General features: G+C 33.7%; 5 protein-coding genes and 1 pseudogene across 6 annotated transcripts; 5 read left to right on the top strand and 1 right to left on the bottom strand.

Annotated features, from left to right (window-relative positions):
- The first annotated feature begins 2,983 nt into the window (after positions 1-2,983).
- Positions 2,984-6,348, top strand: LOC107623756 (multidrug resistance protein). 2 transcript variants are annotated; one of them, XM_016326120.3, is made up of 6 exons: positions 2,984-3,404; positions 3,490-3,627; positions 4,579-4,665; positions 4,810-4,857; positions 5,398-5,540; positions 6,021-6,348. In XM_016326120.3, the coding sequence occupies exons 1-6, from the start codon at positions 3,117-3,119 to the stop codon at positions 6,031-6,033; spliced, it is 717 nt and encodes a 238-aa protein (XP_016181606.1). In that variant the 5' UTR covers positions 2,984-3,116; the 3' UTR covers positions 6,034-6,348. The 2 variants fall into 2 exon arrangements, with proteins under 2 accessions (XP_016181606.1, XP_088362582.1); XM_088506456.1 differs by lacking the exon at positions 6,021-6,348 and having other exon boundaries at positions 5,398-5,544.
- Positions 6,349-18,655: 12,307 nt separating this feature from the next.
- Positions 18,656-23,826, top strand: LOC107624281 (HXXXD-type acyl-transferase family protein). The gene is made up of 3 exons (XM_016326771.3): positions 18,656-19,100; positions 20,619-21,238; positions 23,313-23,826. The coding sequence occupies exons 1-3, from the start codon at positions 18,737-18,739 to the stop codon at positions 23,661-23,663; spliced, it is 1,335 nt and encodes a 444-aa protein (XP_016182257.1). The 5' UTR covers positions 18,656-18,736; the 3' UTR covers positions 23,664-23,826.
- A 21,307-nt stretch (positions 23,827-45,133) lies between these two features.
- Positions 45,134-50,528, bottom strand: LOC107622911 (serine/threonine protein phosphatase 2A 59 kDa regulatory subunit B' eta isoform). Its single transcript, XM_016324986.3, has 2 exons — positions 48,686-50,528; positions 45,134-45,821 (listed from the first exon to the last, which is right to left on the bottom strand). Exons 1-2 carry the CDS (start codon positions 49,916-49,918, stop codon positions 45,468-45,470), a joined length of 1,587 nt encoding a protein of 528 aa, XP_016180472.1. The 5' UTR covers positions 49,919-50,528; the 3' UTR covers positions 45,134-45,467.
- Positions 50,529-54,418: 3,890 nt separating this feature from the next.
- On the top strand, positions 54,419-55,390 carry LOC148579227 (uncharacterized; annotated as a pseudogene).
- A 7,843-nt stretch (positions 55,391-63,233) lies between these two features.
- LOC107620203 (protein FAR1-RELATED SEQUENCE 5-like) lies at positions 63,234-64,744 on the top strand. Its single transcript, XM_016322403.1, has 4 exons — positions 63,234-63,706; positions 63,794-64,103; positions 64,265-64,361; positions 64,479-64,744. Exons 1-4 carry the CDS (start codon positions 63,234-63,236, stop codon positions 64,742-64,744), a joined length of 1,146 nt encoding a protein of 381 aa, XP_016177889.1.
- Positions 64,745-64,759: 15 nt separating this feature from the next.
- LOC148579226 (protein FAR1-RELATED SEQUENCE 5-like) lies at positions 64,760-65,668 on the top strand. Its single transcript, XM_088489208.1, has 2 exons — positions 64,760-65,440; positions 65,537-65,668. Exons 1-2 carry the CDS (start codon positions 64,760-64,762, stop codon positions 65,666-65,668), a joined length of 813 nt encoding a protein of 270 aa, XP_088345334.1.
- Positions 65,669-72,089: the final 6,421 nt, after the last annotated feature.

Raw genomic sequence — 72,089 nt, 5'->3', positions numbered from 1 at the left:
TTTGTATCCATAAAAGATATAAACGCTAACAAATATATTCATATAAGAATAAAATGACAATTGTATTTACAGAAGATAGTTTCAGTATGCCAAAAATACCCTAACGGATCAATTGTGTAACCAACGTCCAGATACTCTTGGCATATGAAAGCTATCTTCCGTAGTTATAATTGTCGTTTTATTCTTATATATATACATTTGTCAGTATTTATATCTTTTATGGGTTATCATTGATAATTTATTCTTTTTCTATACTCATCTAAAGTCTCTCTATTTTTTATAAAAAAAAAAAAAAATATGTAATATGATGATCAAATATATATACATGCTTCCAAAATAGAAATTTGACCCATTTAAGGAAAGCTCAAAAAGCTAAATGCGCCAGCTCATTTATTTTAAGTCAGCATACGTAATTTTTAATTAAAAAAACAAAAAATAATTTTTAAATTAAAATATTAATTTTGGATCAAATTTTTTGTTTTTTAATAGGTTATTAGGCTAGAATTTGAGATACTTGGGTTGAATTGTTAAAAATTTTGTTAAAACTTAAAAACATTAAAAGATAGAAAAAAAAATGAGAATATATTGTTAAACAGATTATTCCCAAGAATTCAACCTATTTTGACAGTCATAATACTTCAATCATTGTATAAGGATATATTGTTTTTTATTTTTACTATATCTAAATTAAAATCTTTGTTTATTTTATTGTAAATTAAATAGAGATAACATAGTCACACACAAAAATAGAAACAAAATAAAATATGATAAGTCTAATAAAATTATTTATGACAGAAGAAGATAAATAATTAATATTTTGATATAAAATTTATAATAATCGTTTTATATATAATTTTAAGCTTAATTATAAGCTTATAAATAGGTTTAGTTATTAATGAGTCCTGTCATAAATTAAACTTAATTTTCAAGAGTTACATCTAATCTTAGCCGAATTCAACTCAACATATCTCGGTTAGAGTTAAGTATTGGATAAAATTAATTGACTAATAAGTATGTTACGTATATATAAAAGTTAATTATTGTTTAATATAAAATATATATTAAAATATAAAATAATATTAAAAATAAATTAAATAATATATATAAATATATAATCATTAATTTAGTGACCAACTATTAATATACACAAACATATTTTTTAAGATAAAATTAATTAGTCTCAATATTTTAAATCCTTCTAGTGTAGAAATTTAGTTAAGTACGATTTTAGTGTCTAAGATATAGGACGAAAATTTTGTTCGTTTCTAATTTTTTTGTGCATACAAAATCGTTTCTAAGGTTTCAAATCAAGCTTTAAAATTGTTATTTTTACTTAAATCTTAAAATTTTAGACCAAATTACCATAATAAAAAAAATTATAAAATAAAAAATAAAAGAAAGAGAGTATTTTTACTCCTACAAAAGAGAAAGAAAAAAAGAAGAAAGAAAAAAGAAAGATGATGAAAAAGCTGTCCACGACCTATCTCTATCTCTATTTCTGCCGTCATTTCCGTACGATTTTATTCCCTAAGATAAGGCTTATTTTAAAACTAAATTAAATATTAGGGGCGATTTAGTATATAAAAAAAATTAAAAACAAAAATTTTTTTTGACTTATACGTTAATAACCAAAATCGTAATTAACCCGTAAAAATTTCTTTAAAAAGTCTTTTATATTTTAGGACCTAGCAAATAGTGATTGGCCATCATGACATGAATTCATGCGCCTTTCTATGTGCCACGTGTATAAGTATGACTCTCATTTCTTATTATTTTTTACTAAACTTTTTTTTTTTCTAGGAACCACATAAATTGAAGCTTTATTAAAAGCATTTTTAACGGAGTATTTTAGAATATTATTTTTTTATATTTTAAAAAATAAATTAATTTAAAATTAAAATTTTTATTAAAATTAATTAGTGAAGTGAAATTGATATTATTTTAAAAATATGATATCATTTTAATAAAAAATTAATAAAATTTTACTATTTATATAATTATGTCGATAAAATAATATAAAATTTTAATTAAATTAAAATTAAATATTAAAAAAATAAATTTTATTTTAAATTTTAAATTATTATTTATAATATATAGTCTCATAAATATTTATATATTATTTTATAAAATTTAAAATAAAATTAAAATTAAATTTAGCATTAAAATTGCTCTAAGATTCGACAAATCACTTAGGATTTAGTCCCTGGTAGAAATAGAATTTGAAAATTTTTACCTATTCGGCTTGCGTTGTTAACCACTTGTATTGTGAATTTGTGAAAAAAATAAAAAACATATTTTGTTAACCACTGAATCATATTTTGTTAATACTTTTCATAAGTTTTAATTTATTTTTCAACATTTTCGGACTAAATTTAATTTTTCAATCTTATATAAAATAAAAATATTATATGAATACTAAAATTATATATTAATACATATAATATAATTGTATGTAAATGAAATGTTAGATTTTTTTAATGAAAAGATTTATAGAATGAGACACTAAATTAAGATCACAAATCTCACAAATAATTAAAATTATAAATTCATATATTACTAAAATATATTTTTTTTGTCAATAAATTATAATTCAAATGGGATAGTCTCCTTATACTCATCTAAGAGATTGCAGATTTAAATTTCTTATCTTTGATAATAAAAAATATTTTTTTTTATTTTATAAATGTCCTAATTTTAGATAAGCTAAATTTTAAAAAGCTAAGAAAAAAGTTTAAATAATATAAACTATTTTTATTAAATTGCTCAATTATACATGTTTTTTTAATATAAAATAATTATTTTTGTTGAGACATAATATATAATTAAATTTATATGTAAAACTATTTTACTAAAAGTGCATCAAAACAATTGTTAAATTAAAGCTTTTCACAAACTTTATTTAAAAACATATGTTTTGGGTTTTTCCTTAATTTATTAATAAAAATGTAAAGAAAGATAAATTAAAAAAAAATGGATAAGAAAAGGGCCTTCTGTAGTGGGGAGTCTAGAAGCAGTGAAGCACACAAACACCTGTGTTTTCTATTTTCTAATCCTATCCATCAATACTAATACTATCAAGTATCAACCATCACAACTATTTAGTTAGTTTCAAAAGAATGGAAGTGGCGATGTCACTGAACGCGCTCGTACGGCTTCCTCCGTCGAGTTCAGCTTCAAGGCTCAACCTCCACGACGAAGCTTCAGCTTCACCAATTAGGCACTCTCTTTTTACTTCCCGAAATACCCCCAAGCCTCCTCAACGACGCAGCGCATTCTTCGTTGTTGAAGCCAAGGGTAAAAAGGGAATGATGGCTCGCCAGTATCAGCGACCCCCTCCTCCTCCCTTGCCCAAGCTCGAGGACGATGGAAACCCCAAATTCGTTATCTTCATTCGCATGGCTGACGTAATTCATTTTATTTTATTTGTTTAATTAACTAATACTCTTTTCCATTTCTTCAATTAAATAACTTATGTGTCATTATTTTTAGCTGTACATATGGTACCCTCTCAGCATAGTAACGGGTGGCACCACTGCCAAAATCATGGTTGCAGCAAAGGATAATTTTCTTGGCAAGTATATATACAAAGATACACTTGATAGAAATCTTGCAGCAGTTATTTACAAAGTAAGTCATTTTTTCCTTGTACTTATTTATTTATTATTATTATTATAAAATTTGGCGGTGTTGGTATGAGACTGAATTTTACAATAGCCTTAATATTCAAATTGTCTATTAAAAATAGCTCCTTTTAGAAAGAGTTCATTAATCATATTAGTCCTAAAAGTTACCCCACTAGGTCAGATCTTTATGATAGCTAGATGATGACGTGTTTAATTACGTGTCAAGGTAACATGACGTGTTAATGCCACGTGTTACAAAATAATTGATTATGTCATAACATGATATGAAATAACCAATCATTCTGTAACACGTGGCATTAATATGACATGTCTTTATGTCACGTGGACGTGACTCATATCATTTAAATTGGAGACTTTGCATGACTTTTATATATTGGCCACTTAAAAGTGTTTGTCTAACTTACAAAAAAGGGTTAAAAATTAATATTTAATTTTAAAAGTATAAATGTAAATAATTATTAAATATTCAAAATTTGCGATAAAAAATAAATTAGGCAAAAGTTAAACACTAAGTTACAGACACCATAGAATTCACCTTTACATATTTGATGTTCATAGAAGAATGGTGAGTTATATGATCTTAACTAACCTCAGTAAAGCAGAATACTGTATTTTGAAGTGGATTGTTATGACATTCTGAACCCTCAACTCTTGACTTCTTAATGAATCTTTTTTCAAGTTTGACTTGCGGTTCCGCCTCTAAAGCGTGATTGTGAGCTGAGATTTTAGCAGGGGGGAGAAAGAGAAGAGTTCAACAAGTAACTGTATGAGTCTGTTTTACACTTATGACCCTTTTTTGCCCCTTCGAAACCTCAATTCATTGTGTCCGGGAGTAAAATGAACTCACAACTACTCTTAAAACCCCTTCAGTTTCCTCTATGCTTAATTACAATATGCTTTCTTCATTGCTGATTGCATGTTTGAATTTAAATAGGATGAGAAGGAGATACAGAAAACTGCATTCAAGCAGCATGCTGTGCTGCGGGACGCCACTGATTTCAGATACGGCTACAAACTTGTTGTAATGTCCTTATACTTTGTTTATATGCCTCAATATTTTAAGGCCATCTTTAAATATTTCTAGTGTTGGAAGTGAACATCTCACAATCTTTGAAAGGAAGAGTCCTGCTTGTTTATCTAACTTATCAATATGCTGAATTTGCAGGAGAATAACAATATAAGAGCTGCACTTTCTACGTCGGATGTTGTTGAGGTGAACATTCACAAGATTTTCTTTACTACTACTACTGTTATTGATGTTATCATTTTTAATGTTTCTCGAACAGAGTACTTTGGTATTTTCATCTAAATTTTCAATCTTCCTGCATTAGATAGCACATGTTCTTAAAGATGGAAAGTGAGGATCCTAGTTGTTTGTATTGATGGATTTGCAAAAAATTGGAAACATCATTAACACTCAAAGATTTAGGTTTAAGCAAGTAGATCAATGATTGCCAGATAGTCTATATTACAAACTTTATGTGTCATGATTATTAAATCACTTTCCCCCAAAATTTTAAATTGTCAAATGGAAGCACATGAATAGACTTATTCTAACATGTTTTCTTGCATAAGAGTCTTTTTTGGAGATGAAACATGTTGAAATGATTTTAGTATTTTACATTGAACCATATAGCCATATACTTCCTACTTTTAATATTTTTAGAACTTAATGTTCCAAAAAAATTAACTAACAAACTCTGTTGATGATTTTCCTCTAACATGTATTGTGGTTTGCATGTCCATTTTGAAGCTTCCAACACCGGATAAGCTAAAAACCGTACTTGATAAAGTGAAAGACTTCTTTGGAGATGCAAAGGAGTCCTTTGGAAAGATAACGGCCTTGGGCTCTACTGAAACTGAGGAGTCTGAGGGAGGTACAAAAGAAAAGTCCAAGTGAGTTTCCATGTATATATATATTTTTTTATTTTCTTTGCTGCAAGTATAATTTACCCAAAGGGGAAATAGAGTATATTTTATACCATGCTCAATGAAGGGGATCCTTGGAGCAACAACTGAGTTGTCTCAGTGGATCACGGGTTCAAACCGTGGAATCAGCCACTGATATAATTATCGGCTCAGGCTGCTTATATTACTCTCTTTGGATGTGGCCCTTCTCCGGACCTTGCATTACCGCGGGTCGCGGGATGTTTGTGCACTGGCTGTCCTTTTATATGACCCTCAATATTCATGTATTTTATATAATGTGATGCTTACCTCCTGAGTCTCGTGTCAAGGAGCTCAGCGTAATTTACCATTCTTCTGTTTCTCTGCTACATATTGCCTTTGGATGCCCACATTTGGTGTGGTATCTCTGATTATGGCTGGTAATTCTCAAAGTTTGTGTTGTTCTATACCATTCTGTGCCAATGCCAGGGTTAAAGGATGAATCTGTTGCTGGGATCTATTTGCTTCGTTAGTTACGAAGCAGCCGATGACTGTATGAGCTCCGAAATATTCGTGGTATTTGTGGGATTGGTTAATGGAAAAGGTGCCATGCACAACAATGCTGCTCATGGTCTTGTTCTTATATATCTGTAGACATAACATGACTTTTATATTTCTTGAGAGTGAAACACCACTTTTATGTTGCTGATCACAAATGCAATGGCATCACTATCAGTTCAAGAGATTCCTAGAACTGTTGTACAAATTATTTGTTGTAATATCCATACATTTATTTCACACAAATTCATTAACTTTATTTGGAGTTGCAAGTTATCAAGCTATTAAGAGTATCTTAGTGATAAATTTGGGCAGAATGTGAGAATTTAGGTTTAAAAACTAATGAAATGAAAAAAAAAAAAGGAAGATGTATAACTTACATTCAGAAGTCCTAATAATAGTTCTAATATTAATCCTTTAGATGCCAATGATTTGTAATTATTTTGTTGTCTTGTCAGTGAAAATACACAAAGCAGGCATAGAATGGCAAGTTTTTAAAAATACAAAAATTGAAAAATAATAATTTTTATTTAAATAAAGAACGTTGTTATGAAGATTTTTTTTAAGCAAACAAAATAAATTATTTACTAAGATATACAAAGTTGAGAATATTTGTGTTTTTTTTTTTTGTGACAAGCAATGCAATGTTTTTTTTTTTTTTTGTTCGATGGATTGGACAATCCCCAATCCTAGGTTACATACTCACATACCCACCCACACTAACCTAGCCACTGCTAGGATTCGAACTTGTGTGGCTTTGGATTGAAGCAAATACTTTTGCCACTGAACCACATGCCTCAGCCACAGCAATGCAATGGTTTAACTCTTCTCCTCGGAATCTTCAAGTCAGTTTTGATAGTGAGAATTTTTAGTGAGAATCCAATATAATTTTTGTCTTTTCATACTGAGCCCAATTTAGCTTGATAGATATAATGTAAAAAAAGCAACTCTGATTGAATTTAGATTGGATTTGGACTTGGACTATGTCCCTAGTAAAGTCCAACTATGGGAAAGGGAATAATTGCACTCCCACTCCATCCCTTCGGAGAAGCTTTAAAGTCCAACTCTTAGAAAGGGGGTAATTGCTCTCTCACTCCATCCCTTCCCAGAAGCCATCAACCACCCACCTCCTCTCTCAATCTATTTATTTTATTTCTATTTCAATTTTAATATATTTTTTTATTCAATTTGAGTTCTTATCTTCTTGTTATCCTTTTTTCTGATCAGAATGAGAAAAAGTAAAACATACCTGAAAAAGAAAGTTGAAAAAAGTAAGAAGTTGTGCTGAAAATAGTTTGGAGAAAAATAGCAAAATTGAAGGTGGAGAAGATGGAGAAGAAATGCGTGTGGAGTAGATTACGGAAGAGAATGAATTTTAATGATCATCTGAGTTTGGGGCATTATTTTGTACTAGCCCCAAGGCTCATGAAATAAGTTACGGTTTTAAACTCGAAAGATCGTTGTATTAATATGGAATCTTTAGCATTGAAATATAATCCCAAAAATTTAGAAAAATGTACCATCAAGGTAAATTAAAAGGATATGAAACTGTTATATGAAAATGAGGAATGCTAGGAGCAATTTTGGTGTTTTGTAATTATCAATTAACTATTAATAGTGTTTTTAATGATGTGAGATTACATCTAATGGTAGGAGATCACTCACTTTTATTTTGATGGTTAAGTGCTGGCTAAAAAATACAAAAATTACTGCCCGTAAACTTTTCTATATGAAAATAATATTATAAATAACAGAATATGAAAGGGAGGTACATAATCTCAGATACTCGTTATCTCTTTATTCTGATTTATATAGTTAATATATATTATTAATGTAAATAATATGATCTGAAAAAAAAACATTATTATCGGTGGCTGAACTACAATAAAATTATATTATTAATCAATTAGAAATATTTATTAATTGTTAGGGATAGTTTTAATGTTTGTAACTTTAACTTATTTTCTAGTTTAATTTTGGTAAATCTTATTACCAACGAATAAGATGTCACTAATACAAATTTATTTTATCAACAATTTCGGACTGTTAATAATATTTATGAAAATTACTTATGATATTTTTTTTTTTTACTTTGACCGTCGCTAAAAATAATTTTCAACATTTTGATCATGGATAAATGATACGATATTATATCAAGAAATATAGAAAATTATATAAAAATCAAAGAAAATAGAATAAAGATCTCTTGAATTAGGGTCGAAGAAGGGAATTAGAATTTTCAATTATATGATGCATATCGACACTATTATCGCATAGTCTTATTTATGACATAATATTTTAGTTGAGTTATAGACTCAATACTAATCCTAACACTACTCTTCCCTTTAAAAACAATCTTACCCTTAAGGTTGCGGGGAAAAAAAATATAAATCCTAAGTAAAATTTTAAATGTAAATTACAATGAATAAAAAAATTAATTAAGACTAAACTAATATTTTCTATGCTATTGCTTAAAATAAAAATTTACCACCAAAATTTCATTATTTAAAATGAAAATCTTTAGTGAGAATCCAATATAATTTTTGTCTTTTCATAGCTGAGTCCAATTTAGCTTTATAGATAAAATATAGAGAAAGCGTACTCTAATCCAATTTAGATTGGATTTGGACTTGGAATATGCCTCTAGTGAGGTCCAACTCTGGGAAAGGGGATAATTGCTCTCCCACTCCATCCCTTCCCAGCAGGGGTGTGCATGGTCCAGCCTAGTCCGAAGATCCGGCCCGGCCCGACCCGAAAACCTGGTTCGGCCCCGAACACTGTAGGGGCTAATTTGGTGTGATTTCACCGGGTCTAGGGCCGGGTAAAGGTCTCAAAAATAGACCCGGTCATTATTTCGGGTCGGGTCTGGGCCAAGGCTCGGGTCACCCGAACTCAGCTCGGTGGCCCAGCCATCATACACAATTAATATTTTGTGTTATTAGTGATGGATGATAGTTATTCTTATGTGAAATTTAAGTATTGTAAACCTTAATATTTTGTTTTATTAGTTATTATAAGACTATAAGTTAATGTTTTATGTTTAAAATGCATAAGATTTTAGACAAATGCATAATATTGTGTTATTTGTATTGATTTAAATATTTGGTGTTATTAGACAATATTAGTATTGATTATGGATATGCTTTAATTTTAGAGAAGAGTTGGTTCTTGTTATATTTTTCTAAATGAATTTTACCATGTCAAATAATAGTTAGAGTCTTGAAAATTTGGATATTTTCACATGCTAGCTTATAAGAAAGTATCAAGGTAATATAATGTTAGCGGCCCGATTTTCACCCAGTATAATCGTGGCCCGAAAGTATATAGGTTTCATCAGGTCTAAGGCTGGGTTCAGGTCTAATAAACAGGTCCGGTGTATATTTTGGGTCGGATCTGGGTCACATCAAACCCGGTTTCACCCGACCCATGCACACCCCTACTTCCCAGAAGCATATGCGCAAGAAATGGCGATGCTCTCAAGTTGTTGTTGGATTGCAAAACCTCCATAATCAGTATTATTGCAGAATTTTACCAGAAAATCTATAGCATGCCTCCTATAAACTCTGGGCCTCAGCTCTGGTACATTTTTAGAATTTTAAAATTTTCAGACAGAGACCAGCTTTTCTCTCGTAAGGAGAGCTGTTTCTCTCTAGGTAGCTAGAGCTGTGACCTTAAGAAGAATACGGTGCTCCTCCTATTAGCGGAGCTTCATCCGATCTCGTCATTCCACTTCAAACACGTTACCAACATCTTTAGAGTCTACAATCACTTTTTTATGTCTGGAACCAAAGACGAGTGTGGTGGTGAAGCCAATGTCTAATCCCACAAGAGAGGATTATAGAGGAGATGTTTTAGAACTGCAAGACAATGCAGAGGCTAGGAAAGCACCAGCAAATCAAAAACTAGTAGGAAAGGTACTAACAAGCAAAAATCTAAATGCAACAACAGTTAAAAAATCCATAGACAAAATGTGGGGTAACCTTCAAGGTTTGGTCATCTCCAACACAGAAACAGAGTCTTATATTTTCAATTTCAGCAATCAAGAGGATCTACAATGACGGTCCATAGAGGGTGTTGGGACATATGCTGAGCCTGCAATGGTGGAGACCCAAGGTGTCTGAGTATGAGGTAAATTATGATCTTCTTCCTATTTGGATTCAAATACATGGTTTATCCCTAGATAAGATAAATAGAGAGAATGCTAAAAAAATAGGAGCTGCTGTGGGAAGAGTGATTGAAGTGGAGGATCCTTTTGTGGAAAGAAATTTACTCAGAACCTTCTTAAGAATAAGGGTAGAGTTAAATACCCTTATTCCTCTAAAAACTGGATTTTGGTTTTAAAGAAGAGAAGGAAATTATTCGTGGGCTAAGATAAAGTATGAAAAGCTGTGTGATTACTGCTATAATTGTGGAAGGATTGGTCATGATGGGAGAGTATGCAAAATGGAAATGGCTATGGCAGTTGAAAATCCAGAACTACCAAGATATGGTCCAAATCTTTCAGTTGCGGGAGTAAGACCGATTGCTGCTTTAGCTGCAAGGTTTGGCATTCAATTACAGAAGCAAAGAAACAGTGATAGGGAGAACCAGATTTGGGAGGCGCGTGAAGAAAGCCTATGGAATGGAGAGTCCAAGCAAAAGGAGCCAAGAGATGAGATAGGGTCAAATCAGCAGCATGGTATGTTTGCAGAAGCTAGTATGATTAGTGACAACCAAGAGAGGGTAGATGATACAGATAAAAGACAGAGATTGAGACACATGGAAGAAGAAATTACAGTTGGAGAAAATAAAGGGCTAGATGAAGAGAATGTGACTAGAAAGGGTGATATGACTTATTGGAAAAGCAAGAACGGACAGAGTAGAGACAGAAGAATGGAAGTAGAAGGAGGATATGAAGCAGAAGAGGCTGATGTTATGAGTTGTCAGAACCCCTTTCAAGAAAGATCTAGAGAGGATGAAAGGAAGAGAAGAGCTAATGAATATATTGGGCCTAACCAATTGGGCCTAAGTGGGAAGCACAAGTCTCAAATGAAGCAAATTGAGCTAGACATAGAAATATTAAAAGGAAAGAAGGCCTTGGAGATGGAGGTTATGAAAGTGGGCTGGGCAAATAATAATAAAAATTTCAATATAATGGGTCAAAGCCTTTCACTAAACAGATCAGCAGAAAAGAATACTTGTCTTAAAATAATAGGAAAAAAGGGAAAGAAGACACAAGTGCATGGAACTGAAATAGGGGAGTATTATTTTGTGGAACTTTCGAGTGATGATGACGATGATGATAAGACACGAACCAGCAAGGAGGAGAAGGTACCAGAGGCATTGGTGATAGAGCTGGTGCATGGCATCAACCAAAAGCTGAAGATCAAGAGAAAGTGGGAAGAGATTAGGCAGCAAGAGATAACAAGAGCAGGGACAAGTATTGATGATCAAGAGAGCGAAGAAGAGACAAGTAAGAGAACCAGAAGGGAACTAGTCAAAGGAGGTGAAATGATGGCATAATGGGTTTATATGAAGATGTTACTGGTGAATATGGACACAAGGATGAGGAGGCGGGCCTAAACATGCCCCACCCTCAGCCATGAGTGTCATTAGTTGGAACTGTCGTGGGATGCGGCTCCTGCAACAGTATCCGAATTGTTTAATCTGTGTAGACAGATAAAACCCGCCATGGTTTTTTTGATGGAAACTAGAGCTAAACAAGAATATTTCAATAGAGTTAGGAGAAAGTTACATTTTGATAAATCCTTTTGTGTAGAATCCCGGGGGATGTCTGGCGGTCTATGTCTTTTCTGGAATAATGAAATTAATGTTGAAGTTTACTCGTGGACCAATAATCTTATTAACGTAAATGTGAGGGACAAAAAAGGGAATAAATAGATCAGCCACTTTATTTATGGAAACCCAATGTATTTACAGAGAAAGAAGCTGTGGAGAGAATTGGCAGCTAATACGGAAGATCCGCTGACTCCGCAAATGTGCATAGAAGAATTTAATGATATCTTAAGCCAAGAAGAGAAGATTGGGATGCATCCAAAACCAGTTAGTCAAATGATAGAATTCAGAAATTTTGTGGACTGCAACGGCCTAATGGACTTGGAGTTGCAAGGGGAAAAGTTTACGTGGTTCAGTAATACAAGAAGTGGGTTCATCACGAGGGAGAGGATTGATAGAGCTCTAGCGAATTGGAAATGGAGGAAATTGTTCCAACATGCCAAATTGGAGTCCATGCCTGCAGTAAGCTCGGACCATTGTCATATTGTCTTAACACCGGAACCAAAGGAAAAATGCAAAAAAAATTTCAAATTTGAAACTTTTTGGGAGGATCACAAGGAATGCGAGGAGATCGTTAGAAAAGGGTCGAATAGGAGAACAAAGAGGGTCAGCGGATGGGGTAGCTTAATTGATAAGATGAATAACTGCAAAAAAAAATTACAGAGTTGGAGTAAAAAAACATTTACTAGAGCGGATAAAGAGATAGCTAGGCTACATAAGGAACTTCAGCATCTTCAAACAGCGAATTTTTCAGTAAATCAACAAGAAAGGATAGTGCAAATTAAGGAAAGAATTAAACAGTTATGGAAACAAGAGGAGATGTATTAGCGGCAAAGGTCAAGATTAAAATGGATACGACTTGGGGACAAAAACACAGCATTTTTTCATGCAACAACAATCCAAAGAAGGAATAGGAACATGATTGAAAAGCTTAAGAACTCACAAGGAGAGTGGGTCTATGGAAGTGTGGAGGTGATGAAGCTCATTGAAGACTATTATACTGATCTATTCAGGGCCTCACAAAGCAAAAATCTGGAACAGTGTGTACAAAAAATTTCAAAGAAAGTGACTCAAGAGATGAACGAGGGGTTAACAAAGCAAGTAACAGAAGAGGAAGTTAAGGAAGCAGTTTTTAGCATGGGAGGTTTAAAGGCGCCAGGTCCGGACGGGCTCAACGGTTTGTTTTATCAGAGGCACTGGAATGACATAAAAAACGAGGTATTTGATGTGGTTAGAGAGTTCTTTACAAATAAATCTTTACCTGATGAAATTAGTGAAACAACGATAGTCCTTGTTCCTAAGATTAAACAACCATAAAGCCTGAATCACCTTAGACCTATCAGTTGTTGTAACTTCATCTATAAGATTATTTCAAAGATTCTAGTAATGAGGCTGAGAAAGATTCTAGACAAAGTGGTGTCCCCGACTTAAAGTGCCTTTGTAGGAGAGAGGTTAATTCAGGATAATATAGTGATAGTTCAAGAAGTACTACATAGTCTTAGAAGGAAAGGAAGGAGGGGATCAGAAAACTTAGCTATCAAGTTGGACATGAATAAAGCATATGATAGAGTGGAATGGAATTTCTTAGAAAAAGTGTTAAGGGCTTTCGGGTTCACTGAGAATTGGGTACAACTACACATGAAGTATGTCAGAAGTGCGAGCTACAGGTTCAAAGTGAATGGAGAGTTGTCACAGAAGGTGATACCCCAAAGAGGTCTGAGGCAGAGGGATCCTGTATCTCCCTATTTGTTTATAATAGCAGCCGAGGTTTTCACGATTCTTATGAATGAGGCTCAAACAAATGGGGTTATATCTGGTTTCAAAGTCACACCCAATGCCCCTACCATCACTCACCTCCTATTTGCAGATGACTGTATTATTTTAGCTGAGGCAAAGGAAGAGGAGATATACCAGATCATTTTGATTCTAAATGAATACACTGAAGCATCAGGTCAACGTATTAATTTAGAAAAATCAGGTATAATTTTTGGAGAGCAGGTGTCGATACAAGTAAGAGTGAATATTGAAGAAATACTTGGTATAGCTGCGTGGGATAATCCAGGAAAGTATCTTGGCTTACTAGCACAATGGAGAAGATCCAAGAATAAAGCATTGGCATGGATAGCGGAACGAGTGATGAGTAAGTTGGAAGGATGGAAAGAGAAGCTATTAAATCAAGTAGGGAAGGAGGTATTGATTAAAGCAGTAGTTCAAGCAATTCCAACATACGCGATGAATGTGGTTAAATTTCCTAAGAACTTTTGTCAGAGGTTAAGTGCCAAAGTGGCAAAGTTTTGGTGGGCGACACCTGACAAAGAACGCGGAATACATTGGAAGAGTTGGGATAAGATAACTATGAGTAAAAAAGATGGAGGTTTGGGTTTCAAAAATTTTCATGTTCAGAATTTAGCTCACTTGGCCAAGCAAGCATGGAGGATTGTAGAGAATCCGGAGTCTCTGTGGGTTAAATTTATGAAAGTAATATACTTCCCAGATTGCTCTTTTTGGGAGGCCCGAAGGAATGCAAAAGCATCCTAGATGTGGAGTAGTATTCTAAAGGGGAGGGACTTTCTGAGGAAGAACGGTAGATGGAATATTGGGAATGGAAGGAAAGTAAAGGTGTGGGAAGATAATTGGATTATAGGTTCCAAGAAAATTCAGAATGAACAACATAGGGAGGTGCAACTTGTTAGTGAACTGATTGATCCAGGGGAGGGGTGGAATTCTAGAAAGATCAATTCTATCTTCAGTTCAGAGTTAAAAGATAAGATTATTAAAACTCCTATTAGCTTATTAGATATGGAGGATTGGTTGGTGTGGGCATATACTTTGGATGGATCCTACTCTATTAAGTCAGGCTATTACGTGGCAAAGAAGGAACAAATGGAATTGAATGGGGGAGAAGCATCCACAAGCAGTGACTTAAAGGAGTTATGGGCAGAAATTTGGAAGATTAGAGTTCTTCAAAAAATAAAGACATTTGTATGAAAAGCTGCACATAATATCATTCCAGTGAATGAGAACCTGTTCAATAGGAGAATCGCTAAGAGCCCTATGTGTCAAATTTGTAACTTAGAAATTGAAAGCACAGAGCATGCTATTCTGTTGTGTCCCTGGACGAGGGCTGCCTGGTTCGGTGTCCAGTGCCAGAAATGCCCAACTACAGATATAGTTTAATCATATGAAAAGTGGGATTTGGAATATATAAAGAAAATCAAACGAAGCGTAAAAACAGGGCAAGATGTTTTGATTAGCAGGATAGCCTATCTTAGCTAGGAAATATGGAAGACTAGAAATCAAGCAGTGTTTCAGAAAATAGGGATTAATCCAACCAGCACAATTCACAAAGCAAAAATGGCAGAGATACATTTCATAGAAGCAACACAGGATAAACAGACAGAAAATCAACAACTAGTAAAAAGAAGAGATAGAACCATTACCTGGAGACCTCCCCCAGAGCCTTGGGTAAAGGCAAATGTTGATGCATCCTTTAAAGCAACAACTGGGACAGGAGCCACTGCAGTGACGATCAGAGATAGCACAGAAAATCTTGTATTTGGGGCAACAACAAAAATTATGGCGTGTTCTAGTCTAGCATCAGAAGCTTTAGCAATCAGGCATGCCATTATTCTATCAAAAAATATGGAGATAAAGAAGGCGTTAATAGAATCAAATAATTTAATGCTAGTGCAGACGTTAAAATAAAAAAGTAGAATAGGTGAAATTGATCCCATTTTATTAGATATTTTTTAACTCACAAGAGGGGAAACCAAATTTGGTTTCACATGGACTCCAAGAGAAGGAAATCGGCTAGCTCACAAGGTTGCAGCATTGGAAGCTATGGGAGCATTGGAGAGATCGTGGATCATCAGACTGCCTTCAGAGATAATTGTACAAATACGCAAAGATGCACCCTGCAAATTGAAACGGCATAATTGTAATGGAAGAGCATCCACGAATAGAAGTGTAGCGATGGCAGGAAAAAAGAAGACAGCAAAGCGCGGGATCGGAATATCGACACAGTAGTCTATAAGGCGCAGGTATCAAAATAACTTCCGATGGAAGGCGACGATAGCTTTTGGCAAGCTCACGCTGCAAGAGGCTCTGGCGACGTCTTGTAGAGGTCCTACGTGGTGTTGTCATTAGGAGTAGTTCTTTATTGTGGAGCCGGATAACCCATCAACCATCATTACTTAGCGGCTGCGGCGGTTACCTGAATCAGAGATGAAACGTGAATGAGTTGGCTATTTTGAATTTTGAATGTGCTACGAAATTTGATTCATCAAAAAGATTAAAAGAGAAAATTGGAAGTTGGTTTTAGATAAGGGAAACCAGATTGGGTTCAAGTTTTGGGTGAATTATTTTGTTGGGCTCATAGCCCATGACCAAAAAATAAAAAATTTTAGACAGAAAGAATACCATTATCAAAAATAGGAATAGTCTCAAACACTGCAATGTGATCTAAATTCTTTGAATCATTGTTAGTTTTAGATTCAAAATGAAAAGCTTGTGATGAATTATTTAATAAAAATACTATTTAATACTATATTATATAAAAAAATAAAAAAAGTTAGATAAAAATTAGAGAGAATAGAATTAAAATTCTTAAAATTAGAAAAAAAAATTAAAATTTTTAATTACATAATGCATATCTATATTATTATCTCATATTTTATTTATAACATAATTCTCTAATTGAACTATAAATTTAATACTAATCTTAACAATAAAGCTATCGTTAATAACAGATATTCTTGTAGTGAATCTTTTTAAAGAGCTAATAATAACCTATATTCATTTATATAATTTAAAAAATTGCAATGCAAGTACACACGTAATGATTTTTTTTTCTTTTCTTAATTGGTGATATATATCGAGTCTCAATTCATAATAAGAAACTTTACTTGCCTATAAAAAATTAAAAACAAGTCAAGTCCAATCCAGTACTCAACAATGATGTCGTCCCTTTTGGTCTCCTATGATTCTAAAGTATATATAAAGCTTACAAGAAATTTACAAGTGGGGAAAAGCCGAAAAGGACATCTACATATATATCAACTTGTATATGAGATGTCAAAATCTTAGTGTGATTTTCGATCAATTTCGGAATTGAATAATGATAGGATAATTTGTAATTTTTATTTGTGATTTATTATCTTGTTAATAATATAAGTTTCAGAATATAGTACTATGGGATGGAGTGTAACTATATTTTGTTTTATAATAAAATAAAAGGCGGGAAAGAAAATACCAATAAATTGTGTTAGCTTTATTTAGTTTACATGCAATTTACACTTCAAAACCTTTAGGTAATTTAGGTGGATACTACGAGGAAACGGAGTAAAAATGGCAAAATGCTTTTGAATGAAGTACTACGATGACCAAGCAATGAAAATATGATATATAATTTTTTTTTAAGTTAAATTTGATTTTTCGGTGAACGAAAAATGGTTAAATTAAGAATCTAGGATTGACTAAATCAATTGAATCAACTGATTTTTTATTAAGGGTGTTTTTGTTATTAACTGTTTTATTTTATTTCTAAAAAATTGGTTGATTTAGCTTGTTTAGTCATTCTCAATTCAATTTTTTTTGTTGAAAAAATTAAATTAAATTTGACCAACAATAAATTAAAACCACATCTTACATATCATTTTTCATTGCTTAGTCATAATCTATGATGCACACTGATACGGAACACGATACGACACGGGACACGACAACACGCAAATTTTAAAATCTTGTATGACACAGGGACACGTATACATATAAAATATAAAGTATTTTTTAAATAAATTGTAATGATATTTTGATATTTTATTGATATTAAAATATAAATTAAAAATTTTAATTATTTTTAATGTCTTATTTTAATTATATCAAGTATTTAAAATAATTTTTTGTTTTAATAAATAATAATATATACTATATCTAAATTTATTTTAAGAATATATGTTAAGAATAAGACTGGACACGCTGACACATTATAGTATTTAGGTGTGTTCAGGTGTGCCCGGAAAAAAATTTTTTATTTTTTATTAAGACACAATTAGACACAGCAAACACGCATGTCGGACGAGTATCGATGAGTGTCGTGTCCGAAATGTGTCCGACACGCGGACACGACAACTCAGCAAAGTATCCGTGCTTCACATGTCATAATATTTCGTCCAAAAGTATTTTGCCTTCACTTCATTTGAAAACACTACAATAATTTAACACATTGAGGTTGTCAAATGGTGCAAAGGAATTAAAAAATATATTTTAAAGACAATAAAAATAATCTAAATCAAATTAAAATTATCTTATTTTATATTTATTAATTATTACAATAATAAATTAAATAGATAATATTAAATATAATAATTATATAATTATAAATATTACATGAATGAAATTATAAATATTAAATTAAATTAAATAATTTTAAAATATTTTCTTCTTAGCATTACCGATAAATTAGAATATATTTTTCTAGTTTTAAAAAAGTATTTTTATTAAGAAGCGGTTTAATTTGCAAATAAAACATCAATAATGGGTGGATGATTTTAAAGAGGTTGGGAGGACACATTGATGGAAAGTTTTTTTTTTTTTGTATTATTTAAGAATTTCAAAGTGTCAAAATACACATTTTACATGTTCAAAATATAAATTGAATACAAAACAAAATTAAGTGAGATTATATACATTTTTTACTAATAAAAAGGTGATAAAATAAAGTTCAATGTTAAAAATTTATGGTAACCCACTTCATCTATAAATACACATACAAAGCACACATACACAAACACAAATCAATAAATAAAGCACACATAAAATCAAAGCTTGTTCAACAACTTGAACTAAAAAAAAAAAAAAAGAAGAAGAAGATCATGAAGAAACTAGAAGTGGAAGTAACCTCCAAAGAAATCATCAAACCTTCTTCTCCAACTCCAAAGCACCTTCGATGTTACCAACTCTCTTTTCTTGATCAAATATCTCCCATGGTCTACAACCCCACCGTTCTCTTCTACTCTCTCGACCAAATCACCCAATTCAACTTCAATGCAACCACCACCACCATCTCCAACCACCTCAAGAAATCTCTCTCCCTTGCCCTAACCCATTTCTACCCTCTTGCAGGGCGGCTCGACGGTGGCAAGGGTTTCATCGACTGTGCCGACGACGGCGTACCTTACATAGAAACAACAGTGAAGAATTGCAAGCTTGCTGAAGTTACTCATAATCCAATTCCTGGTATTAGAGATATTATATAGTTAGTACCTAGCTATTAGATATTTTAAAATTAGTGAAAATTCAAGTACAGTCAATTTTATATGAAGTTGATAGTTGAGAACTATTAAATAATTTGACTGATTTAATTAAATTATTATTATTTAACGCCTCTTATTTATCAACTTTACATGAAATTGATTGAACGAAAATTTTCACCTTTCAAATTTGTTACTAATTGGTTTCTTTTTGGACTAAAATGAAGTTACTATCTACATAATTTGATAGTTTGATACTTCGATGCATGTGGCCTTATACATATGTTGGGAAATAATTTTCGAAAATAACATGTTAAGTTCTTTCTTCACTTGAATAATATACAGATTTAATTAAATATTATTATGTTAATAAAAATAGCAACTTTTAAAATTATATATTAGACTCGTAAACTATAATCATATGTCTTTAATTACTAAAGCTTCTGAAATTTTTCTTAGTATATATGTATTTGTGTAAATTTTTTAGATTGGATAAACTATGTCATGGACTAAATATTATATTCTAACAAAAATAATCTCAAAAAGATGCAAATAATAAATAATTGAATAAGCCTCTAATAATTTAAAAAAGACAAAAATAATAAAAGAATATTTTTTATAAATAATAAACTATTTTTGTATATAATTAACAAATAACATATGAATTATCTAATCTTTTTTAGAAATATTTGCATAATTATTTAGAAATTGTATAGACAAAACGGATCAAATTTGATCTTTATAATTTTTCATTCAAAAACAAATCAATCATTCAATGTGTGTTTTATTATTTTTGTATTTTAAATTTTAACATGTATTCTATAAGAATAGCTAGTTTGATTTAGTAGTTAATTTTTTATATATACGCAGATATAATTAATGTAATATTAATTATTTTTATCATATTTTTAAATTTTTTAAAACTTATTTATTGTTTATATATTTAAAAGTATAGTTAATACTTAATTTGACTCCTAAAATTTGAAATTGGATCCAATTTGATCTTTAAAAATTTAATAGACTCAAGTTGGACCTCAAAATTTACAATCGTAACTTACATTAACCTTTAAACTAATCTCCGTTTATGACTTGTTGATTTGATAAATTAACCTGTTGCCATTTGGATTCTTTACTTAACTTCTATCTGATCAAAGATTTATTAGAATACCAGAAGTTTAATTATTGCTCCCAAAACCACAATTTTTAAATTGAAGTTGTTATTGTCATCTTTGTTAAGATATTAGAGAGTCAACCAAATTTTTAGAAGATCTAATAGGTCTTAGTCATGTGAAATTTATGTGAGGAATCCAAATCTTAGGAATCAGTTTAAATCTCCTCTTAAATTTTAAGGACCAAATTAGGTGTAACTCATTCAAAATGATATTTTTTCTTTTTCTAATAAAATTCCATCTTTAATAATCTTCGATGTAAAAACTTTTCTATGTACACTTTGATCATCTAATTTATTTATTTTTTGGTTGCCATATATGAATTTAAACACCAGGAGAACTGAACATTCTGGTTCCGTTCAAACTGGACGACATAACCAACATCATATTCGGAGTACAGCTGAACGTTTTCGACTGCGGCGGCATTGCAATCGGCGCGTGTCTTTCCCACCAAATCGCCGACGCCTTATCCTTCTTCAACTTCCTTAATCATTGGGCTTCCATTGCCACCAAAAAACGCAATCCACCAACTCCACAGTTTCTTTCATCAAAGCTTTTCCCACCGATAAACATCTCCGGCTTCGATCCGAGAAGCGGCATAACGACGGAGAACGTGGCGTGCAAGTTATTCTTGTTTGATTCAAGTGTTGTTGAAACCCTAAGAGAAAATTACGCAATGGAAAACAATAATGATGGGGAGAGAAAACCAACTCGTGTTGAGGCTTTATCTGCGTTCATTTGGGGCCGTTATGTGGCAGTTACAACAGAATGTTATGAAGATCCTGAGAAGAAGAAGAAGAAGAAGAGGAGAATGTATGCTGTGGTCCATGCTGTGAATCTAAGGCCGAAGATGGAACCGCCGTTGCCGGAAGATTCGTTTGGAAACTACTACCGAATCACCATGACGATTCCATCTTTGAATGCTCAACAAAAGTGTTATGGACTAGTGAAGCAGGTAATGTGAATTGCACTTATATATTTTTTATGCAAAAGTACAGGTAAACAATAAAAATACTAAATAAGGTCAATAATAGATATATTGGATATTTAATTTAATAGGTATCTAGATGATGGTGTTCATTATTTTTAATTGGATAGTTATTTCTTTTGATTCGATTTACTCATGCACAATTAACAATGACTGATGTTCAATTCACTAGGTATACAAATGGTTATTCTAATATTAAAATTTAGGAGATAATTTAAAAATAGAGTATCTTTTTATTTTATTTGATCAATTCTATAACTTATTGTTTATATTATTTACAAAAGTCATTGTCTACTTAGTAAAATTTTATTTTTATTTCTGTTTTATTAATATTCGATTTAAGATATGTTCATGCTTGATGGACAAAAAAAAATTAACCACCAATCAACTATATATAACAGGAAAAAAATTCATACAGGAATTATTATTTTTTATCAGTATTTTTAATAATTAGATTAATTTTTTTAATTTAATAATTTAATATCATATTATTTATTTATATTTTAAAATATTATTAATTTTAGCTCAAAAATAAATTTTGTTGATCTATTAATTTTATATTTTAAATGGTCAAAGACAAACACGATAAGCAAAATAAAATGTAAAAGAAATATGGTATAATTTATGGTTGTTTTTTTTAGTTAATCAAGATCTTCAAATCCGTCATAATAAGTAATTATCAACAATAACTGTATGATTTATGACCCATGCAAATGCATAAACATTATAAGATGCTTACAGAAGTTATTTATATCCCATTTCAAAAATACCACGCATATATTAAAAATTATCTATCAAATTAATTGTTATATATTTGTGTATTTTTTTTGTGACTATATATATATATGTATATATATATATGTGGGGAAGTTCAATCGTTGTTGTATTTTTAGATTGAAATTTTTTATTTATTAAAATTAAATTATAAATTTTTCTCTAAATAGATCATTTTTTACAAAAAAAAATAGTTGATTTCAGTAGAGAAGATGTTTTGTTTCACAAATTCATAACTATTTATGTTGGACCAAGTATTAGAAAAAAAAAATAGAAACCATAATAATTTATTGAAATTTGTCCACTTACTTGCAAAGCCCAAACATAAAAAATATCTTTTGGACAACGAAATTACAAGTCTTTCATGTAAATTGTTGCGTTCCACACTAGCCTAATAGATGTCAGAAGTGAACCGGTGTAAAGTTACTGGGTTACTGGGTCACTGGATCATTGGTTCAATCAGTGAGTCACTGGTCGAACCGATTAACCCGGTATAATTAAATAATTATATAAAATTTAATATTTTTTATTATAAGTATTTTTATTTTATTTTTATAAAAATAATTATTATTTTCAAATTTTAATACTTTATTAATTAGTTTATATTTATTGTATTATTATATTATTATAGGTAAAAACTCACATACAGTTGTTTTCATATGAAGTTGATATTTAAGAACTGTTAGATGATTTGACAAGTTTGACTAAATATCATCTAAAATTTTTCAATTATTAATTTCATATGAAAACAACTGCATGTGAGTCTTTACCTATTATTATATACTACAAGTATTTATTGAAAAAATAATATTAATAGATATCATATAATCATAAAAAAATAAATTGTGATTAATAAAATTTTTTTGTTTATCTTTTTAATTTGTATATATTTAATAAAATGTATAGTTAAATAAAATATAATTAATTTTAAAATGAGTGACTTTAAAATTAAAATAAATTGAATATAAATAAAATATATATATATATATATATATATATATATATATATATATATATATATATATTATAATTTGTCTATATTATAATAAAAGCATCCCAGCATAGTTAAATTTTATAGTTAAATTTTAATGTATACTTAACATAATTTTTTTTATTACTAATATAAACTTAAATCCTAAAATTATAGCAATTATAACTATATGCTAGAGAAAAAAAATATGGTAATTCCTCATGGGATATATTCTCTTTGGTTCTATATATATGGGACGTAGCTTCTATTTATTTATTAGTAAGATTTATTTTTCAGGTGAGGGATGAAATAAAGAAGATTGACAAGGAATACATTAGAAAACTTCAAGAGGGAAATGAGCATTTGGATTTCCTTAAGGATAGTTCAGAAAGGGTGCTTGTGAAGGGAGAATTCGTTTCATTTAGCTTCACAAGTCTATGTAGGTTTCCTCTCTATGATGCTGATTTTGGTTGGGGAAAACCAACATGGGTAGGTTCACCTGCCTTAACTTTTAAGAATCTTGTTGTGTTTTGTGACACTAAGAATGGCGGTGGCATTGAAGCCTACGTTAGCTTGAAGATGGAAGACATGGAAAAATTTGAAGCAGATAAGGAGTTGCTTGCTTGTGTGAACAAAAATAAGCCATAGAGTATCTTGATTTTGATTAATGAATGTATCATCATGTGTATGATTGTGCAATGTAATTAACTAATAATGAAAACATCAGTTAAGGTTAGTGTTCGAAGGTTGTTAAGAGTACCTGCAAACTAATAATGTGGATGGTCCAAGCACACTGGATAACTCCTCCAAATACTTTTTGAACGGTGGTTAAGAGTACTTCAATGGATTTTAACGTCAAAATCAATAGGCATTTTAGCAGAATAGTGTTAACATAAAATTATCAATTACCTAAAGTGTAGAAATATTTATAGAAATAAGTGTAGGTGTTTATTTTAGAATGAGAAGTAGTCCTGCTGCAGGTCATGCAGCGATTACAGTTAGGGTGAACAAATTCAGATCCGATTCACAATATTTATGGTATCTATATTTGATCTGTGTAACATCCTATCACACAGAGCTTTACGCTTAAGGCATAAAATAGAAGTGGTGTGATATTACCACCTCTAAAATAAAATATATATACAATAATATTGAAAGAGATACAGTACACGAGGAGCCTTGAAAAACGGATAAAACAAAAACGTATAATAAAAAGCGCAACGCTCAGAAAACATGATTACTTGCGTGTGAAGAAAACTAAGGTTCACTAATATATATACACAAAAAATAAGAGTAGAGGGTCAAGATTACAAAATAACAAGCTCCTAACTCTAGCATGTGAAGCTAGGGCTGACCGGAGAATATTTATACATATATATATACATAACCCAAAGTCCAAAATACACATATATAAGACCCTAGTTCTCCATAAACCTCTAAAAGGTACAAAATAACACAAGTATATATATGGAGAGTCTATACACATATATCAAAAGACCAAAAGTAAAACTCCAAAATGTATCCACTTCGCTGCAGAAGCCTAGCGAGGTGCCGCTCGACCTGCATCTAAAAAACAACAATATAGTATGGAACGTTCTCAGCATAGTAAGGGTGCCACGCACATAAGATATAAGGTCGTGGAAATGTCAGAGGCAATCCTAGAACGCCGACACTCAAATTATAAAACTTAAGGAACTAAAACAGAACCCAAAACTCAAGGTGGTTATCTAAGGCTTTCTAAACTAAACTAATTCCTTAGATCTAACTAAACTTAAATAGAACCCTAAATCTCTCCGCCTTTCCTCCGTTGGAAAAGACAAATAAGCAGACAATGACAAACACAAGTAGGATGCAAGTAATACAAATAGTAAGGATAACAATTAGCATATTATAGTCACTTAGGCAGTCTCAATTAATGCACAAACAAGCAAAGTCACACAAATACATATGATGAATGTCTATCCTATTGGCCGTGAGCTCACGCGTCGGTTAATTGCCAGAACCCGACATACCCGGTAACTAACTCGGATACCGTCTCTCGAGTGCGCATCTCCAGGAGGCATAAGATCGGGGGTTTAGTGCTCTATCACCTTCTCTTGGAGGCATACACTAGGGGAAAATAAATCGGGAGATTAGTGTCATACCACCTTCCCCTAGTGAGGCCGTGCCATACCGGTCGGGGGTTAGTATCCTACCACCTTGCAGACAGAGAGAGAAAGAATGTGAGAGAATACATCGGGGAATTAGTGCCCTACCACCTTCTTCACATCCCACAAAACACAATTACAAGGAATACGGGAGAATAAGATCGAGGGATTAGCGCCCTACTGCTTTCCCCGCATCCAACACATCAAATATCATCTCTATGTCCATTTATTTTCAAAGATTCATCATCATTATTCCTTTATATTCATACAGTATAACCATGGTGTCTCACACATACATCTCATATACTTGCATCTTTATACTCAATTCATTATTTAAAAGTAAGCTTACCAAGCTAGCCCTTCTTCCTAGCTTCTACTCATTACTAGGCATGCTATTAAGATCTAGGGTTAACAGAATGAAAATAGAGGTTTAGAGGTTGAAATTTGAACTTTAAACATAAAAATTCATTTTTTGCTGAAACAGGGGTCACGCGTACGCAACCGTGCATGCGTACGCGTGCGCGCCAGGTAGAAATGCATGGTCGCGTGTGACCATGTTCGCGTATGCAAAATCCTCAGGTCACGCGTACGCGTGGGCGTACATTTTGTCAAAAATTTGACTAAGTCTAAAAATCTGCAGAATTGAGTTTTAAATCCCAAATTTCTAACACGCATAACTTTTTTGTTTCAAATCATTTTTCATCCTTTCTTTGAACGGTGTAAACTTCACGGACTCAATTTTTATATAAAACAGATTTGAAACAATTTAGGGGTCTGAAAGTCGAGTTATGACTCGCCGAAGTTCGGCCGAAAATCCACTTTTTCCCCAAAACCTTAAACCTCAATTTTCTTTCAAACCAAACTCAAAACCAAACTTCTATACCAACATTCAACTAGCAATATACCAAGGCACACCAACACCGTACTAAATTGTTCACATCACACCACCCTCAGTCATACTTCATTGTTATACAATCTCAAACCTAAATACCTCATTTTACATCAACAATATCATCATGTACTTACTCTATATATATAATCATATCATCACCAACTCAATACTCACTACAACAATTCCTTAAGATAGCGACGGTTTTTTTGCGGCGGTTTTATAAATGCGCCGCGAAAAGACAAACTGCGACACATATAGCGGCGGTTAAAGGTCGGGGCTGCAATCAGGCCGATATTTAGCGGCGATATTGCTGTCAGGTTGACATTTAGCGGCGGTTTTTTTTAAACCGCCGCTATATTGCCGGTCTGGTTAGCATTTCGTGGCGTCTTTTCGAAAACCGCCGCGATATGTCCACCGGTGACTTCTTGTTAGGCATTTTGCGGCGGTTACGTTTAAACCGCCGCAAAATGCGTATTACCACATATTCCATTGTTCTCTTTAGTAAACCATCTTACGTTTAATCTATTTAAGTAACGATTACTATCTGAAGATACTTATGTTTAAATCATTGTTACTTAAACTCGTAACACTTTTTCTACATTTGTTTTACGTTAAAAATATTCACAAGTTACTTGTAAACTCTATATATGTTAACTCATGTGAACAAATTTACCAATAAGATTTTCTTGATGACGTTATTAGCATTTAAAAACTGCATTCAATCATGGATGTAAAAGAAGAAAATAAAATCAAACTCTAATATTTATGAAGTTAAAACAAAGTTCTAGAGAGCATAAATCAAAGTTACTTCTCTTTGAAGTTATGCCTTACTAAACCTAAATCAAGAATAAACACGTACAACTGCGACCCAAATCATTAAACTAAGGAAATCAGCGTAACTGTTATATTAAAAGATCAAAATTTCTCTCCAACATCGTATTGACCCGGCGAAAAATACTCTGTTATGAATCTATGGGCTTCACGTTTCAGAGGATCTGATATTTCATCTCCATACCATGGCATTTTATTCAGATCAAAGCACATTTTCTTAACATGTATATCATCTTGTTTATCTTGTTTGTCTTCTAAAGTTTCTTCCTCTTCATCCGGAACCTTATTCAGATCAAACTGCATGGATCTATCGATTGCGACAGAGGATACATCATCTAAAATGTCTTCTGAATCAGACTCTTCTCCATCTAGACTGTCAGGAACTATTTCTCCGGAATATTCAGGTAAGACTGAAAATATCAACATGCACATAATAGAATGAGTATACATAGAAGAAATTGAGAACTCTGGAGTCATTAAATACTGACTTAGAAAAAAAACCAAACTATAAGATGCTAAGACAATTTTAAAACTAAACGCAATATTTTCGACAATTACCATCACCCTTGTTAGTAGTTTGGGCAATTTTCTTAAACAGAAGCTCTATAGCAATTGTTGTGATTGCAGAGGATGACGAAAACTCCTCATTTTTCATCGATCCTGTTCCACCGTCATGTTATGTTCACTATTGTTTTCAAAACGTAACACTAGTGAAATTATATTGCTTAATACATAGCAAGATTATGATAAATGTAACCCTAAGAAAAACAACAGCTGTAGAAGGAATAAAGATTTAACGTAAACTAACTTTTCGTATTAAAATCGTTGAAAGAACCAAAAAGTTTGCTTTTACTCATGAGAATTCACAATAACATAAATATTTAACTGCAAAAAAAAACTACATAAGTATAAAGTAACCAAAGAAAACAACGTACAACGCTGAGATTATTTAACTTAGTTTATGACAGAAATATCATTTTTAAATTACATTAACATGCTTCATACAATGCATTACGCGACATCATCGAAATTCTCTGAGGCATTTTCTATGAGGCCTTCTATATCTTCCTCCCTTGTCAACAGTAAATCTCCAATGTCACCTTTCGCTGACATGTTCAACCCTGACTGTGGAGAAAAACCAACTTCATCTTCTTCATTCTCTTCTCCCATGTCATACAAATCCCTTGGTTTCACATGAACCACAACACTCCATTCTTTAGCTACTTCATCATCCACATAGTATACAAGCTGAGCCTCTGATGCCAATATGTACGGTTCATCTTCTTCACGATTACCAGTGTGTATTGGACGAGAGAAATTAACGCTGGTAAGCCCCAAATGGTCTTGTTTGATGCCTCTACTGGTAGTGGTATCAGCCCAAACACATTTGAACAATACCACTGTGAAGGAACAGCTATAATTTAATTCAATTATGTCTACAATTTTTCTGTAATACGAAACACCACCAATGGCCACTCTATTATCCCGCATGCTTGCATAACTTCTTGTATTAGATGATACATATACTCCACTATTTTGTGTTTTCATCCCGTTTTCCTTTGAGATAGTTCTAAACTTGTACCCGTTAACATTGTACGCCCCAAAACGTCTGGCCTGAATCATGGGACCGCACGCAAGCAACTGCAGGTCTTTCGATTGAAGCGTACTTTCCATAAGAACCTGGAACCACATAACATTCATGCTTTATATTAAAATCGGTTTCCATATAGTACTAATTCCAGGCTAAAAACACATTGGTCAGGTTAATATTTTGTCAACCTTATGCTTAAACCACTGAGGAAATTCTGCATGGACGATACTATCTATCTTAGCTTGCGACCTTGTCTGATGACGCAAGCTTCGCTTTGTGTTTTCCCTAAATGTACTTTATTGGAGAGAAGAAAATTAGTCTAACTAGTCACTGAGAGAAAAGAGTTATATCGGTGTTTTATAAATACATGCGTATACTTACTCAAGGAATGGAACTATGGCATCGCAGTTGACTAGCAAATGACGATGAGCTTGATGTTTTTCCATTGGACTGAGTTCGAAATGCGATACAGCCCCTAATGCCTTTCCAATAGCTGGGAACATACTTTCCCCTAAATTATGAAGAACGTCAACGGGCTCATCATCAACTCGCCTTGGTCGGTTGATTCTAGTCTCAATATTATCCAAATACCTAGAACAGAAAGTCAGGATTTCCTCAGATAAATAGCCTTCTGCAATTGAGCCTTCCTGTTGTGCCCTATTACGAACATATTGTTTCAGACGTCCTAAATACCTTTTATATAAATACAATGAAACGCTTAGTATATACATAATTAATTGAACTAAATGTACTAAAGGGATTTATCAAATAGCTAACCTTTCTATTGGATACATCCACCTATAATGTACTGGTCCACCAAGAGTAACCTCATCAACAAGATGCACGGTGAGGTGAACCATGACGGTGAAGAAGGATGGAGGAAAAATCATTTCCATATGACACAAAGTTTGCACAACATGATTCTAAAGCTCAGCAAGCTGCATAGGGTTTATGGCTTTCCCACAAAGTTCTCGGAAAAATGACGACAAATTTGCAATCACATTAGACACCGGACTCGGAAGTGCATTCTTCACTAAAATTGGGAGTAATTGTTCCATCAGAATATGACAGTTATGACTCTTCAACCCAGATAACTTGCATTGTCGCAAATCAACACAACGAGCAACATTGCTAGAGTAACCATTTGGAAAAACCACATTCTGCAAAGTCTTCAGGAACACATCCCTCTATGAATTCGACATCGCAAATATTGCAGAAGGATATTTACCACCTTCTCCCGGCTATAATTCAGGCCTTATACCCATGCATTGTAAATCTCTGCGAGCTTTAAGATTGTCTTTAGATTTGCCGCTATTGTTTAGGATAGTGAAGACTACATTGTCACATACGTTTTTTTCTATATGCATCACATCGAGGTTATGACGCAACATCTGATCCTCCCAGTACGGGAGGTCAAAGAAAACACTCTTCTTCTTCCAATGCGAGTCATCTTCACTTCATCTACATCCTGGCCATTGCGTCTTTTTTTGGTTGTCACACTTGAACTCTTCCCAAATAAAACGTGCACATTTGACTGTTGCCTCAATACATCTATTCTGGATAACTTCTTTGGCGGATCTCTACCATCGACCTGCCCGTCAAATCTATTTCGGTCTAGTCTGTATTTGTGTCCCTGATTTAAAAAGCGTCGATGGCCCATGAAACACCATTTTTGACTGTCTTTCAGCCGATGTGTCTTAGCATCCAAGTTACACGAAGGACAGGCTAACCCACTGTGCATATTCCAGCCAGATAGGTTTCCCAATCCTGGAAAGTCGCTGATAGTCCACATCAATGCCGCACACATCTTGAAAGTGTTTTCCTCTTTGGCATCATAGGTTTCAACGCCATCCCATAATTGTTTCAACTCATCTATCAAATGCTGCAAATAAATATCTATGTCGTTGCCTGGCATTTTCGGCCCAGGAATAAGCGTGGATAGGATGAAAGATGTCTGCTTCATGCAAAGCCAGGGTGGTAGATTATACGGAATAAGACTCATAGGCTAGATGGAGTACTTTGTGCTCATATTTCCAAAGGGATTAAATCCATCGCTCACCAAGGCTAGGCGAACATTGCGTGGATCCGCCAAAAAATTAGTATACTTTGCGTCAAACTTTTTTCATGCTTCAGCGTCCCTTGGATGCCTAAGGAAACCATCGTTATTAGACGCCTATTTATGCCATAACATATCACTCGATGTCTTGCTGCACATGAATAACCGCTGCAGTCATGGTATGAGGGGAAAGTAACGAAGGGTTTTGGCTGCTATAGGTTTTCCATTTCTCTTCACTGGTACGTTGAGCCTAAGAATAGAGCCCTTTTGAGTCTTCTGCTTCCATCTTGAACACCCACATTTCTTGCACCTAGTCAGGTTCGCATCATCACCTCGGTACAACATACAATCATTTGGACAAGCATCTATCTTGGCGTATTCAATACCCAGCTTTCTTATTATCTTCCTGGCTTCATACACTGTATTTGGAAGTTTTGCTTGTTCGAATGCGTCCCGCAATAAGTCAAGAATCATTGTCATTGCCTTGTCACTCACACCGCACATACACTTGATATGATAAAGCTTCACTAAAAACGATAACTTGGAGTACTTTGAGCATCCGGGATATAACTCCTGTTCTCCATCTAACAGTAGATCGTTAAAATCCCGCGCCGCGCGACTTGGACCTTCATACAAGCTCGGTAACACGTCTTCATCATCTTCTGCATGTTCGATTGTTGTGATATCCTCACTCCCATGTTGTATCATGAAATTGCATGCCTCATTGACCATTTGGTGCATTTGATTCACTTGGGATATCAGATTGCCATCTACTCGTCCTAATCCAGGACTCTCTTCAACCGGATTCTCACCATGACGCACCCAAATAGTATATCCAGGGGAAAATGGTCGTAATAACAGATGGTCGTATGCATCCTCTCTTATTTGCATAAGTTGAAACCCGCACTTAGGACATGGACACTTTATCATGCCATCAGAGGATGCATTCGCAAACGCAAAGTCTAAAAAATGGTTCAGTCCTTGCCTATATTCCACACTACTCCGTGATTTTGAAATCCAGGTTTTATCAATATCTAGTATAGTATCAAAATATAGCGAACTAATTAATAGTGACGTAAGAAAAGATGAGAAAACAAAAAGGTAAAATTTTCAACCATCAGAATTATGACGATATAGTTTTAGCTAGCAACTTAGTTTTAGCGAATTTCAGTTGATATGAGATTTAAAATGGTTTGCAAAATATAAAAAAATGTGTTTCCTTCGCTTACTGTCATACGGGAAATTATGGCGAATAATACTCTCGTAAAATAGTACCACATATAGTCTTATTAGTATTTTTTTTATGGTTTTGACATTGTTATTATTTAAAGTTTGTCTATGTACTTTAAAGTGCACAGTGTGTAACTAATGTCTTTTATATAATGTATGAGAACAATGATTTATTTTATTATATTTATTTTTATACTAAATAACCAAAAAAATTTAAGCTTTATGTTTGTTTTTTTTTGTTACTTATTTTACTTATCTATAATTTTTAATTTAAAATTTATGTTTATTAAGTAATGTTTTCTCCTAACAAAAAAAATTATGAAATCATATTTATATTTTTATAGGAGTACAATCTTTATATTAGGCATATTAAATATGATTTTTTTAAGACACTCCATGAACTTAAATGAATGAATATTATTTTTAAAATGAACCATGATATATTGATACAAAATTCGATACAAAAATTATTGTGTGTAAATTTTTTTTTAAAAAAATAATAAACATCTCGCTAATAACAACATTGGAACTTAAATTTAGACGCTAGAGTATATTAAAAAAGTACGTTAATAATTTAAAGAGATAAATTATTAGTGTAAATTTATTTTTTTTTAAATATTATCCTTGTTGAACTATTTTACTTTTATTCCTTAAAAAAATATATTAATGAAAATATTTGTAACAATAATTCACATCCAATATAAATATCTTTATGAGGTGCCCGAAAAAAAATACGTAGAAAATTTTTTACTTTAACGTAATTGACAAAAGAATTTATTTAATAATAAACCTCTCTTTACGAGTTATATTAGAATTTAAATTTAGACACTAATTATTATTATATATTGTATAAGTATCAAGAGTATATTAAAATAGTATGATAATAATTTAAAGAGAATAATTATTCTTTATACATTTAATTAAAAAAATTACCTTGTTTAAGCTATACTCAAAGTTGAGCCATTTTTTATAATCTTACGATTGAGAGCAACCAATTTTTTTAATTTTCAAAATTTTCTTAATTCTGTTGAGGGTTAATGCAAAATTTACAGAACATGAGTACGTGATTGAGTATATAATTTTAGATTATAAAAGTAGGTATAAAATAGAAAAAAATATTGGACACCAATCCTTTTGTATTTATTTATTTATATAATAAATATTTTTTATATTGTATTTGTGAGGTTCTGTTTTTGTATGTATATAAAAAAAATAATTAAAATTGATATCTCTAATAGTAATTTTTCATCTAGCGTTAATTTTGATTAGTATAATCCAAACAACATTTATTAATCTATAATCAATTTTGATACAAATATTGTCAAACATAAATCATCTAAACTTAAACTTACTTTTCATCAAAATAAATTTTATAAAATCAATTTTATCCAAATTGACATTTGCAAACTGAAATCCAAACACATACTAAATCCTTTTATATATTGTGATATAATTGGTTTCAGCAACAAAAAAATTGAGCGAAGACAATATTTACTATATTTTTATAACTTGCAAAAATTATTACACCATATAATAATTAATCCCATAATTTTATACTAAATAATACTATTAATATTTAAATATCCTTATAATATAGTAATGTTATAGGTTGTTAATTAATATACGAAAATTTTGATGGTTATAAATTATAAGCAATTATTGTAATAAATTATAATTAATAGAATATTTCTAATTATTTTAATAAGGATATTAATAGTTATAATATTTACAATAAAAATTATACAATAAATTATGATAAGAATAATCTTATGTTCATTAATAAAGATATTATTTTTTAATATATGTATAGGTATTATAAGTATAATATTAGCCTGTTATAGTGTAATAAATATCATTCTTATTATAGTTATTACTTATTACTTATTTAAGGGCATAATCATATAACAATTGCTAATTATGGTTTGTCCGGGCAACACGATAATGTTTTGATTTTTAGTAAGGAAAAAAGAAAAAAAAAATAATGTCCCTAATGGACTACCCGCAAGCCCCACTCCTCCCAGCCCCAAATCTGAAAAATGAAATCAAAAGAAACATAACCTAGCCGCCACCGCCCTCTCTTAACCCCTTCCGCAGCCATCGCCCAGTGCAATCACAGCAGCCCCCACCGCTCTGCAGCAACGCCTCAACCTCATCGCCGATTCCATTGTCGAGTTATTTCTTCTCCTCGCCGTCGCCGCGAGTTCACTCTTCTCGTCGCCGTCAACGCCGAAGTCTCTCTTATCCTCACCGTCGCAGTCGAGGTCTCTGTTCTACTCGCCGTAGCCGTGGAGCTCGCATTTTGTCGGCATCAATATCGCTCTCTGTCTAGCGGTCCCTACCTCTGGTTAGCTTAAACAATGCTTCCTGAGTTTGATGGTAGCATTGCAAGGAACAAGGCAAGACTAGTGGCACAAGGATATGACCAAGAAGAAGGAATAGACTTTGATGAAATCTTTGTCCCTGTTGCCCGAATGGAAGCTATAAGACTTCTCTTAGCCTATGCTGCATTTTGTGGTTTTAAATTATATCAAATGGATGTGAAATGTGTATTTTTGAATGGTGTGATAGATAGAGAAGTATATGTGGAGCAGCCTCCTGGTTTTGAAAATAAAGAGCATTCTAATCATGTTTTCAAATTATCTAAATCTCTCTATGGTTTAAGACAAGCTCCTAGAGCTTGGTATGAGAGACTTAGCTCTTTTCTTTTGAAAAATAATTTTCAAAGAGGCACCACTAACACAACTCTATTTATCAAGAACTCTAATGATTCTTTTATTCTAGTCCAAATATATGTTGATGACATTATTTTTGGATCAGCCAATGAATCTCTCTGTTCTGATTTTGAAAAACTCATGACAAGTGAATTTGACATGAGTATGATGGGTGAACTTAATTTTTTCCTTGGGCTGCAAATTAAACAAACTGAAAAGGGTATTTTCATTCATCAAGAGAAGTATGCCAAGGAATTAGTTAAGAAATTTGGTATGGAAAATGTCAAACCTATGGAAACTCCCATGCATCCTAGTTCAAAATTAGATAAGGGAGAAACTGAGAAAGATGTTGATGAGACTAGGTATAGAGGAATGATTGGTTCTCTTATGTACTTAACTTCCTCTAAGACCCGATATTGTGCTAAGTGTTGGTTTGTGTTCTAGGTTCCAATCCAAACCAAAAGAGTCACATCTTTCTGCAGTTAAGAGAATCATTAGATATGTTCATGGAACATCCAATTTTGGTCTTTGGTATCCTAAGATTGATGATTTTTCTGTAGTTGATTATTGTGATGCAGATTTTGCTGGTGATAGAGTTGATAGAAGGAGCACTTCAGGCTTATGTTGCTTCCTTGGGAAGTCCTTAAATGTTTGGTCAAGTAAGAAACAGCCAACAGTGGCTCTATCCACTGCTGAGGCTGAGTATATAGCTGCTTCTTCATGTTGTTCTCAGCTTTTATGGTTAAAAACACAGCTTGCCGATTACAAATTAAATGCTGAAAATATTCCCTTGATGTGTGATAATATGAGTGCCATTAATATTTCTAAAAATTCAGTTTTGCACTCTAGGACTAAACATATTGAAGTGAAGTTTCACTCAATAAGAGAGCATGTCCAAAAGGGGGATATTAGCATTCAATTTGTTAAATCGGAGGAGTAATTGGCAGATATTTTTACAAAACCACTTGCTGAGGACAGATTCTGCATGCTTAGGACTAGTCTAGGAATTTTGAGTTATGATTCTGTGTTTGAAAATTGCTGATGTATTTGCTGGAGCCTTTTGTCTCATAAACAGGTATGAGACAATTCTGGGCAGAAGAAGAGCGTTCCCCTTAATCAGCGTGATTTGGGCTTATTTCAAGTAAAGAATGATTTGGGCCAACCTCAAAAATCATATCTAAATTGGTCAAATGTGTTTCCTTAAATCCAACTATCTCTGGGCCCATATATGAATGTTACAATTTTTGTTTGGTTGTTATTTTTTGATGGGCTGTGTGTTTAAAATTTTTTTAAAGGATTTTCATTTAATGTTTTTGATCCAAAAAGATTTTCAGTTTGATTTTTTCTCAAAATTTAAAATTAATTTCCCATTTTATTTTATAATCAAATCAAAATCCTTCTTTTATAAGGTCATGTCTTTTCAAGTCATTTCAAAAGGTGATGCAGTTGCATAGTTTTATAAATCTACTTTTGGGTATGGTTACCAACACTCCCTCTCTTCCCTCCATAACTCCTTCTCAAACCCTTCGGTTTTCACCACTACCCTCATTACCCTTTTCCTTCTTAAACCAAAAACCACCAGATGAGGAAGAAAACCATAGCGCACAAGCCTCCTCGTGAAAAGGTGTATAAGCTTCCCTCCAAGCCTTCCATTCGCTCCCAAGACCGAACCTTCACACCTTCACCATCTCCTCCTACCTCTCCTCCTCACACTGCTCCCATGGCGCGAACCAAAACCACACCAAGGTATCCAGCCCCTGCCAAACCGACGCCACCACCTAGGACAACGCCATCTAAATCAAGCTCTTCGAAACCTAGCTCATCCAAGGGTAAGCGTCCTACTGTTGAAGAACCTGTTCCTGAGACAACAAAACCTAAGCCAAGGTCTGTTCCTTTGCGCTCACAAAGAGGTAACCCTCATCTCCCTCTCAAATCTGTTAGAGAACCAGACATTGATCCTTTTGCTCATAAATCGCACTTCATGACATCTTACTCAGACTATAACCCCCATCGTTTCAAATCTGCCATGAATCACGATTTTTATGAGGGAGTTATTCAGTATCGTACTCTGTGTCCCTCTTTTCTTGCGGATTTACCTACTTTGAAAAAGAAAGGTTTTCTTTTGTTGAAAATTTGGAATTTTTAGATTGGAATCACCTTTTCAAAATCAAAAAACTTGTGTATCCACTGTTAGTCAAAGAATTTTATGCAAACATGACTTACCATGAAGGAAGTGTGCATTCTTATGCTAAGGGTAGAGACATTATTTTAAATAATGAAACTATCAATGATTCTTTGAAGTACACTGATGTTGGGCCGTGTGCTTATACGTCTGTAAAGTGGGATGAAGGAGTTGGTATCTCTTACCATGATGCTTTGGCTCACATTTGTGAACATGTTTCTTTAATTGATGGCATCACACCCACTCACAAAGCCCTAGGATATGAACGTGCTCAGTTGTACTGAATTGTCAACCACATCTTACTTTCTCAAAGTGATTCATATCAAAAGGTCTCTTACACAGACACACTGGTTTTGTATGTCCTAATCACCAAAACAGAAATCTCTTTTGCCTATTTGATGGCTAGATACATGTTTGATTCTGTTAGAAGTGAGAAAGATAAAGCACTACCTTGTGGCATGTTTTTAATTTGCATATTTGAACATTTTGGTGTTGACCTGTCAAATGAGGAATATGAAAACAGACATTCATACCTAAAAGGGGGTGGTTCAGTGAAACAGCAAAAAAAACCCACTAGATCTGAAAGGGTGGTCCTAGATGATGAAGATGATGACTTTGTCCCTGAAAAATCTCCTGCTCCTTCCACTGAGGGTACTTCCATCTCTACTGGGAAGCAATCTGCTCTGCTAAATATTGTCAAGGATGTCGTCCAGGAGTTTGTCTCCCAATTCAATCATATGATTGCCATGAGCAAGGAACAAAGGAAGCTCGCTAGCAAGCATGAGAATTTCCTAAGGAAGTCAAGGGATAGAGTAGCTGTGTTCATGACCTTCATTGATAACCTTCAAAAGGATGAAGACCCTGCCACTGATGTTGAAGAGGAAGCTGGTTCGGAGGGGAATGGTTCTGATGCCTAGAAATTGTCTCATGAAAACTACTGCTGCTGCTCTCTTTTTGTCTCATGAATTCTGTTTCTTTTGCTATTATTGAACTGTTTTATTTTGGATTACTGTAATAACTCTAAATATTGCTGCACTCTTGTTAGCTTAGTTAAAATCTTGAACTATGATCTAACCTTTTCTTGCAGGATTTATAATCATATTTTTTGTTGGTCTTGCCTATTTTCCGCCCTTGATGACAAAAGGGGGAGTAAAGCTATTAGGTTAGGAAATGTTGTTTTTGACTGCCTTGAATGATGAAGTTCATTGGTATTACTGCAGCCACCAGTATTGTTTTGGTTGTTTTAGTTTATGACCTTGTTTGGCTACTGTATTAGAACTTGCTTTCATAATGTATTGGGCTGACTCTATAGTGTTGTTTGTTCTATATCCCTTAGATAAAATAGTTATATAGCTCTTTATTATGTTCTCTTTAAGTAAAATGTACAACAAGAACAAAAAGGAAAGCATGAATCAAGGGGGAGCTACTCTTGAAAAAGAAAAGGAGAGCAACACTAAAGCAAGAAACATCAATCAAAGGGAAGTTTTCCAACTTTACCAAATTTCAACTCTTTTGATTTTTGTTTAAATATGTTTGTCATCAAGGGGGAGATTGTTGAGTTAAGAAATTAACTAAATTAATTAGTGATGACAAACATTATTTTTGGGCAAAATAAATAATTAGTGTTAATTAATTTCATTACATATTACTAATTATTTATTATTGCAGGCCAAAATTTAAGAGCCCAAATGAAATGAAAAGCAAACTGCAAGGATATCGGGCTTAAAAAAAAATCAGAAGCCCAAGGAATCAAAGCTGAAGAAATCAAAATGGGCCAAGCATATCACTACCCGATCCAAGCCCTATTTGATTTCAGCAAGCAAATCCCTCTCTTTTTCCTTACCAAAAGCAACGTTCACTTTTGAACCTTGCTCAGAAACTCAGAAAAGTGAGAAAGAGAAAGAGAGAGCTTCTTCACTAAGCCAATTGTCAAAGAAGCAAGAAAGAGAAAGATTAAGCTTGAAAGGCAGATGTCAAATCACCAAGTTCAAACCAAATCAAGCTTAGGTTAAAGGTAACTCATTTTCTCTTGCATGCATTAGATCTTCTTCTTTTCTTCCTAACTCTCTGCAAGTTCGAAAATGGCATACAAGGGAAAGGTGTTTTCTGCCCTAATCTGCTGTATATCTACGATCACAAGTGATTCTTGGGGACCAAGTAGCTTCTCAATGGCTCAGATTAAGTTGACCATTGAAAGACTCTTGTGGTTGTTGCTTTATGGCTTTCGGTCAAGATGAAGAAGTTAGAAACAAAGTTTCTACTCTAAGGTTTATTGAGAAAAAGTGAATCTGTGGGTTGGTGAAGCTCAAGGCTCAAAGTGTTGACCTTGGAAGAAGAACCCAGCAATATGCAAGGAGATAAAAGAAGACTTTGTGCTCATTCAGAACCAAGGAGAGAAAACCAGAGTTTGAGAGTTGTGTTCTGAAAAGAAGTTCCTCTACTTGGATAATGCTTTCTTTCAAAGAAGCATTCGGCCAATACTAAAGAACTCAATCTGAGGTTTGCAAATCTGGTTTTGCACATAGCGAAGAGGCTGTTGATGAAGTCAATCTCCTTCATGTTTTACTGATTGTAATGTACTTTTCTATGTTTATCTTTCTGTAATTTCTTGTGAGAAAAGGCATTGTGAGAAAGCTTAAGAAAAAGCCATGAGTGGAAAAAAGCTGAGTGATACACTTGAGAGAAAAGCCTAGAGTTATTTTCAAATTTCTTTAGGTATGTCTATATCTTGTATATTGTACCTGTGAGGTATCCCTTTCTTAGTTGGGTTAGCACTAAGAGTGAAGAGCTAGGTATTAGCATAGCCAATGTCAAGTTAGGTTAGAACTTGAGTGTAAAAGGATTGTGTTAATCCTGTGGAATTGGTGTATGTAATACTGTTAACTATAGTGGAAATTCCTCCATAGTTGTGGAGGAGACTGGACGTAGGTTGCATAGCACAAGGCAACCGAACCAGGATACATGCTGGTGTTAGCTTTTCTCTTCTCTACTGTGTTCTGTTTTCTGATATTTATGAGACAAAAATAAATTGTCTCATAAATTTCTGCTGTCAAGTACAAACAGAATCAGAATTGAAAGTTTGTTTTAAAGGGTCATAACAGCAACTTAAAAGGAAGGCATATATTCAACCCCTATTCTCTAAACCTACCACAACCTTCAAAAATCCAAAAGATTAATTGAAATTTTGCACTTAGATAGATCTCTATCTTGATGAAGTTCTAAGTAATAGTCGTTATAGGTGTTTTATCATTTTTGTTGATGATTTTAGTAAAAATACTTGAGTGTATTTTCTAAAACAAAACTCAAAAACATGTGATACCTTCAAGATATTCAAGAAGTTTGTTAAAAGAACAAAGTGGATGCAAAATCAAGATTCTAATAATAGACAAGGAGACAAAATAGGTTTATTTGGGTGAGCTTCTAAAAAAAAAATTTTTTTTTGAGTTATCTTTTTTCAAAGGGTAAAGTATGTTTTTTGTCCCTAACGTTTTCGAAATTTTTTAAAATTACCGTTAACATTTAATTTGTTTCAATGTTATCCTTAACGTTTTCGATAAGTTTCAATTTTATCCTTACCGTTAATGTTTTGATAGTCAACATATAATCAATATTTTTCTTTCTAATTTTAGCCCTCCTATAACTACCACCATCATCATCATTAACATTTTTTTCTTCCACTCCATCCACCAGCCACCATTGCTATCCACTCTCACCATTAGCTCTCCACCACCCAACACCTATTGCACACTAGCACTGTATCACCGCACCCTCCCCTCTCACCTCACACTACCACCATATCACCAACCACCAAGCCACACTACTGCAACTATACCATTGAATTGTCTATCATCTACATAATCAACAATAGCCACCACTCCTTCCCATCAAATTGCCATTGCTTCTTTTTCTTTCTCTCTCTCTCTTACCAAAGCCTTTGTCCCTTTCTCTCTCACCACCACATCCCACAACCTTGTGCCCTTACCATCACAAATCCAATCCTAACTCCATTCAAAATCATATCATTAACAACAACAAAAATAACATATAATAGAGAATAATGAAAAATTAATAGAGAAAATTGAAATTGAAATCAAGAAAAATGTTAGATCTAAAAAGAGAGGAAGGAGAGCGATGGTGGCGCGGTGGCACAACGTTGTCAATGAAGGGTCGTGGTGAGGTGAAGATGTGTGATTTTGTTAATATTAATGATAATAATGATGGAATGGTGCATTAGGGGAGGTAAGGAAGTGGAGAGATATGGTGGTGCAAAGGTAGAGGAGTCAGGTAGTAGTAGTGAGAGTGACGGTGTAGTAAGATGGTGCGGTGGTGCAACACTGGAGCGGGCTGGGCTGTGGGGTGTTGGCGGGTCGGTGGTGGTGGGTTTAATCATTATGTTAGAAGGGTGCCGAGAGAGCGTGGAATATGATAATGAAAAGATATGGGAAGTAAGTGATACATGATAGAGGGGTAAAATTGGAAAAAAAGATGTTAACTATTAAAAAATTGACAGTAAAAATAAAATTGAAACTTATCGAAAATATTAAGAATAACATTAAAACAAATTAAACGTTAAGGATATTTTTTAAACTTTTCGAAAACGTTAACGGTAAAAAGTATACTTTACTTTTTTTCAAGAGATCTTATAGAAAAGTAAAAAATAATTTTAAATTTAGATATCTCATGCAAAAAGATATTTTTATTTATCAATTTTGTTTGGGTATAACCATGTAAAAGTACTTTTTTGTTTATTTATTAAAAAAGATATAAATTGTAGCTTCTCAAAGAAGATATTTTTTTATTTGTTTAGTCTTTTTACTTTTACTACTAGAAATTTATCAAACACGCTAAAAAATAAAAAAAATATATCTTTTTTCATTGAAAAATATCTTTTTTTATCAACTTAATGGAGTCCAAACAAGCACAATATCTTGCTTGTTCAAATTGTTTTAAGCAACAGAAAATTTAACATTAACTAACAACTAATAGATATACTCCTCAACACAATAGAGTTGCTTAAAGAAAGAAAAGAATCATAATAGATATGGTCCTATGCATGTTCAAGTTGAGACAAATGCCTAAAGAATTTTAGGTGGAAGCAATTGCAACTACAATACACATTTTGAACAGGTGTCTAACAAACAGTGTTCATCATAAAACTCAGAGAAAGTTTGGAGTGGAAAGCTGCCTTTAATTCATTATTTCAAATATTTTGGGTTTATTGCTTATGCTCACGTACTAGACCAATTAAAAAACAAGTTAGATAACAAGGTGAAAAGTGTATTTTTATTAGTTACAGTACGATTCAAAAGAATACAAGCTGTACAATCTAGAATCAAAGAAGGTGATTAACAGTAGAGATGTGTTTATGAGAAAGACATATAAGACTTGAATGCAAAGATAAAAAAGCAATCAATTATAATTTCAAATAGTTATGATGGAGAAGAAGGACAACCAAACAGTATCAATCGACTAAAACTATCTAAAAAATCTCAAAGAGAGTGGAGACTACATGCTACATTGGCAGATTATGTCGTCAACAACGATAATAATCCGTCCGATGAAGATATAACCAATTTGCTCTATTTTCATATTGTGAACCAAAGAAATTTAAAGAAGCGTCAAAAGATAATAATTAGAAGAACGCAATAGATGAGGAGAGTCATGCCATTGAAAAGAATGACATATGCCAATTTACAGATTTACCTACAGATAAAAAATCAATTGGAGTAAAGTTGGTTAATAAGACAAAATATAAATCTAATGGGCAAATTGATCATTTTAAGACAAGATTAGTTGTTAAGGAATACAAGCAAAAATCAAGTATTGATTTCTTTAAGGTATTTGCTCCTATTACTAGATTAGATACTATTCATATGACTATTTCACTCTCTCCTCAAAGTAAATGAAAGATACATTAGATGGATCTTAAATTTGTATTTCTAAATGGTATTTCAAAAAAAAGAAATGATATAAAATTTTTTGAGAAGAAAATATAATTTATAGGTTGAAGAAAGCATTATATAAGTTAAAACAAGCATGAAAAACGTGGTATAAGAAGATTGATTCTTATTTTATGGAGAATAATTTCAAAAAATGTCCATTTGAGTATATTTTTTAGATCAAGTTTGTTGAACTTAGAGATATTTTGATCATATATCTTTATCTTGATGATTTGATATTTACTCTCAACAATTTGAAGATAATTGTATATTTTAAAGAGGATATGTAAAGTATTTTGATATAATAAATATGGGCTTAATATCTTATTTTCTCGATATTGAAGTAGTTCGAAAAGATAATAGAATTTTTATTTCTTAAAAAAAATATGCGAATGAAATTTTGAAAATTTTCAAATGGAGCATTAAAAATCAATTGCTACTCTAATCGAAGAGACTAAGAAAAAATAAACGAAGAGCAGTTGATCCTATTTATTACAAGAACTTGATTAGGAATATGATATACTTGACTACAAATAGACCAAATATTTTGAAAGTCTCATTTATAAAATATAATTTTAGGCTGGGCTGGATTATTCAAAGTATGATCAGAATCTGACACAAAAATAACATCGAATAAAAATGATAAAAAGAAGACGACAAAATATATCTTGAGTTCAGGACAGATCTTGAACACCCTTAAGTACGCATATGAAGTTTATGTATACATGAATATAATGATGTTTTATGGGAATTTTTGTGTATGTATATGTTAATGTAAAAGTTTGACACAACAGTTATTTCGACTATAAAGTATGGAAGCCGACACAGAGGCATCGTGGTTAATTAATCGGTCCCGTTACGTTATCAACAGCATATCTGCCAACTCTTATTTATAACTGTGTTTCATGGAAGTGTCTTCGTAGATGTGTCTAATAAAAAAGACATTTTTATTATGTTAAAAGTGTTTAATAGAAGTGTTTTTATAGATATATTTTTTGGATGTGTCTCTTTATATATGTATTTAAAATATAATAATTAATTATTGTTGGCAATAAGTTGACAAATAATATGTTGGTATCCTATACTTTTCCTTAATTAAAATAGTCGAAATAGAGGGGATAATAGAAATGGCGTCGAATGGAGAAAAGGTGCAATTAACACGTCGAAAATAAAATTGGTTCATAATGGATAAAATATTAGCATGAACATGGAGACTGTTACCTGAAAATTCTCAAGATGTAGTAAGAACGTAGGTAATTAACATTGGAGAGTAAATAAAGCAATATGCGTAAAGGGCTAATAATCATTCAGTACAGCAAAGATTCTTTCTTTGTAAATAGAAGTAAAGAATTAAGAAAGGATTTTAAATTTTTCAACACCACAAGTCATTCTAAATCTCTAAAAAATTCCAAATCGCAATGCATGTGCATGTGAATGTTAAAAGTCAATTTCTGTCTTTATTATTTTTTTTATAGTTTCTTTATGTTTCTCGTTTACAAGATGCTTCTTCTTTCATTTTTAGCATTTTTCTTGTTTTTATTTCATGTCTTGATTTATTTAATTTAATTCGTACTTTGTAGTACATTTTTGACATTTATCTTTATCGTTAATAATATAAAACTCTAACTACTTTTTTTTTAGTTACAAAGTTAACATCTATATTAAAATCGATAAATTTCGAGTCAAACTCACTTTCTTAGAGAAATTGTATCTGCTTCCTAAATTAAATCATTGATACAAAATTTGGTCGACATATGTGTCGAAATTGACAAAAAATTTAGTCTGTAAAGATTTATCATCGTTCAATCAAGACGTTTTATATATCCCATTTATGTCACAACCTAAATGAGTAAATGATGATTTGATTGATGTTTCGTCTTGATGCTGCTAATTTGCTTGTATTTTACTGGCAAGGTCAGACCAGCGAAATAGGTGTAAAAAAATTGATGGCAAGCCGGCACTTGATAATTTTTTTTTTTTTTTTTTGGTGTCTTGGCACTTGATAATTTGCATTAGCTACATCATTGATAAACCCTTTTATTTATTTATTTTCCTCTAGAATACACTCCACAGGGATTTTGTGAAGCCACATACCCCACGTGATTCACACATGTGGAGTACATTTTGGAGCAAAAAATGTTTAACCCCGATATAGTCATAGTCACAGCCATTATTTGTTAATTTCGCACCTAAACTCGGTCAAGTGGAAGAGGTATTGTAGGCCACTTTTTTTTTTTTCCTTGGCACCCCTTAATTTTATGCATAACTCTCATCTATGAAGATCTTTGTCACTTTTTTGACGATATCACCCAACAAATCAAAGACTGATTCGTCGCATATCTAAAAAATTTGCTACTGACCAATGAATTGATAAATACACCAAAATTTAAACCTCAAACTCTTTAATAAACAACCGAGTAAGCTAACCACTCGACTAATCACATTTTTTAACCTCCAATCAAACCACCCCCCCTCTCTCTCTCTCTACCCTTTTGGTCATTCACCTGTATTCCCTTTTTCTTGAGCCTTCATTATTAGATTTTTCTATTTTTAATCGAAATTCTACAGCGAGATTCATTTAACAAAAGACGGGGTAAATCGCCAAAACGTGTCCAGCTATGGGTACAAAATACAAATTTATATGCTAGTTTTAAGCCTTGGAGGTTGCGACGTTGCGTTGCATATATGGGGGTGTTACTACTACCAACGCCTTCAATTTCTACAAGGAGTGAAAAGAAAAAGTGTTCTAGAAATTGCCCCTTCTTGGCCAAACCATCACATGCAAAATTAAGAAAACAATACTATGACATTCTTTTTTTTTTTTTTACCCGAAAAAAATGGAGGTTATTTGAGAATAATACACCTTCTGCCTTCTATCTAACCTGCATAGCAGCGACCTTACCAACAAGCACTGATTCGTTGCTCGCAGCTTTCTTCGCGGCAAGCTCCTCTAACCGTTTCCACGTGGCCTCACGCCCTGCCGTGACTGCGTCTTCCTTCAATATATCCTCCTCAAACTTCTGTAAGCATTCTTTCGACAAGTCAGGATCAAGATCATTGAATATCTTCCGCACGTTTAACGTCAAACTATGGACAGCCTGATTCCAGTGGCTTCTAGCGTTTCGCTCCAACGCCGGGAAGATGATGGGCAGTATCACTTTGCGGTTTTGTTTGATTAAGTTCACGATGTGATCGTTGTTCCATAAGAACAAAGCTCTTTCGGCCACCTGTAAAAACAGACAAGAAGATTTGTGTTTGTAGAGTGACATAGAAAAACAGTATATAGTGTAATATTAATGCTATAGTTCCATGAATATCAACACACAAAAGAAGGCATCCCGGTGCACATGCATTCCGCGTTAAGACGTTTAACACAGGGTCCGGAGAAGAAGGGCCGCACCCAAAAGGTGTAATGTAGACAGCCTAACCTGATAATTACATATCAGTGGCTGCTTTCACGGCTTTAACCCATGACCTTGAGGTCATACGGAGGCAACTCAACCGTTGCTCTGAGGCTCTCCTTCTCCATGAATATCAACAAAGCAACAAAAATCATTGTTTAGTTTCTGGACAAATCGAATTGCGAAGAAATGCACGAGCAATGATGTTATGCGCTCATCCATTAGGGTCGGCGACATAGATCATCATACAGCGCCAAGGTACCTTGTCATAAAATCATCATACAGCGCCAAGGTACCTTGTCATAAATTATGTGTTTAAACCATTTATAGTTAAATTATTCTAAACTAGTTTCCTCCATCATCTTCTACCTCTAATTATAGCACTATCCTTCATCTGAAATATATCGAGTCAATTAAAAACTGAAAAACTAGGCACCACCACCATTGATGCAAAAACTTCCAAATGAAACTAGCACCATCAAGAAACATTTTACACATGCGTTCTTTATAATATATTTAGCAGGTTAACGGTGGCGTTCAAAGAAGGATGGATCCCAGGTTCTAGTATTAACTACACAAGAACCATAGTCACATGAACACATGTAATGGAAGTAAAATTGGACTCAAGTTCTGAGAAAATCTGTAGAACACTTGGCCAATGCAGTTAACGAATGAAATGAAAGCTCCAAATTGAACCGTTCAGTGACAGCCCACATATTTAGCACCATCAATAATGAGAATGAAAATTCTCTAATTTTTTATATAGGAAAGTCTAATAAGAGGTATAATGTTACTTGTGGTCTTGTGGATCATAAAAAAAGAGTGAAAGCCTAACAATACAATTGGTGATTGCACTTATTCAAATATCATCATTCGAATAACTCAGCGTGTCAAATTTCAATTTGCTAGACAATCAATAACTTCCAGATTAAATAGTAGTAAACGATCAGCACAAAAACATGCTCACAATCCGGTCTTCGCATGCTCATAATGAACCACAGTAAAAATTAGAAATTAAAAACATGCCAACTTACTAGCAGGTCACGTGTCCAACATGTTGGATACCAATGCTCAAGAATTCACATACACAGTAAGACAAGTGTCTTATCCAATTGAGAGAAGAATTGGTGTTTTGGGGTTTTTTGTGTGTGTGTGTGGGTGGGGGGGAGGGAGGGAGAGAGAGAGAGAGAGAGAGAGAGGGAAGGGGTTGGACACATTTCAAACACAGTTAACGACAGCCCCCTAATCATTGGAACAGACTTAAATGTAGCAAGTATTGGCGTACATGACATATATATCAATAATCTCCCGTGGTTTTTTTAAAGAGTTCAGAAAGCAATAAGTACTGGTGATTTGACATATAAGAATAAAAACGGGTGGCCGAGGCTTACAAAGTACAAAGAGAAAAGTTACATTTGAGAACAGGCTGACATTTAAGATAGTAACATTTCTAAATTATTAAGGGATGCAACAAGTGACATGATAGAGGTTATATTAAACCAGTTAGAGAGATTAATAAGAACCATTCCCAGGCCTTAAGATTTTGGACCATCTGGCTACCAACATAGAAGCAAAGTTTCATCGACCATTTTCAACAATTATCATCTTAATCCTTGTTATCATGTTTGTCTTAATTAGTAGAGAAACCTTTGGTGAACTCATTCATTATGGGATATCTTCCAAATTCATCCATCATCCGCAATTGAATGTGTGTGGACCCCACTTAGACCTCATTCAATGGTAAAGAATGGATGAGTCAGCACATTATCCCATGAGAAATGACTTCACTAGCATAACTCTAATTATTAGTTATCTTCACAAGATTCTGAACTGTGCTTATTACATGCCTAGCTTATGCATGGGAGGGCACATGAGAAATTATTAAGAAGCTATAGTTGCCCTCTCCTAGCAGGATAGACTTTACAAGCCAAAGCCAAAGTGATCGACACGAGAAAAGCAGACGCAGATCAAAACCTGCAATAGTGAAAATTAAACAGCAGCACTACCGGTATTTTTAATTTTTTAAAACCCCTTTTGCAGGCAGGCTTGGGTAGAATAGGATTATAGACTCAGCCATAATCTGCATGTTTGGCAGCGTTTTGTGCTCTGTCAAGCAAAGCAGTGACAACTGACATAAAACTAGGATTAGAGGGGATGGAAGCAGATTTTACTCCCAATTTCTTTTCTTATATATAATAATCCTTCACGTGACATATTCTGATGATGGCAAGTAGCCACAGGAGACAGATACTCATGCAATTTGAAGCAGAGAGACATGGAGACTAGCGCAGGTTTAGTCACAGAATCTCATCAATGTTATGACAATTTACCAGACACTTCTAGAGCCTAAATTGTTAAGAGAGCAGGACTTGAATGTCTTAACATGTTTTGAAACAGCATAACAGCATATATAGCTCAACGAAACAAATGGGTATAGGTTTCTCTTCTTTACAACTGTTGTTATGTTTGAAATTTGAAGCTACAAAAACAACAATTAGGATGATGCAAAATTTAAAAAGAATTCTCCTTTTCTTTAAAAGAGCTTCTCAACTGGAGAAAACAATGAAGTTGCAACATTTAGCATCCGATGCAACTGTGTCTTATTTCAAAAGTCACAAATAATATCCACATGAAATTAAATAAGGGGAAAAGGAACCGGAGCTACCAGAATGAAATGAAAAAATTTATACCTGAAAATGGGGGCTGTTTAAACAATGGGCGATGCGGCGAAATAATGGCATCATACAACGCTGGAACTCTGGAGGTTGAGTTGCTTCTAGAACTTCTTCTAGCTCACTCAGGAACATAACTTCCTTGGAACTATTGGTTATCGGCCAGTACTTCAATAGTCCCCTAATAATAGTATCAGCAAGCTTGCAATCTTTCTCCACAAATTGAGTAATGCAATAAGATAACTGCTGATGATACATTGCTAAGCACTTTGGTTTGTGCAGTGGAATCAACACACGAACAAGAAACAATTTATGCTCTTCTTTCAATGGTAGCGCGAAACCATTAATGATGCTCCCCAGAATTTCCAAGAACTCAGCAATCCCATTATGCTTCTCGGATTCAAAAATAAAATTGTAAAAGATATTATTGATGGATTTCCTGATGAAAGGGCGATGCGCCATGAACTTCCCGTAGATGCGATGCAAGGTCATCTTCAAGTATTCACGTTCTCTAGGATCCTCAGAGTCAAACAAATCCAGCAGCCTCAAAATGAAAGATTGATCAATGAATCTCTTAGCCAACTTCGCATCCAGCTCCGGCGAAGCCACAAATCTCAGAAAAAGCTCATACACGATTTGCAAATGAGGCCACGCAGGATCCATTGATGGCTCCTCCTCCTCCACATCAACACCATCAACAAGCTTGTTCTCACGAGGCTGAGGGCTAAGCGTCCTGAATATATTAGCAGACACGGTTTTAACAACCTCTTGTATCATAGATTCCGAAAACTTAGCATTGGCAGAAGTCACATAATCCACCAATTCCACCAAAGCCTGCCTCTTGATTTCCTTTTCCTTTAGGTGCTTCGTGGGGTCAGTAAAGTCAAACACAACACTGCACATCCTGAGCTTCTTGATGAACAATCCTGGCTTCTCCGAATTGGGAACATCCCTGAATGCAGCCAAAGGTACCTCATATGCACTCAAATTCCCATTGGGGTTTTCGCCTGCGGCCAACGGCAATTGAACCCGATTCCCATGGTGCTGACCGGAATTCAAAGCAGGGTGATGTTGGGGCTGCAACACTGAAGAATTCCCAGTTTTGCTTCCCCCAGGAGGAACAAGATCACTGTTTTTGGAACCAACACCACCACCATGGCTTCTTCCACTTGTGCTGCTTCCACCACCGTGTTCTCGATTCTCCGAATTTTTGGACGACTTTTTAGGGAGTTTAAATATCTGCTTGAACATAATTCACATAACAAGAAAAAAGAAACCCCCCTAAACAGTATAACCTTTTAAAATCAAACTATACCTTATACTGTGCTAACAACAAAGGGTTTTTTTTTCGTACCAGGAATAAAATAACAAGATTCAGTAACTCAGGCAAAAACACAAACACAATGAAGGCACCAAAAGAAACAAAGCACACGTGTTGTTTTGGACTTGTGCTTGACACAACTGATTTAACTACACAAAGAGAGAATCAAGAAGAGACCCAGTTGCTTATCTTGGAAGAAGAAGAAAACCCACTTCTCTGATTGCACCCATGGTGTTGATTGAGCAGAGTAGAACCGAATCGATGGAGATTTGAGGAAAACACAGGCCAGAGAAAGAGGGGGGGAAAATAAGGAAGAAGCTTTGATTAGAAAGAGTTGGTGATGGTGGAAGAAGAGATCAAGGGTCAAAAAAATCAAAGAGGTTGAGAATCGAGAGAGTTCAAACTTCAAAAGTTCTTTCTCCCTTGTTGAGCTTCAAATGACGGAGGAAGACGAAGAATGTTCTGCAGATTACCTTTTTCCCCCTGATTTCTTTTTTATTTTAATTTATAATTTTAAAAAAATTAAAAAAAGATAGAAATAAATAAATATAAGATTTTGTTATAGATTTATTTAGTATTATCAATTGTCAATTTTAAAGTAACAGAATCAATTGGATAAATAAATAATAACTACTTCTTTTTTCTTTCTTTCTTTGTTTTCGGTACATGCTCAATTTCGTATTCAAAAAGATTTCGTTGACTAATAATATATAAGACCAAAATTTAAATGAGATATGGATAAAAAAAAATTTTTGGATTCTTTAAATTTTGAATTTTATTTTAGAGAATAAAATGTAATTTTTTATTATTTATTTCATAAATAAAACAAAAAAATATGAAAAAAAAATTATTTAAAAATAAAATATTACACTTTATTCTCTAAAATAAAATTTAAAATTTAGAGAATTCAAATAATAAAAAATGTCAATGAATTGTGAATTTAACCGTACATATAGATAAAAAAAAGTATTTAATTCTTATAAAATAATAAAGTAATTTAACTAAAGTTAAAGAAACTATAAAATTAGTATAGCGGATGATTCTTATGATAAGTAAATATTTAGTGTAACTTGAATTTATTATAATAACCATTTTTTTTATAAATCCGATGTAAAAAATTTTTTGGTAGACATGTCAAAAAAAAATTATTGCTACTAAATTAGATATTCAAATCTTAAAAAAAATGAAGAAATTGAGATAAAATATTCGAATTTGAATATCTTTATCTTTATTTGATTCAGTTATAATTTAATTGGATCAAATTAATTATTTAATCAAACCAAATTTTTTATTCCGTTTTTTATTCTATTATTCACAAATTAAAAATATTATATACATAATAAAAATTAATTATCAAATTAACATTATATATGTATGTATTATTTATTTTATTTTTTAATATATTTTATACGAATAATTAATTTAATAACTGATATTTAATATATACTTAATATAATTGTTCTCATCAAATATCTCGCAGCACAGTCCAAATTAATAGATTTATAGTAATAAATCTTAACTTTGTTTTACAAGTAAATCTTATTCATTTATAGAAAAAAAAAATCAAAACAGAAAAACTAAAAAAATAAATGATATATTGGAATGCGAAGAAAAAATGGGACAAAGCACATGGAGGCAGTAGAAGCATTATACAAACCGAAGACTATAGATTAATCAAAAGGAGAAGGTGTGAGGAATATCTTATTGTAATTGTAAATTTGTAATTACAAAGAAGAGAGGGGAAGGAAACACTGAAAATGTTAAAATAATAGAGAAAGCAAAGCAAAGCAAACACGGTTTTGTTGTCTTAGTTATGGTTGTTGTTGTTCTTTGTTGACCTGGTATGTTGTGACTTGTGACTTGTGACTTGTGATTCCATCAAAATCAAAAACCCTCTCTCTTTCATAGTTTCTTCTATTCTTATAATCTTCTTCTTCTAAGAGAAGTGGTCAAGTCTCTGTGATTTTCGACCAATTTTGAGTCAGCACAAAGTGCAAATGGAATTATAGTAGAAAAAATAATAAGGGGCACCCTTAAATACGCCACAAAAGAGAACGTCTAAAATGCTTCAATTATTGTACCCAAAAAAATAAAAAGATTGGTTCAATCAAATTGCCTACACGACATCGTAAATGCTCGCATGAGTGACATCAATATTTAATTACGCCAATTAGGATTCTCCCAATTAATAGTTAATTAATGTTAATATATGAAGTTCATACAATAGAAATTACGATTAATTTATTAATTCTCCTATTAATAAAAAAAATACTATTAAGTTTATTATTATTTACTATATTCTTTACTAATATATATAATATACTAATACTATATAAGAGTATTATTAATATGTGCTTTAAAGATATATTTTAAAAAAACCCAAAAAAAGGTGTTACTACAAAAAATTTTATATTTTCATCAATACATTAAATATATCAAAAATTTAAAAATTTATTATTAGATTATTAAAATATACTCTTAAAATACAAGATCACTAAATCTATACTATAATTCATAAACGACTTTAATGTTTGTGTATTTTACTATCACACAAACAAAAGTGATTAAGCTTTAATGACTTTAATTAAATGCCAATGTAACATTACTTCGTAGTTCGTACTCACATTATATAAAATTTATAGGCTCGTTATACCTCTAAATTTATTTTTGTGGCAACTAAGTTTAAATAATTGATATAAACCTAACAAAAATTAATTTCATTACTAAGAAGTATTTTAGATACGCGTCTTTACTAACATAAATGTTGGTATTTCGTGCTTTTTCTTTTTCGCATTCCTTCTTCTTTTTCGTATTTTTTTTATCATTATCGTTTTTTAATTGTTATTGTTGCTGCATTTTTTTCACTCTTCTTTCTAGTGCTTTTACATCATTATGTATTTTTTTAATTTTTTATTCTTCTTCAGAAGATAAAATAAGAAGAATTGTGAGGAGGTGAATCAAGGAGGAAGAAGAAGATGATGATGTAAAATTTATTAAAAAATAATTCCAAAACTTTTTAACGGTGACACAAATTTTTATTAAGAGGATGAAATAAGAATGATGAGAATTGTTAAGAGGGTGACACAAGAATTATAAGAATGTGAACCGTGACACAAGTTCTTGTTAAGAGGGTGAAACAAGAATTATGAGAATGTAAAAGAAAAAGAACGCAAGTTCTTGTTAAGAGAGTGAATCAAGAATTATGAGTGTAAACTGTGACACAAATTCTTGTTAAGAGGGTGAAATAAGAATTATGAGAAGAAAAAGAAAAGAAAAATGATGATCATGATGATAATGATGATAATAAATAGCAGAAGTTTGAATTATATATGTAGAATTTATCAGAAAAATAGTACCAAATTTTTATTGTTAAACTAATTGTGTGATATTTAACTAGGATGAAAAAGAATATGATGATGGTGATGATAATGAAGGAGTAGGAGAAAAAATAAAGAAAAAAATAAATCAAATGAGAAAAGAATAAAGAGGAGGCGGTGGTGGCAGTAAATGTGTGTTAGGATTATGGTTTGTAAACGGAGGTTTGTATAAAATTAAGTTTGCAAAATTGATTTTGATTAAAAGTGAGTTGATATTAACGTGATTTATGTTTGGTAATTTTTATTCAAAATGGATTATAGTAAACTAAATATTGTTTGGATTATATTATTTAAAATCACTTTTAGATAAAAATTACAAAAAGGACATAAATTTAAATAATTATTTTATGTTATCTTATAATTTTATTTTAGATATCTAAATAAATTTTAATTTTTTTTAGTACTCTCAGTATTCTTTACTCTAATAGGATTAATAGAATTATAATACAAAGCAAAAAAAATATTCTATAAAAAAAATAACAATAACAATTAAAAAAATTCATATAAACAAAAAATAATAAGAATTTTATTAAAAAAATAAATAATATGCATGAGAAAGTATTGGAGAAAAAACATTATAAAACAAATAACAAATATATGAATAATGAAGGACATAATTGGTATATAGTGTTGTGATAAACACAATAGATATGGATGCCCATTAATATCATGGCTGGATGACTCAGTTCTCATTTTACCAAGAAAGAATGTACATTAATGAAGGTTAAAAATTTTCTTTCATTATGCCTATAAAAGGAGGTTAAGCCTCCGTCAATATTACACACAGCAATAACAAATATTTCTACCTCTCTGCTTTCATATGTTATAAAGTCTATTTTATTCTCTCTCCTAGTGGGTGCTAGTGTATAATATTAATACATATAATATTAATACATTTTATTAGTGTGAGATATTGATGTGGTGAATATTATTATTATTTATTTACATATTTTATTTTATATCTAGTACATCTACCTTATTTATTTTACAACACGTTATCAGCACGAGACTCTGATCAAATTTTTAGGAAGGCTCAGGTAACAAATTTTCATTATGTCGAAACTCTCTCATCTTGAATTCAATGCTCTTGATATATCTGAAAATAATTATTTATCATGGATACTAGATGCTGAAATTCATCTTGATTCAATGGATCTTGGAGATACCATTAAGGCTGAAAATAATACATCCCAGAAGGATAAAGCTAAAGCCATGATTTTTCTTCGTCGTCATCTTGACGAAGGATTGAAAAATGAATATCTCACATTAAAAGATCCTGCAGATCTTTGGAAAGACCTTGAAGAAAGGTATAATCGTCAAAAAACGGTAATACTTCCTCAAGTCCGATATGAATGGACGCACTTGCGTCTGCAGGATTTTAAATCTATAAATGAATATAATTCTGCAATGTTTTGAATCACCTCACGAATGAAATTATGTGGGGAAAAGATAACTGATCATGATATGTTGGAGAAAACTTTCTCAACCTTTCATGCCTCGAATGTGTTCATGCAGCAGCAGTATCGAGAAAAAGGGTTTAAAAAATATTCTGAGTTAATTTCTTGCCTTCTTGTTGCTGAACGCAACAATGAGTTGTTATTAAAAAATCATGAAGCGCGCCCAGCTGGCGCCGCCCCATTTCCTGAAGTAAATACGACAAATTACCCCAGAAGAGGTAAATGGCAAGGTTTTAATAATAAGAAAAATTATGGAAGGAAAAAGAATTATGTTCAAAAGAGAGGATCTCACCAGAAGTGGGATAAAGAAAGGAATATCGGGCATAATAAATCAACCGAGGAGAAGTGTTTCCGCTGTGGTGGAAAGGGCCATTGGTCACGTACCTGTCGTACCCCAAGGCACCTAGTCGATCTTTATCAAGTATCTTTGAAAAAGGACGACAAAGGAAAGGAAACAAATTTTGTTTCAAATGATGCTGAGAACTCCACCACTCATTATGATGTATCTGATTTCTTTGAGGATCCTGAAGGAAATATTGGTCATTTGATCAACGATGGAATAGTTTAATATGTGGGATTGTGAAGTATCTATGTAAATAAATAATGTAAAGAACTTATTGTTAAGTTTTATTTTCTATGTATTTAAGTTTCAAATGTGATGTACATAAATAATGGAATATTAATGTTTATGAATTTTGAAATTATTAAATGTGTCAAATTTTAAATAAAATTTTAGTATATGATATTATTTTATGTATAGTGTTTTTTTTAGAAAAATGATTCTGATCAAATATTCAATTTAACTGTGCATACTGCTCATTTTATTATTATTTGTTTTTTTTTTAAGAGAATGGCAAGGATATGTAATGAAGATATATGCCTTGCGGATAGTGCAAGTTCGCACACTATTCTCAAAAGTGATATATATTTTACCCATCTTGTGCCAAAAGAAGAATGTGTTAATACTATTATTGGCTCAGGCAATGTGATAGAAGGCTCCGGAAGAGCTATAATTTTGTTTCCTAGAGGAACAAAATTTATAATAAATAATGCACTATTATCTACCAAGTCTCGAAGAAACTTGTTGAGCTTTAAAGATATTCGCCGAAATGGATATCATATTGAGACTATGAATGAGGAAAATCATGAGTATTTATGTATCACAACTCATGATTCAAATAAGAAAGTTATATTAGAAAAATTACCCTCACTTTCATCTGGGTTGTACTATACAAAGATTAGTGCAATTGAATCACATGCCACCATAAACCAGAAGTTTACTAGCCCAAATGAATTCATAACTTGGCACGACCGATTGGGTCATCCGGGAACAACCATGATGAGGAGAATTATTGAAAACTCTCATGGACATTCACTAAAGAACCAGAAGATTCTTAAAACTAGTGAATTTTGTTGTGCTGCATGTTCTCAAGGGAAGTTAATTTTAAGGCCATCACCAGTAAAGATTGGATTTGAGTCTCCTGAATTCCTAGAAAGGATTCAAAGTGATATATGTGGACCTATTCATCCACCATGTGGATCTTTTAGATATTTTATGGTCCTAATAGACGCATCTTCAAGATGGTCACATGTGTGCTTATTATCTTCTCGCAACCTGGCGTTTGCGAGATTACTGGCTCAAATTATTCGATTAAAAGCACAATTTCCAGAAAATCCAATCAAAGCAATTCGTCTTGATAATGCTGGTGAATTTACTTCCCAAGCTTTTGATGCTTATTGTATGGCTGATGGAATAAGTGTTGAATATCCAGTAGCTTATGTTCACACACAAAATGGGTTAGCAGAATCACTTATTAAGCGCCTCCAATTAATTGCTAGACCCTTGCTTATGAGAACAAATCTCCCAACCTCGGTTTGGGGGCATGCTATTTTACATGCCGCAACACTTATTCGTTTGAGGCCAACGAGTTATCATCAATTCTCTCCTATGCAATTAGCTTTTGGCCAGCAGCCAAATGTCTTCCATTTAAGAATATTTAGGTGTGCGATATATGTTCCCATTGCACCACCTAATCGCACCAAAATGGGACCCCAAAGAAAATTGGGGATATATGTTGGATATGAGTCTCCCTCTATAGTGAGGTATCTTGAGATACAAACTGGTGATGTGTTTAAAGCCCGGTTTGCGGATTGTCATTTTGATGAATCAAAATTTCCAACATTAGGGGGAGAGAATAAGCTTCCTGAAAAGGAGCTTAACTGGAATGCATCATCATTGATGCATTTAGATCCTCGATCAGGGCAATGTGAACGGGAAGTTCAAAAGATTATACATTTGCAAAGAATAGCAAATGAATTGCCTGATGCATTTTCTGATACAAAGAGGATAACCAAATCTTATATACCAGCGGAAAATGCCCCAATTCGAATTGATGTCCCAGTAGGACAAGTAGCCACTGAAGCAAATTCACGCCAGAAGCGTGGCAGGGCGAAAAATGCCCCAATTCGAATTGATGTCCCAGTAGGACAAATAGCCACGGAAGCAAATACACGCCAGAAGCGTGGCAGGCTTGTCGGTTCCAAAGATAAAAATCCTCAAAAGAGAAAAGAGGTAAATACGATTTCTGTTGAAAAAGACATAGTAAAGACACCTGCAGTTGTCCAAAATTCTGATATAGTATTAATGCCAAAAGACGTTCAGGTACCTGAAAATTGTGAAAATGATGAGATCTCAATAAATTATGTCTGTACAGGAGATAAATGGGACCGAAATAAGACAATTGTCAATGAAATATTTGCATATAATGTGGCATTAAATATCATGCATGAAAGTAAGGATCTTGAGCCAAGATCAGTCGAAGAATATCGACAAAGGAATGATTGGCCAAAATGGAAAGAAGCCATGAAGGCTGAATTAGACTCACTTGTAAAACGTGAAGTCTTTGGACCTGTAGTCCGTACACCTGAAGATGTAAAACCTGTTGGATATAAATGGGTATTTGTGAGAAAACGAAATGAGAAAAATGAAGTTGTGCGCTATAAAGCCCGACTTGTGGCACAAGGTTTCTCACAAAGTCCTGGTATAGATTATAAAGAAACGTATTCCCCTGTAGTGGATGCGATAACATTGCGCTATTTGGTCAGTTTATCTGCATATCATAAACTGCATATGCATTTAATGGATGTGGTAACAGCCTACTTATACGGCTCATTAGATCGGGATATCTATATGAAATTCCCTGAAGGACTAAAGATATATAAACCATCTAGTGAATATTCACAAGGGTTATACTCAGTCAAATTGCAAAGATCTTTATATGGTCTAAAGCAATCTGGACGAATGTGGTATAATCATCTTACTGAGTATCTGGCCAAAAACGGATTCAAGAATGATGATATATGCCCGTGTGTTTTCATAAAGAAAACTGCTTCTGGATTCATTATAATTGCTGTGTACGTTGATGATTTAAATATCATTGGGACTCCTAAAGAGATTCCAACAATTATAAAAACTCTAAAAGAAGAGTTTGAGATGAAAGATCTTGGAAGAACTAAATTCTGTCTCGGCCTGCAGATCGAGCATATAAAAAGTGGGATCTTTATTCATCAAACAACATACACAGAAAAGATCTTGAAGAGATTTTATATGGATAAGTCACATCCTTTAAGTACCCCAATGATCGTAAGATCTTTGGATGTGAAAAAGGATCAATTCCGTCCTAAAGAAGAAAATAAAGATATCCTTGGTCCTGAAGTACCATATCTTAGTGCCATTGGAGCACTAATGTATCTTGCTAATAATACGCGACCTGACATATCATTTGCTGTGAATTTACTAGCAAGATATAGTTCCTCTCCAACCAGAAGACATTGGAGTGGAATCAAACAAATCTTTCGATATCTTCATGGGACGGTTGATATGGGATTGTTTTATCCCTATGGATCCAAATCACAACTAGTTGGCTATGCAGATGCTGGATACCTGTCTGATCCACATAAAGGGAGATCTCAAACAGGATACCTGTTTACATATGGTGGAACAGCTATATCATGGAGGTCCACGAAACAGACGATTGCTACAACATCCTCTAATCATGCCGAAATACTGGCGATTCATGAAGCTAGTCGCGAGTGTTTTTGGCTGAGGAGTCTGATCCAATATATTCTGTCATCATGTGGACTGATTGATCATAAGATAGCTCCAACTATCCTGTTTGAAGATAATGCAGCATGTATTGCTCAACTTAAAGGCGGATACATTAAAGGTGATAGAACAAAGCATATTTCTCCCAAATTCTTCTTCACTCATGATCTTCAAAATCAAGGGACAATTGATGTGCAACAGATCCGCTCAAGTGACAATCTGGTAGATTTATTTACAAAGTCACTCCCAAAATCCTCCTTTGAAAGATTGGTACATGAGATTGGGATGCGCAGATTTCGAGACATTAAATGATGTCGGCAAGAGGGGGAGACTGTACTCTTTTTCCCTTGGTCAAGTTTTTTTCATTGGATTTTTCTTGACAAGGTTTTTAATGAGGCAGCTCCATCATTAAAGGATATTGTACTCTTTTTCCTTCACTAAAGTTTTTTTTCCCACTGGGTTTTTCTTTAGTAAGGTTTTAACGAGGCAATAATCCGAAATGGTCATCCAAGGGGGAGTGTTGTGATAAACACAATAGATATGGATGCCCATTAATATCATAGCTCGATCACTCAGTTCTCATTTTACCAAGAAAGAATGTACATTAATGAAGGTTAAAAATTTTCTTTCATTATGCCTATAAAAGGAGGTTAAGCCTCCGTCAATATTACACACAGCAATAACAAATATTCCTACCTCTCTCTTCTTTCATATATTATAAAGTCTATTTTCTTCTCTCTCCTAGTGGGTGCTAGTGTATAATACTAGTGTATAATATTAATACATATAATATTAATACATTTTATTAGTGTGAGATATTGATGTGGTGAATATTATTATTATTTATTTACATATTTTATTTTATATCTAGTACATCTACCTTATTTATTTTACAACATATAGAAAATTCTGGTTGAAGAGCAGAATCACTTCTGCGTTCGGATGATAAAAAGTTGCCAAACATACAAGTGAAGCGTTTAAGATATTTAAACGCACTTCTCTCTTCTCCAACATGTTTGCCATTTGCCAAACACACTCTTAATTATTCTGTTGGTCCTTATATAGTTTCACCAAATTTTTAATTAACTCCTTATATTTTTTTTTAATTAGGTTTCTACACTGCATTGATTTTGTAATTAAGTCATTTTCATATCAAAAACGTTAAAATTAACAGAATATTTCTTCTAAAATATATGCAGTCAAAGATCTAGTTATGTTTTTAATTATGAATACATTTAATTTATAAAAAAATATTCAGTTAACTCTAACATTTTTTATCCTATGAAATACCTAATTATAAAATTAAATGCAGCGTAGAAATTCAATTAAAAAAATATATAAAGACTTAATTAAAAATTTGATAAAATTAACAGAATAATTAAACTAAAATAAATATAGATAATAATAATAACAATAATAATAATATAGTATAGATAAAAGTGAAAATAGATAACATATTAAGGATTATCAATTATGTAATCTGAGTTCTTAACCAATATATAATGTTACTAGCATTATAGCATAACATGTACTAAGAGCTGACATTTATTTATTTATTCATGTGAAAATATTTTTTTTTAACTCTTGAATAATAGATTATATGGTTAGATTTTAATATTTATAAAAATATTGTCTTTATTTAAAATGTGACTAAATAAATAAGTTACATTTTTAAATAAAACATCTTTATAAAAAGATATTTTTACACACAAACTACAGACGAGTGATGAAATGAAAGGTACCAAGGTAGTTAGGTGTACCCAGCATAATTGAAAGAAAAAGTATGTGAAACCAAAAGGGAATCAGCCAAAACATAAACAAAACCACATCATGCTTAATTAATTTAATTTTATTTAATTTTTAATATTTGTTATTAATTGCCGTATCAAAATTGAAACCACCCCTCCACTAACAAGTTGCAACAACCCAAAATCCACTCCTGGGATCACGGAATATCTCATCAAGCCCGATTCAAAATTCAGCTTCAGTTTGGTGAATCCCGAATCAAGGTTTCTCTTCCCCTTGGTGGTGCAATTCATCGTTACTCCAATGGATCATTGACGGCGCAGATTAGAACTTCTTATCTGGGCGGCTACGGTGTATGGTTTGGAATTGGTTACATCAGCTACGCTAACCTCATACAGTCCAACAATCAAATACAAGGCTACATTGGATCTCTTCCGGAAGAGAGCATCTTTCATGGCGGTTTCACCCACTGAAGGAGGATCGATTAGTACATTGACTAATCCAACTCAAGGCGATGAACAATTCAGTGCTGGTGATCCAGTCATTCAAGAACAAGAAGGGTGGAAGGTATACTTCATAAGCTTCTCCTTGGTTTTTGTAAATTTTGAAACAGGGTGGTAGTTTAAGCGTTGTTATTCATGCTAATTAGAATTTTTTTTTTACTTCAAAAAGATGTGTGATGCAATGTTCTGTGATGGTTTTCATATGACCCATTCATTATATAGTAAGGAATGTTCTTAGCCTGACCAGGTTTCAATGCGCTATCTTGGTTTTCATATGACCCATTCACTGTGTTAATGTTGTAATATGATGATAACATGTTTTGATTTCAAACTTCACTTACTTTTTTAGAGTAAGATACATCAATTTGGCACATAAATCCAATATAAGATAACTTAATTAGTTAGTGCAACAACTTTCTACCATATCTTTTCCTTGAGATTTAACAGGATATTATGAACATAAAACTATATACCTGTGAAAATATTTCACCTAGCAGAAAGTTGCTAAAAAAGATATAGTGGATCCAAGCTTATTTAGGGCTGCACGCGGATCGGATCGGATCGGATATGGCCAAAATTTCGATCCGATCCGCACTAAAATCATCGGATCGGATCGGATCCAATATCCGCAGTTTTTAAGGTTGGATCCGATCCGCACATTTGCGGATCGGATCGGATCGGATATCGGATATATCCGCAAAACACAAAAATATTTTTAAAAGTTTATTTTTATTAAAAAATATCAATGAAATTCATTTTTTCTATTCTTTTAAATATGTTTACTCTTAAAATAATATTAAACATACTTTTCTTAAATAATAAATTAAAATAATACAACATATATGATAATTATTAGTTGAAATAAAACATAAAAAGAATATTTATTTATTTATTTCTTTATTTTTGCAGATACACGGATATGCGGATCGGATATGCGGATTCCAACACAAAATCCGTAATCCGATCCGATTAGTGTGCGGATCCGATCCGATCCGATCCGAAAGTCTTGCGGATCGGATCCATATCCGCAATTTCGGATCGGATTTGGATAAATACCGCGGATATGCGGATCCGATCCGATCCATGAACACCCCTAAGCTTATTATTAGCATAGGCAAACATACTTGAACAAGAAGTGAGAGTTTGGCAACAGCAAGTTCATCGATAAACGATTCCAATGATGACACATATCCTGAAGAGAAGGCGTCTAGTGTAGTAAATTTAATAAAACTTTATTAGCATAAAATTATACTGAAGTCTATACCAAGTAGATTGTCATTGTACATGATGTATCGATGTATCAAGATAAAAAATTGATATTACTTAGAAAATTGAAAGGAATTACCATCTAGTGTGTAGTCAAATTCATATCTTAGTTGAGGCTTATCAGAGAACCCAAATCCTAAAAGAGGAGACTAAACGGAATGAATTTGATAGCACAGCAATGATTGTTTGTGAAATCAGTAGAATTTTCAAAATGTTATGAACTTATATAGTTGAAAATAGTAGAAAGAAAAAAGTAGATTGATGATTGTACACTTTCCTAAAGTTCAAATTTCATTTCTAGTTTTATCATCTACGTATTTCACTGAAATGATTACCAGGTTAATATATAAAGGTGTTTTACCGATTATAAACATATCAATTCTGTGTAGATGTTTTTTTAAAATTCAAAAAGCTCGTTTAATTAAGAGATTGTTATAGTATGCTAAGAATATCTGTTAATTACTTACTGTGTTAGGGCCAGTTTAATTCGTATTTAATTTTGTGTATTGACGTTACAGTTGCCAGATCATAGTGGCGTAGGCGAAGAGGAGATTCCAGTCGTAGGAATGAATTTTGGTTCGTTGCCTCTCGTACAGAAATTTTATGCAAATTATACAAAGAAAGTTGGGTTCGTTACTAAAATCAGGAACATGAATTTCGACATGACGCGGAAGGAGTCAAAGATACCGGTTAATTAATCTATCTACTGCACGCGAGAAGGTTATCGAGAGTCTAGGGTGAACGCAGCAACTCGAGCAAACAGGATTACAACCACGAGATGTAGAGCAAGGATGTATGTTGTGCTGGACAAGGAGAATGAATGTTGGGTTGTGTCTAGATTAGAACTGAGGCATTCTCACCCCTGTTCGTCTAAGAAAGCTGTCCACTATCATGAATACCGAGAGCTGACCATGCATGCTAAGTGTGTCATTACGGATAACGACGAGGCTGGAATAAGGCCCAACAAGACGTATCTAGCACTGGCAAACGAGGTTGGTGAGTCCGCAAACCTGGGTTTTTCTGAAAAGGATGTCAGAAATTACATCACACGCAATCTCCGATGCTCCGATGACAATGAGGACTTCCAGGGGATGATGAATTATTTCGTTCGAATGAAGGAGATCAATCCCAACTTCTTTTATGCAATAGATGTTGACGATGCTAATAAATTTAGAAGCGCACTTTGGGTAGATGCTAGGTGCAGGGCTTCTTATGAATACTACGGAGATGTGGTGTCGTTTGACACCACATACAGAAGAAACATGTCTGTATATGTATTTCTGAATTGCAAGAGCAGTTATTTCTTAAATTTCTCTTGTTGGCTCACAGTTGTTTTTTGCTCTTTTCACAGGCATGGTCTGCCGTTTGCATCCTTTGTAGGTGTAAACCACCATGGGAAGTCCACTCTTCTTGGCTGCGCTTTACTTGGGAGCGAGGAGATCCCTAGTTTTGAGTGGGTGTTCACGCAGTGGGTGAGATGCATCGGGACTGTACCAAAGAGAATTATCATTGACCAGTGCAAGGCGATGACTGGTGCTATTAGGAATGTCCTACCTGACACTGTCCACCGATGGTGCATCTGGCACATAATGAAGAAATCACAATTCAAGCTTGGTGGATACGCTAGGTACGGAGAACTGAGTGCAATGATGAATCACATTGTATGGAATTCTCCTTCGACTTAATCATTCGAGTCTGATTGGGCTAGTTTCACCAAACATTTTAACTTAGGCAAGAACAGATGGTTAGCAGGTAAGTGATGTTAACTAAATCCCGAATCTGTTGGTTTCTATTTGTCTATTTATTCACCTCATGTTATTAGTCCCACCTTGATTCCGTTCGTATTGTTTTTATAAGAAATGTAGAAGAGTTTTCTAGCTCTAACGACAGTGGATGGTCCTTTCAGTATGTAAACAGATGTTTTTTTTCATAGTGTGTATGGATGTTTTTATAATTTATTTTATCAACGAGTTAGAAGTGAGCCCATCATGTTGTTCATAAGCAGCACTCTTATGCCACTATTTTTTTTTTTGCAGACCTTTACGCAAATCGACGGAAGTGGGTTCCAATTTTTTTCAAGAGTCAATTTTGGGCAGGCATGAGGAGTACACAGCGTAGTGAAAGTATGCATGCATTTTATGGTGGATACCTGCATTGCAAGAGTGGGTTGGTTCAGTTCGTCCATGAATATGACAATGTCCTTGGAACCAAGGAGCAAAAGGAGCTAGAAGATGATGCTGCAGACTCGAAAGGCGTCATCCCATGCATAGGGAGCACGGGCATTGAGAGACAATTTCAGTAGGAATACACCAGTAGTATGTTCAGGAATCTTCAACTGGAGGTAAGAAAAAAAACCGATTGCGTGGTTCGATCAATTGAACAAAACGGAGATACGATTTCTATTACAGTGGACGAGCAAAAGGTATTCTGGAGGAAGCCGGTTTATCATACTTTCAGGGTCGACTTTGACCCTTTGAGTCGAAAGGGTCAGTGCGAGTGCAACAAGTTTGAATCCGTTGGTATTTTGTGTTGCCACACCCTTGCGGTCTGGTCATACTACAGAGTTGACATTGTACCGAGCTGCTATGTTCTTCCTCATTGGAGTAAGAATCTCATCCGCAAGCACACTTACATCAAGAGTAGCCATGACGTGGCTCGGAGTGATGAAAGCAACAACTTGTTCAGACATCTATGTTCAGAGTTCTATAACGTTGCACAGGAGTTTGTTGCTTGTGATGAGGAAGCAGCCATCTTGCGAGCTGCCATTTGGGATGCAAAGTCTAAGCTGATTGATTACCGTGCCAGCATCCGGAGGACTACTGTTGCTGCGTCTCAGAATACTGTGCCCACACAGAGCACAGGCGGTGCGATTGTACATGACATACAGGGACCCTCAAGAGTCAAAACCAAAGGACGGCCTAGGGGTAAGAGACTTGGAGCAGAGTTGGACAAGTCAATTAAGAAATCAATGCAAAAAAGGAATAAGAGATCACACCTGGTATGTGTTAGAAGTGGCTAATATGAAATAATTCTTGTCACGCAATGGTGTTCTTGATTAATTTATGTTGTTCTGTTTGTGTTGTGCATCTTGTAGGATGAGGTTGACCTTCCGTCAGATAATGATCATCATGGGCCCCTTAATAAAGGAATTGAGGATTCTACATTGTGGAACTCATCGGATGTTGGCGGATTCATGCACCTGTTGAATTCTTTTAGTCATATATAGATAGGTTTCTTGGTTCGAGTTGGTCTCATTCTTTACATACAGCGTAATAAACTAGGCAATTTTCTGTTTTGTCACCAATGGTTCTCATATTTTATTGTAATATTTTCAATGAACCAAAAGAGAAGACAATAAAAATCACGATTGTTAAATGGTTTAAATCTGCCGTGAAAATGGAGCAAGAGAATTAAAAAAAAAGGACACAAATGCATTAATATATCAATGCAGTGCACGCAGTCGGTAATGTACAACGAAATCATACACAAAACCATCCAATTTACAATGAGAAGAAACATCCAAGTCCCTACAAGAGACACCATCCACCTAAAATTCTAACTACTGTAGCCTTATCAAGACATTAGTTCGTGCAATGCGTTAATTTCCAGCAATTTCACAATTCAAGCATCACAAAACAGTGAGAAAAATTAAAGAACACCTCCATTTAGTTAACACCACGCGAGTTAATACACATAAGTGCCACTTAAGCATAGACATGACCAGAAGGGTTATGTACAACGATCAGAGTTCACTCAATATTATCAATGTGCAATGAATTGCTTAATGAACTAGTGACATCACTAACTTGGAAAAACATTGCTTGAGAATCCTGAAATGACTGATATATGAAACCTGCTAACGAGTATCTAATAAAACATGAGCCACTCACTCATCAATGAAATACTAACAAGTTCAAATGCTTTAAACATGACAAAACATAAAACAAATCCAACACCATCCAATTTACAATGAGAAGAAACATCTGATTCCCTACCTAAGACACCATCCACTTAAAATCACACCTAATGTGAGGTGATTAGGACCGAAGTCCGCACAATGCATTAATTTCCAGCAACTTTAGAATTCCAGCTTTAGATAGAAAATGATATAAAAATAAGGAACAACTCCATTTAGTTAACACCACGAGAGTTAATGGAAAGCAGTGCTACTTAAGCATAGACATGACCAAAAGGGTTATATACACCGATCAGAGATCACTCAATATTATCAACATGCAATGACTTGCTTAATGAACTAGTGACATCACTAGCTTGGAAAATCATTGCTAGTGAATCCTGAAATAGCTAACTCATGAAACTTATTGACTAATATCTAACTAAACATAAACCACTCAGACATCAACGAAGTATTCACAATTTCAAATGCTTTTAACATGCCAAAACATAAAACAGATCCCAAACCATCTAATTTACGGAGTAACAGAAACATCCTAACTCCCAGCTCAAGCACCATCCACTCAGAGGTTTACTTCCGTTGTCTTCCGTCCTTCCTCGGCTTTCTTGTGGGTAACCCCGCACGATGCAGCATGCTTTTCGTGCTCGGTGCTGTGAAAGGTGATCTCACAGCCTTAGACTTTTTCCTAGGCTAGTTTCGGCGCACATTATTGCTTTCCAATGCATGCAGCGCCTTGCCAATATCTGAATTATGAGGACCCATCACTATGTCTAGAATGATCTCCTTCCTAAACTCCTGTACAACGTCCTGCATGGCAATTACGCGTTGGTTGGTAATTTTAATAACGAGAAAGAAATTGACTACAAATGGTTTCAACCTAATTGTTATGACATATTTAAATTCACCTGATCCCAATGCTGTAATGGTTTATCTAAACCCCAAAACTGCATGAACTTGATGACGAAAACACCACAATCACAGCTATATGTACAAACACAGAATATTAAGTTCAACCATGATATCGTTATCAAGTGAAGTGCTACCGACAGAATTTTGTTAGGTGAATTTTTAACTTACCCGTTATCCTGTTGTAGGACGCTAGCATTGAATATAGGCAGGCCGTTCTCAGTGTGCTTGTATGCGGGCATAGAGATTTTTGCCATGTCTTCAATGAGTCTCCCCTGGAAATCAGCAACACGTTAGGAATCATACTGTTTCAATTACTAAGTCTAACGGCAGACTAATTGGTTATGGACCTGGACCTACCGCATATGCATGTATTTTTAGCCTTTCATCGTTAGACTTTCCTGTATTCATACTATCCAGCACCCACAGCCTTTTTTGAGTAATCTCAAAGGCATACAGCCACCAATGACGATCGATACAGACTGGGGCAAACCACTATGATGGAAGCAGCAATGTAAATTTAAATAATCAGGTTTGTCACCAAATAGATACAGCCAATGAAATCTCAATTAAGCACACGCTAATTCGAGTGCCCTTAACATGAAAACTATAAACCAAATTCAGAATCATCTAATTCACAATTAAGAGGAACATCATATTGCCTATTCACAAGAAACATCCAAGTAATAAAAGCAAGGTTGTAAGCACGTAGACTAAAACATCAACCTTCAAGCGTTAGCTAATACAAGACCCATACAATTTCTTTCATCTAGGCAATTAACTTACCCATTTTCGCATGGAAGCTGATATCTTGTCAAAAAACATAGAGTCATCACCGAATTGAGGACCCAGCCCAACATAGCTAACGGTGGGAACCTCCCTGAAGGAATCCAAGTTCCTCTTATGCAACACAGTTTCCTGTTAAAAAAAAGCACTATTTAGGTTCCAATCTAAAATCATTATCGATAAGAATCTGCAAATTTGTGCATACCGAAATTCCGGGAGGAATACAGTAAAACTCATCCTTAAACCGCAACGAGTCTGAGTCATTAAAGGTTGAACACATCCAATGAACGATCTGAAAAAAAAAGGTTTAATCTTCGTTAGGGTCATCAATTCTAGCCAGGATAAATATTAAGAAACATATTCATTATATCAGTGTGTTAGTGTGTTATACTTACGTTGCTGTTGACCCAGTGTCGGGGCAGCAGTGAGCAGATGTCCTCTCGGACTAATGATAGATGCTGCCTTCCTTCATAGGACGCCAAAACCTGACTTTGCTCCAACGATCCATTGGCCGCCCATCGTCGCAGTCGCTCCTCATCATCCTCATCAATCTTTCGCCCTTTGAGAAGTGGATGCACCTTTATAGGAGTACATTGGGTATAATTCTGTTCTGTCCTAGTATTGCCCAGTGAGATTTTCTTGCTTGGTGGGCTAGGAGTCATGCAAGGCATATTGGCTGGCATCATGGTCTGCAGTGGCCTAGTGTTCTGCAGTTGCTCAAAGTGTTGCCAAATTCGTTCACTCTCAGGATCTCGGTTCGACAGAAAATTGGGATTACTGCAAGCAACTCAACCGATGTTAGAGAAATGGCAGTTGTGTACGGATACAATCCATAAATCACTAACAAGTAAAATAGACCACAAAATGAAATGGTTTTGATTAGGAGACTTGCCCGTCGAACTCCCATTCTTCATGTTTCACTAGCGCAACAGAGAGTGTTCCTACATCAGGAGCCACAGAGAAAGGTGTTTCATGTGTTCCGTTATCCTAATTGAGGTTGCCTTCTTCTAGTTCGGCACTTGATTTTTTTTGGTCAACTCCCTGGTTATAGAGTCGGCACATCCGCTTGGCAAGAGGCTCATTCTCCTCATCATCATCTGTACTGATTGGGATATCCTTTTCCTCAGATTTCTTTGGAGTCGACGTACATGATCGGTCCTTTTTAGCCCTCCCCTCTTTTGGCGCAGCGCCCTTGCTAGGCTGTTTTACATAAAACGAATAAATTGTGTAATGAAACATCCAAATACATTCAAAATACCTTAGTAAACTTAATCAAAACTAGTTGATGATTTAAACCGTATACAACAATACTCGTATACTCACCCTTGGGGTAGTTTTGGATCGTTCTTCGCGCGATGAACTTCTTGTTGTTGGAGATGAAGATGTTGTGCGTCCCCTTGTACGTCTTTCCTTTGATACCTGCTTACTCTCTCCACCGACTGACCTCCTCTGTTTGAAGCAATAGCATGAACCAAATTAACAATGGCGAAGTAAGCTTGTTAAAATGCGAAAGCCTAAAAACGTGCTTACCCTTGGCGGCAGGAAATGCTTTTGCCCACGCTTCTGTGGTTCTTTTTTCACCGGTTTCCTCCTCGCCTGTGGTGCCTGGCTCTTTATGTCATCACCCCCCCATGTCTAGTCAAAAGGCGCCCCTGAATTAAGAAACAAAGAGAATCAACTCTCAGAATCAAACCCCAAAGCACAACCAAACCACAATCCAGTAATAGCAAAATAAAAAAAATCTCAAACAAACTGGAATAGCAACATTTGCCTAGCACAACTGACAACAAAGACGCAATAATAGAAAACTTCTTGAGTGGTCGAATATGCAGCTCCGACTTAAATTACTGGATAAATTAACTGATTACGAGATAGAAATGAGTACCTCAGATAAAATATATTGCGCCTTCTTTTCAAGTCTCTCTGAGGTCCACGCATCGAGCCACGGCTCCGGCTCATGGCAGTTGTCGAGCACACCGTATTGCAACCGCTGAAAATAGAGTATCTGATGCAAGGATGGGCCCAGTTAAAGTTATACACGACAGAAAACCACAGTTAGCATCAGATAACATTCAAGATTCTGTAAGGCTCGCAATTATTTGTTATATAGCAACGAGACATAGAATTTGTGCCAGTAAACATACAGATGAAATCATACAATGAACCATCTAAAATTAGTGAACAGAGAGTCAAGTAATTCAGCAACATATCATTATATCACATACAAATAACAGTACTGGAGTCTAAGCTCTCTAAAGTAGTGTATAGGAAATTAAATTTATACAAGTGATGATCTTCATAAAAAAAAATAATTTATTACTGGCATTGTGTTCTACCAGCATGACGAACATGCAGCCTTCACATGTTTTGTTCCCTTTCAGCTTATACTTCTCCACTGCCTTATCGAACCACTTTAGAATTTCCAACGGCCAGTTGAACCTCCGTGGATCAGAAACATCTAACATGGGGTAGATGTGCCATGGAGGAAGTACCTGTTGAGTAGTTAGGCACAGGAACATCTTCATCACCACCAGTAAGAAATATCTTCTGAACTCCATCCTATCTGATTCTGTGGCCATTGGACAGCTATAAACCAAATCCCGGAGCTCGGTTGTTTACCGTCTATGGAACCGATTTTTTATGGCGATGTGGGATGCATTACTGTCATCAAATGCTGGAAATGGATCCCCTACAAAATGTTCATGCGTTATTCCATGTTAATATGTATGCATAAGCAAAATAGTTAAACAATGTAGCAGAAGTTACCTCCGGACGGAATGCCGAAAACCTTCCCGATTAACTCGGCATTGAGGCGAATGTTGCCGATGTCTAGTATAAAAGTTCTTGACTTAACTTGGTACGACTCAGCTAGGTGAACCATGATGGCTTGCTTTACCGACCAATTTGAAACAAGCCTCAGGAATCCAAAACCAATCAGATCAATCTCCGCAAGCTTGTCAGCGGAATTGTTTTTCGATAGCGTGCTCATCATATCATGGATGTAGCTGGGCGAGCACCGGGACTCTAACAATTTCTGGTAATTGTCACAGTAGCTGTCAGTCAAACGTAATGTAATGACTGAATGGTAAAAAATGAATGGTAGACCACATTTTACCTTTTTCCCCATGTTGGATGGGTTTCACTTCAAATCAATCCTGCTGAGGTATCACAAGAAATAGCCCCTCAAAACTGTATATAGGAAAATAGCAACAATTTCACCATCCAAATTACAGTCATTTCAACAAATAAATGAAGAAAAACAGCTACTTGAACAGTGATTATTAAAATTTTATTTGAAGTTGATGTGCTTAGAATTATGGATATTCTCTACTAATTAACAATGCCTTCAAGGTATATCCAAACCAACCACCAATGTAGTATATAACTTCTGGTGCCACTGATTTACAACGACCAAAATAGATAAAAATCATTCTAGAATATCAATCAATTCTGATTGTGTCAAAAAAAATTAAAAAAAAAATAAATATTATTGTACTACATCTTCTCACTGATAATAGCTTAGATCGACCAAGACAAGATGTTTCTTAATGGAAATAAAGTGCAGAACAAATATTTATTAACATATTTTGTGATAATCAAACAAAATTGAAAACATGACATCTTTCATCTAATCAAGTTGTCACAATATGGAAGTTCTGATTGTGTTGGCATAACTAATAGGAGGAAGAGCACTGTTGGATTCATATAACTTCAGGGTTCCTAGTTTGGCAATAATCTCCAATCTTATTGAAGTAAACATTTTTGGCAACTAGTCATTATTAGAAGGATGCAGAACCAGTGTGAGATTGAATAAAATTTTTCGTACTTCCAAGAACGTGTCAAAATCTGTATTAAAGCAAAAACAATCTATATATTCTATTTCAACACCGAAACTCACATTTAATTTCACACTATATTTTTCAGAATGCAAAACCTTTTAAATCCATTTACTAGTTGGGGCAAGGAAGTCGCATTGTAGTCACTAATTTCTGTTCACGCGTAGAGATGGACATATACATAATGAACCAGCTTTTTTAAG

This window comes from Arachis ipaensis, chromosome B10 (genome assembly GCF_059453495.1).
Source record: "Arachis ipaensis isolate K30076 ecotype BB chromosome B10, ASM5945349v1, whole genome shotgun sequence".
Classification (NCBI taxonomy): Eukaryota; Viridiplantae; Streptophyta; class Magnoliopsida; order Fabales; family Fabaceae; genus Arachis; species Arachis ipaensis.
The sequence above is the reverse complement of the archived record's forward strand: the minus strand, read 5'-3'. Positions and strand labels throughout refer to the sequence as shown.

Bases quoted from the DNA above. Each gene is read 5' to 3' on its own strand.
- LOC107624281 (XM_016326771.3), top strand. From the start codon at position 18,737: ATGAAGAAACTAGAAGTGGAAGTAACCTCCAAAGAAATCATCAAACCT. The intron at 19,101-20,618 runs GTATTAGAGATA...TTTAAACACCAG, and splicing joins TACTCATAATCCAATTCCTG to GAGAACTGAACATTCTGGTT. The intron at 21,239-23,312 runs GTAATGTGAATT...TTTATTTTTCAG, and splicing joins GTTATGGACTAGTGAAGCAG to GTGAGGGATGAAATAAAGAA.
- LOC148579226 (XM_088489208.1), top strand. From the start codon at position 64,760: ATGTTCAGGAATCTTCAACTGGAGGTAAGAAAAAAAACCGATTGCGTG. The intron at 65,441-65,536 runs GTATGTGTTAGA...TGCATCTTGTAG, and splicing joins GGAATAAGAGATCACACCTG to GATGAGGTTGACCTTCCGTC.
- LOC107623756 (XM_016326120.3), top strand. From the start codon at position 3,117: ATGGAAGTGGCGATGTCACTGAACGCGCTCGTACGGCTTCCTCCGTCG. The intron at 3,405-3,489 runs GTAATTCATTTT...CATTATTTTTAG, and splicing joins TCTTCATTCGCATGGCTGAC to CTGTACATATGGTACCCTCT. The intron at 4,666-4,809 runs GTAATGTCCTTA...CTGAATTTGCAG, and splicing joins GATACGGCTACAAACTTGTT to GAGAATAACAATATAAGAGC.
- LOC107620203 (XM_016322403.1), top strand. From the start codon at position 63,234: ATGTATGTTGTGCTGGACAAGGAGAATGAATGTTGGGTTGTGTCTAGA. The intron at 64,104-64,264 runs GTATGGAATTCT...TCATGTTATTAG, and splicing joins GTGCAATGATGAATCACATT to TCCCACCTTGATTCCGTTCG. The intron at 64,362-64,478 runs GTTTTTTTTCAT...TTTTTTTTGCAG, and splicing joins CTTTCAGTATGTAAACAGAT to ACCTTTACGCAAATCGACGG.
- LOC107622911 (XM_016324986.3), bottom strand. From the start codon at position 49,918: ATGTTCAAGCAGATATTTAAACTCCCTAAAAAGTCGTCCAAAAATTCG. The intron at 45,822-48,685 runs GTATAAATTTTT...CTGTTTTTACAG, and splicing joins TAAACAGCCCCCATTTTCAG to GTGGCCGAAAGAGCTTTGTT.